The sequence below is a fragment of the Anolis sagrei genome, chromosome 3, assembly GCF_037176765.1.
Source record: "Anolis sagrei isolate rAnoSag1 chromosome 3, rAnoSag1.mat, whole genome shotgun sequence".
In the NCBI taxonomy this organism is placed as follows: domain Eukaryota; kingdom Metazoa; phylum Chordata; class Lepidosauria; order Squamata; family Dactyloidae; genus Anolis; species Anolis sagrei.
The window spans coordinates 44,419,594-44,486,365 of NC_090023.1; the positions used below are offsets into that span (position 1 = coordinate 44,419,594).

General features: G+C 38.3%; 1 long non-coding RNA gene across 2 annotated transcripts; it reads right to left on the reverse strand.

Moving 5' to 3' along the window:
- Positions 1 to 6,656: 6,656 nt before the first annotated feature.
- On the reverse strand, positions 6,657 to 59,311 carry LOC137096617 (uncharacterized). Of its 2 annotated transcripts, XR_010909548.1 has the most exons (4): positions 59,187 to 59,311; positions 41,778 to 41,851; positions 25,410 to 25,449; positions 6,657 to 7,222 (listed from the first exon to the last, which is right to left on the reverse strand). It is a non-coding gene; the product is annotated as an uncharacterized lncRNA (long non-coding RNA). The 2 variants fall into 2 exon arrangements; XR_010909547.1 differs by lacking the exon at positions 59,187 to 59,311 and having other exon boundaries at positions 41,778 to 42,515.
- Positions 59,312 to 66,772: the final 7,461 nt, after the last annotated feature.

Genomic DNA, 66,772 nt, shown 5'->3' on the forward strand with positions numbered 1-66,772 from the left:
AAGCACAGTAATAACAGTAAACTTACAAAGAAGAATTAAGCATTGTGATGAAAATAAAACAATACAATATACAAATACAAACACACATTTTGGACAGTATAGGCAAGCATTTACTCCCCTGTGGTGTTTGTTTTGCTGTTTGTGCCCATGGAGTTACACTCTAAAAAGTATCTGTTCTGACTTACATACAAATTCAACTTAAGAACAAACCTACAGAACCTATCTTATTTGTAATTTGGGGACTGTGAATGTAGCTACATTTTTTCATATTTTTCTGATGTTGGAAGGTAGAGATACTTTGGGTGAATCAATATGCTTCTAGTCTTCAAATGAACAGATGGTGGCTGTTTTCCCCATCCCCTTTTCAAAGCTTCAGTGAAATGTAAGTTAAAAATAGCATATGGATAGTCCAGTGAGATGAGGATATGCAAATAAACAGTGAGTTTTAGCCATCATTGTACCAAACATGTATTTATAGAGAATTAAATCAGAGAACTTAATAACTCATTTCAGACCACGTCAAGGGCATAGATGAAGGCAGTCCATCTCGAATGGCCTTGGTTCCTAAGTGAAAACAAAAGTTTTCTTTCTACCTTTCTCTTACTGCAAAAGATGGGGGCAGGGTGGTGGTGCTTGGACTTACATTCACTATAGCTTGTTTGCAGTCACCCAGGTTATGGTTTAAATGATAGCCTAATCCGGCCTGTTGGCTGAAGCTCCTTTCTATTACGTAAGTTAAAAATTAGATAAGAAGAGCAGTTGACTTTGTGTAGTGCAATGCACTTAGAATGGATGGTCTACCTCTGGCCCTGGAAATTCACCACAGTATGTATAACTATGTCTGTTGTACTTGGTTTTTTTATGTTATCTTCTTTGACAGGAAAAGATAGAAATGCATTGAAATAGCTCTTTATTATGAGCAAAAGAGGGAGATCTGGAATTATTGAAACAAAAACAGCTAGAGACTGTTAGCTGAAAGAAATCATTACCATTCAAAAATCCAAACTTATTTCTCTCTCCCCATCTCTTAATTAACTCAGCAAGAGCTGGCATATTTTAAGTCTATAATCTAACAGGTAGGAATGTGAAAACCCGCTCCTCCTTTCCTTTTTTGTGATGGGATTTCTCAGATTCCCACCCAAGTTCCATATTGATGTGTAAGGCTTCTTTCTTTTTCCTACACAGAAATGAGCATGCACTCTTCCTATGTGCACATTTTAACGCTATTATCTCTATCCCTCCCTTTAACCGATGATGTATTGACTTCTAATTACTTCATCACATTCATTAAATACTACTGAGCCACCCACTTAAGAAACGGCAACCTACTGTGTTCCTCACATGACATAGGCTTCAAGTGTAGGATAGATATATCTTGTTTTTAAATGTCTTAAAGGTTTGTCTTTTCAGGCGCTTTCTAAGCTGGTTGGCAAGTGACTTTTTTTGCAAATTATCTAGATAGAGAGGGGCAAAATTGCCAATTCTGTCATGTAATGGTATTCATCATTCTCAGCTTCAAAATTATATGGTTACACCAATTGTGGGGAGAGCTGAAATGCCGCTTTGGGGAAAAAAAACCCTCCACCATTACCTGCAAGTGTTATTTCCTGCTTAATTGTGTAGTACTTTCTTTGAAAGTAGTTGTTGTGCTCCAGAAACTTTGTGTGTCCACAAACTATGTTAAATTGGTGGACTCTAGAAGATATTCAATCATTGAAAAACTAGAACAAAATGTGCTGTAGCAGCATGTCCCTCTTGCAAAGACAAAGTTTTTGCAGTTTAATAAACTTTCCCCATGTGTTTTTGATAGAACTAATTAGAAAATGACATTTATAACTCAGAAACAAAAATTATAGTCCAGTAGAGGAGGTGTTTCTTTCCACAAAGAAATGGGGGAAGGACAGTGGATGGGAACAACTCTCTACAATGTGATGGCAAATCAACTGAGAACTCCTGAATAAAACAGATAGTTTGCTAGTGTGTGATGGAGGTAGGAAAATCATCCATTTAATTTTGAAACAGAGTATACCTGAGCTGTATGGTAAACCTACTCCCCCGAACACTTGACATGTTCAGTGGGATGAAGTCTTTAGACTTCTTTCACTTTCTTGTACAAAAATGAGCACACATGCTTCCTGCATTTGTACATATTTAAAACTTTAGAGAAAACTGTATTGAATTCTTTATCTTTCCCCTGAATTTATGATTTACTATTCAAACACAATTCAATCTTCATATGGTTCAGCAGTAGGCTTTTGCCTGAATCAGTTTGAACCAAAATGATTTGTAATATTTGGTGGTCTGTTTCATATAATCTCTGAAACAGAATGAGGAGGAGGAAGACAAAAAGCCTGGCAAAACAGATTAAGAGAGCCAGATTTTATTGGCTACTAGATAGTATAGAGTTAAGTCTGCAATATACCTGAGGCAGGGGCTGCCATGGGGCTTTTGGAGAAGATGAGATTATTCAGTGTCTTTTTCTCCTTTCCCCAACAGCAGCAGCATCCACCCATTTCTTTTTGGTAAGTTTCCTAGGCTCTTCCTTCAGAGAGGACCCTGCAGGAAACTTACTTTCCCAGCAGCACTTGCATGGGGCGGGCATTGCAAAGTCTCTGAGTTCCTCTCGGAATATGATGGGAGTTAATCTCTCTCTCTCTGTTTCTCAGCCAATAAAAAGTCTGGTTTTGCCCCTGCTCAGATTGGCCGAGAATGGACACAACTGGTGACTACAATTCCTAGAACACTCTCTTGCTGTTTGACTTATTTTAAAAATATTTATAGTTAGAACTTAAAATAATTCTTAAAAATCAGTAGATTGGTGAATTGTTTTGAAAATTGATGGGCCTGCAGCTGTAAATGGAGTTTAAAATTGAGGTAGGCTTTAAAATGATTGAGGATTGAGCCTTTAAAGTTTCCCATCAAAGCTAATGGGCCAAATTTTACCAAATGTAAATGACAAGACCCGTCTGCATTCTAGTAACTTCCCAGTAAACAGAATAAGAGGTCAGCCGACAATGGACTCCAAAACGGCATGCCCTTTGGCTGAATTGCACACCTCTATTCAGCAGGCAAGTGTTCTTGTTCACAGAACTTTTTTCAGTCTATCACATTTTGGATAGGAAAAGGTGCATTCATATATTTGCATCTCTTTATCATCAGTTATCATTGTGCAAAGGAGCACAATATTTTACAGAGGCATATATGTGCATCTCTCTGCCAGTTTTGATGGTAGCTGATTCTTCCTGACTAGACAAAGATTTCCACTGTGACAAAGCTGGAACAGAATTAATATGGTACCAGGGAGTCAGTCACAGAGAAAACATGCATTTATCAATAGTTTCACAGATCATATATCAGATATTAGGTGCATCTACACAGTAGAATTAATGTGTTTGGGCCCTTCCAAACAGCAATATAAGTCAGAATATCAAGTCAAATAATCCACAATATCTGTTATGGACTGGATTATCTGAGTCCACACTGTCATATAATCCAGTTCAATGTGATTTTTTTCAGCTGTGTGGAAGAGGCCTGTGACAGTTAAAGTAATGCCAAACTACATTAATTGTACAGTTTAGACATATATTCAAAACAAATCTCTGTTAATTTAAATTTCATTTTCATCCTTGCTAGATAACAGGTCCATCTGAAAGCATACCTAGAGATCATCCACAAAATGCAGAATTATTGCAGTTTGATATCTGCCGTGGCTCCATCTTATGGAATCTTCTGATTTCCAGCTTGTGGCATCAGAGCTCTCTGACAAAGAAGGAAAATATCTCACAAAAATCAGATGCCAGAATTCCATAGTAAGAGCCATGGCAGCTACCGTGGTGTCAAATTGCTATAATTCTACAGTGTGGATACAACCCAAGACATTGGAAATAATAAGGTATTTAATTCAGTAACTGAACACCCTTTGAAGTATGTGAATCTTCAATAAAGGACAAAGCACAGTGTTTAAAGGATATCATTATGTAATACAAAACTTTTCTGAAAGGAGGAAACACAGAGTAGTATGCATTTTAAGTACAGTTCAATTGAGCTTACTAGGACTATGTTGTGTCTCATGCATTCTTCTTTGGGAGTAAGCCCCACTAAACACATCAACATTTACTTTTGGTCTTTTAATAAATCTGTACACAAATCAATAGCACACAATTATTTTTTCTTGAAGAAGCTCAGTTCTGCTGCCATATTCAGAACCTGGCCATCTTATATGACTGGCATCAAAATATATACATCATGAATCTGTTATCCCTTTAAAATAGATTATATTTCAAACATAGGAGTAATCTGATCGATTATCACTGGATTGTAGTTCCTTTCCATCAAGACAATTAATGAAGAAACAATTGTTTCTCCATCTGTACTATGCTGTTTTCTTCCGTTCATCTACTTCTTTATAGTCCTGTATGTAAAAGGTATGGCATTCCACAGTTCTTCAAACAATTCTATGTTCCGTTGTAATATAACAAAAATACAACTTGAATCAATTCTATTCTTTAGTAATATTTCAAGCTCTACTTAGACCTGCATTTGTTTTTCTTAGCATCAATGATTCAACTATTCCTCCTCCGTTTTCCCGTTTCAGAGAATTTTTTTCATTGAGCATATGGGGTTTTTGCACTTAGGTTCATTAAAACCCCAGAGAATATCTCTATTTATATTTACAAAGAACAGTTGACAAAGGATGATACATTGGAGTTAACTAGTATTCCAGAATATACTGAATGTTTAATTACTCCGAGACTGGGCTGTGCAGCAGAGCAGCTCAAAACAAGGCAAATTCATGAAGTCATTTTTTTTTAAAAAAAAATTGAAATCCTTTCATTTGGTAAGTTAAACATAAAAAGTAAAACACAAATTTAAACAGATGCTTTAGAACTTTTTAAACATTACCCCTATAAACCCTTGAGTAATAATTAAGTAAACACAGAAAACCATTTACAGTCTTGACACATAATTGCTGTCTACAAGGCACCAGAGGGAATGGATTTGTTCTCAAAACACTACTGAATGAAGGCCTTATCAACTCAGAGTATGTTGATATGAACCTCAAAACAGACTCATTCCAAATGGACCACTTCTGATGAGTACCACAAGGGTGTTTTTTTTTTTTAAGTTTTAAACCACGTATAATACACTGGAATTTATTTCTGATTTTGCCCCATTCTTGGCAACATTGGGGGATTTTCCAGAGTTTGCTGGAAACTCCAGAGTATAACACAGCTTTGGGATAGTCTGAACAGTGAAACTAGGTCTGATTCTGACTGGACATTGGTGCTATCACTCTTTTCCTGCACTGATGATTACAGGGAAAGAGAATGGAATGTGCCTGAGTTGTCACTGACACTACTCCTAGTTAGTCACAGAGCTCGATTCAAACTTCTGGTCATTGTAGGTGAATCTGATGATGTCAGAAAAGGATGCCAACACAACCAGCAAGAAGGAGATTATTATACTTCCTTCATACTGGTTGTGCAGTTATCCCTTTTTGACATCAGCAGGAGTGCCTGTAATGGCTATGAGCAAGGATGAAGCTTTGTGGCTAGCTAGAGGGATATTGGAGGAGATGGGATGCAGGCCATTCTGGCAGAATGGATCAGCTCCCAGGTCATCAAGACAATGACCCCAGATTTGGCACAAATTTGCCAGACCTCAGACTGCTATGGGGTAGATTTACACTAGACCTAATGGTAGATGAACCCTAAGATAGTCCTTCATTAATAAATAGGAAGGATTTAATAATCAGTAAGGTTTGGTAGTAAGGATACTCTTGTTTACTTTTGAGACTTTGGTTTTCAAAACTTCATTAAAGGCAATTTTTGTGAAAAAGTTTAAGCAGTGGGTCAACAGATTAAAAGGAAGATTAATCAACTAAAATTGTAGGGATTCAGCCACATGAAGCAGTTAATCAGTGAGGCTTAGAGGTAAGAGCAGTGTTACTTATATTTGAGGCTATTTGGTTCCAAAACTCAGATGAGGGCAAACCTTATACAGTAGATTAATCTGCTGAACCTATTGTTTAATCGATGACACATTAAATCAATGAGGCTTGGAGATAAGTACACTTGTGTTATTTTTTGAGGCTATTGGTTTCTCAAAAATTAGCATAATATATACTTTTTTCATTCTAATGCATCTGCTTTTGTTACCTTTAGGTCAATAAATGTAATACTGTACAAACTATTCAATCCCTGTCATGAGTAACATAGAAATGAGAATAGGGTAAATCTTGATTTTAAAGATGTCATGAATATGACCATGACCATAAGAGCCAATATATGTTAATATGCTACAACTGTTTCTCATGAGATTGTACTATAACATTGGACCAATCTTGGAAATACATAAATGATAGGAACATTTTAACCACAGTTCTGCTTACTACCTGGTATATCCATCTTTGTTGAATGAAGGTCAGGCTTTTGATATCCACTACAAGAGGTCTGTTGAGTTTTTAAATTTTGAATTAAGCTGTATGGTGCGTATCAAAGCATGTTTCCTGTGAAAGTGTTTACCCGTGGCTAAAGCCGTCTATGCTTCGCTGGAAAATGGATTTATCAACCTAAAAACATTGGGGTTATTTTTGCATCACCAAGTTAAAAATAGTTTGTATTTTTTTATTTGTATTTATTTATTTGTATGCCACTTTTTTCTCTTAACAAAGACTCAAAATGGTGAATAGTGATAAAAACATCAATATACAATATAAAACCTAAATATTATCATCATTAAAATAGAATTAAACCAAACACTGCCAAGTTTCAGAATGTTTGAGTCATCTTCTGATTTTTAGAATTTAAAAAAAGTTTTTAGAAATACATTTTCTAAAATCTTTAAATTTTAGCAGATAAGGCAACATGAGCAGGGCATCATTCCTGCAAAGTTTCAGGAAGATCCGTCATCCACTGATTTTTAGGAAATCTTTCCAATCTTTCCAACCTTGGGCAAGTCACACTCTCTCTGCCTCAGAGCCTTGAAAAGTTAAAATATGTCTATGGCTATCAGAATGAAATACGCCACAGTTGTAAGCCACATTGACCACTTTAAGCCTGCCAAGTTTCAGAAAGAATCGATGTCCATCTTGCGTTAAAGCTTGTCTCCAGTGTCATCGTTTTCAACTGATATAGTAGACCCATGGCAAAGCTATACTTTATAATGTTATAATGTACAACCCTTCTCTTGCATCTTGACCTTGAAGGTAATAAGGGGATACCTGTTTACACAAGAAAGAAAAAGAATTGAAGGAGCAAGGGAATGTATTGAATCTTCATAAAACATATAATAAAGAACATGAAAAATTTGGTTTCCATATGAATTTTCTGTAAAATTGGCTCTGAATATTAAGACCCTTTTATATTCCAGTGCCATACTATATTGACAGCAAAGCAGTTGCATTATAGCATTTAAATTTCACAGTAGAAGCATTTCTTAAGTGTTCGACATTCTGCTTATTTTCTCCAACATTTTAATTGACTTTCTATGGCATTCCATTTATTTTATTCAATGCAATTTAATCACCCAACATTCAAGAAAAAATCGGAAAGCACAAGGCGCTGTTTAACTTTTATCACATATGGATGTTCAGATAATGAGTTCAAAACCAGTGCTATATCAATTTCTCTTGTGATAAACTCTGGTCGAAATGCTTCTTCCTTCATCCAGTTCTAGCAGTCAATCACAGCGCTTTTCTTCCAAAGGAAACATTAAAAGGTTGAGTGTTAATTCAAATGTTGCAGTGCCTTCTGTTTCCAGAGACTTTAAAATAGTTTTCAAATCTCTGAAGAAGGACATAATTCCATTTTATACTAATTTATCATAGTATCTTTCACTGTGGCAATCATAACTGGGGAGTGCAGATGTTTTCAGAAACTGCAAGTTCCATTTTTAGCTAAGCACTCCAATAACTTCAGAGAAGATTCCCCATCCCTGCCCTTCCTTTATCCTTCAACCCTTGCTATATATTTACGTGTGTTCATGGATTCCCTTCAGAGAAAGCCCCCCTCACTTCACAACCTGACCTGGAAAATGGTGTGAAAAATATTGTAATGCATCAATTTATCAAGATATCTCCCCTGAGATTGCAGGAAGAAGACGATTGAGATCGCTATAATAAGCTGTTTGCACATAAGACCTCAAGCTAACTTCATTTCAAAGATGTGCTCTTGAGCTTTCATTCTCTCTTTGTTATCTGAACTGCTTTGAAACCCACCATCTGCTTTTAATATTTCCTAAGAACTACTGCTTGAAGGTGTAACCTCTATCCCTTGTAGAAACAAATGAAAGAAAATCTGCTATGATTATCCTCATGACACCCGAACTAAACTGAACATGATAACCCCTTCTCATGTCAATTCATGGAAAGCAGATGAGGGTGGGAATGATGGTAGTGTGAGGAGGTGATGATTATTTCCCGTTCATCTAAAAATAGCTAAAGTGAGATTCAGCATAATCATGAACTCACAATATAGGGCTTGTCTGCACTGGTTAGAAAAACAGAGTAATTGAAAATGTACTACTAGGTGCCCATCAATTTCTGGAGAGCATTCTGGACTTTTGGGGTTTAATCAAACTTTGTCCTACTTTAAGCAAACTTGAGGGAAACTCTGGAATATCCCATGACTTTTGGAAGTCTGGACAGCTGGATTTGATTTATCTGTTTCAGGGGTTGGAATTAAACTCCACACTGCTCAAGTCTGCATTCCTCATGGAAAACCAGATATATAGCATTAAGCTTGGCTGAGGTCATCCCTCCCCCATGATTCCTGAATGTTTGCAGTTGTTTGTTTTCTCTCGCACTCTGACCTTTCTTCTCTCATCCTAATTGATGACATAGATGCATGTTCTTTTTTTTTAAGACCTCATGGTCAATTCATTCCTTTTCTCACCTTCTTTTCATCCTGATCTCTCTACTCCATGTGAATGGGGAAATGTAGTCTTTAGAATCATAGAATGTTAGAATAATAGAGTAGGAAGAGATCACATGGGCCATCTAATCCAACCTCCTGCCATGCAGGAAAAGCACAAAGTATCCCTGACAGATGACCAACCTTTGTTTATAAGCTCCCAAGGAAGGAGCTCCCATCACACTCAGAGGCAGAGAGTTCCACTGCTGAACAGCTCTTACAGTCAAGAAGTTCTTCCTAATGTTCAGGTGGAATCTCCTTTCCTGTAATTTGAATCCTTTGGTCCAAGGACTAGTTTTCAGGGCAACAGAAAACAAACCTGCTCCCTCTTCCTTACGACACCCTTTCACATATTTATACATGGCGATTATACCCAGCTCTTTTAAGATGATCCTCATAGGGCATGATACCTTTGATCATTTTAGTTGCCCTTCTCTGGATACCTTCCAACTTGTCAATATCTCTTTTGAACTGTGGTGTCCAGAATTGGACATGGTATTCCACGTGAGGTCTAACCAAAGCAGAATAGAGGGGCACCATGACTTCCCTCAGTCTAAACACTATACTCCTTTTGAAGCAGCACAAAATCTTATTGGCTTTTTTAGCTGCTACATTACACTGTTGGCTCATGTTCAACTTGTTGTTCATGAAGAGTCCAAGATCTTTTTCACATGGACTGTGGTCAAACCAGGTGCATTTCATTTTTTCTGCCTAAGTGTAGTATCACTAATCTTGCCTCAGGAATGTTGGCAGGGACAGGAGTCAAATGCTTGTTCTTTCAAGCTCTGAATCATGTCCTAACAAAAACTGCAATGAATATTTTAGCAATTGTTTCCACTGGAAGAAAGTTTTTTAAAACCATAGTTTTTTATTATCATACTCACATCAGAAATTATTCTATACAACATTTCCACATGGTATTTTTGCATTTCTGCACAGGAAAAATGATATTTTTGTTTCACAGAATAAAACTGTTTTTTTTTTTTTTGTTTTTTTTTGGTTGAGGACTTCTGTGCAAAATTTGCACATGGTATTTTTTTTTACATAAAACAAGTTTTTTTGCAGGAAATGACATTTTTTGCTCAATGTTTCTCAGCAGAGTTTCTCAGCACTTTATAATAATTTTAGTTTTAATATATTATACACTAGATGTGTGTGAAACAGCTGAAATCCATTTAGTAATTCATTTCAGAGATTCAGATCCCCCCCCCCCCCCCCGTTCAATTAGTAAAGATTTGGAGGCACCTCATTTCTTTTCATAATCTGAATCTCCAAAGCTTCTCAATTGCATCATTAAGATTAGTTCCATTAACAACAATGGGAAAAGTTGCTAGGCTCGTTTTCTGTCCTTTTATGACTATCAAGATAAATTTTAGCATGCTTGTAGGCAACCTTTATGACTTTAATCCTGCCAAGAGTCAGAATATTTTGGGCATCCTCTGATTTTTAGGAATTTTTTAAAGTTTTTACATTAAAAAAAAAACTCCAATAGGTATCTCCTTGAATTTCTGCACAATGAGACAACATAAGCAGGGAATCAGTCCTGAAAAGGTTCAAAAATATTCGTTCATTTACTGATTTCTAGAATTTTTAAAAGTTACTTCCATTTAAAAAAAAAAAGAAACTACAAGAGGTATCCACTCAAGTTGTGGCCCTATGAAACAACATAAACAGGGCAGAAAGCCTGTCAAGTTTTAGCCCATCCACTGATTTTAAAGAATTTTTCCAATCTAAGCACATGTGATTAACCTACACTGGGGCTTTAATACAGACAGCTCATTCTTCTGGCACGGCCAGAATTCTGGGAAATGTAATTTAGGGCGGGGTCTTTTGAATACTCTTCAGCAGAGGTACTTGCCTTCCCAGACTACATTTCCCAGGCTGCAGGGAGATGTTGACAAGCTGGAATGTCCTATGAGGAGCAGCTTGAAGAGCTGGGCATGTTTAGCCTGAAGAAGAGAAGGCTGAGAGGAGGAGATATGATAGCCATGTATAAATATGTGAGAGGAAGTCATAGGGAGGAAGGAGCAAGCTTGTTTTCTTCCAGCATTGAGACTACGATGCAGAACAATGGCTTCAAACAACAAGAAAGGAGTTTCCATCTGAACATTAGGAAGAACTTCCTGACTGCGAGAACTGTTCAGCAGTGGAACTCTCTGCCCCAGAGAGTTGTTTCTTTGGAGGCTTTTAAACAGAGGCTGGATGGTCATCTGTGGGGGTGCTTTGAATATGATTTTCCTGCTTCTTGGCAGGAGGTTGGACTGGATGGCCCATGAGGTCTCTTCCAACTGTATGATTCTATGATTCTATTAAAGCTTTCTCTTATTTGTCTGTATTGGAACCATGAGATATTTTTGTCTTCTTTTTTAATTTCTTCTTGTGGTTTAAGTACACCTTCTCCTTGCTTTTTATTATTATTTTTATACGTAATCCAGCGGTCTTGACTTAATTCTCTCACGTAAGACCTCTATAGGTCAGAGCCATAATAGCTTTTTGAATGCATTCTGTTCCTGTATTTCTTCCAATTTTTTTTATCAAAGATACTCTAATAAATTGATTTCAATTTTTTCTATATTTTTGTTTTACCATACCATAGATACGCATGCCAGCCAAACCTCAAATCAAAGCCTTCCAATGTCAGAGTCCTTGTATCTTTTAACATTGCCCAATCCACACGTTTCATAGTATATTCTTAGGTCTGCTAAGCCAAATCCTCTTTTGGATAATTCTAATTTATTGAGGCCTCTGAGAAAGTGCCACATTTTCCTTCTTATTCCTAGTAAAAACAGATTGTCAAAAGATTTTTATCTGTATCACCTCTCCATTTCCCTGAGTCTCACAGCAATAGTATGAATGAGTTGGATAGAGTAAAACCGAAGCTTCTGCCTTCCCCTTTGAGCCTTACGGACTAATGACAATATCACTTTGATTTCATAGATTAGTTGTAATCTTGTGTTGCCTTTCTTGCATTAAACAATTATGATGGGTATTGGGTTTTCCTTTCTTTCCCCTATTTTTTTCCCTTAGCTTAGCACTATCTATCAGAGAAGACATGGCCAGTATAGATGTGATAGGTATGTGTGATATTTAAGAGTCCAAATATTTTACAAAAGTCCTCTTTGAGGGGCACATCAATCTGTTAAGAATGTTTTGACAATAATAACAATAATAATAATAATAATAACAATAATAATAATCTTTATTTGTTACCCCACTACCATCTCCCCAATGGGGACTCGGAGCGGCTTACATGAGACCAAGCCCAAATGACAATTACAATAAAGAATACCAAAAACACAAACTGAAAATGTGAACAATAAACAATAACATCGTAGTTAAACAAAACACATGAATACATAACAATATGAAAAATAAAGAATATGCACAGGCACAATAATGATGGGCAGGCAACATGTAGTAATCAAGAGGACAAACTGATTAAAACTAATTAAAAAGTCGGGTGAGATAAAAGAGGGAAGCAGATAATTTACGGAGAAGGGCTCATTCCAGGAGTAGTTGTGGAAGCAAGCTTTCCTATGAGGGGGGACATATACTCCAATGACAGAACTTTGAGGCAGAGCAATCATGTGGGATTATATACCTACTCATCAAAGACGCAGTGGAAGAGCCAGGTTTTAAGGTTCTTTTTGAAGACCTTTAGGGAAGGGGCTTTCCTAATTTCTCCAGGCAGTGACTTCCAGAGTCAGGGAGCCACAGCAGAAAAGGCTCTCTCCCTTGTACTCACTAGATAAGTTTGAGAGACTGCCAGGGGTGAGAGAAGGGCCTCCCTGGAGGATCGGAGGGCCCGAGATGGTTCATGGCGGGAGATACGGTCACAAAGGTAGGCGGCTCCCAAACCATTTAGGGCTTTGTAGGTGATGACCTGCACTTTGACTAGATATTTCTGCAGTGTTGTGTATACAAATGTATAAGATCTTCTACCCCTTTTACATTACTCAGATAAATTTCAACATATAACACCTGGGCTGTCATATGTTGTCAATCTCTGCAACACATGATAATGTAGGTAAAGGTCTAAGGGCATGAATTCTCCATTAAGATGCAGCACACCTTGCTTCCCCACCACATACATCCCAGACATATACAACAGGAAGATGAGTTTCAGTCATTTCTAGTTTTATTTTTGAAGAGTTATTCTGTGTCCCATAGTGATACCCAGCAGGGTTGGCCAGTGAAGATGTAGAACTTGGACACTCCTGTATTATAGGTTGGGGGAGCCACTCTTGCAAATTATCTCATTATCACAGGCATTCAGCTATCTTGGTAACATAGATTTCCTGTTACTGTTAGCATTCTACAGGGTTTGGGTCCAGATTACCTATAGGATCACCTTCTCCAGTGCAATCCACCCCACACACAGGTCCTCTGGGAGATGGTTACTCCAGCCTGTTAAAACCCGACTGACATTCATCACACAGAGGACCTTTTCGCCAGCTGCCCCAGAACTGTAAAATGACCTTCCAGAAGAAATTTGGCAGCTGATTTAGCTGATTAACAGACAATTGAAGACCTATCTATTCTGGGAGGCATACCCAGTCAATTATTAACTATGAATTTTAAATTCACGTCTTGTGTTTACTGTATTTTATTTTTGATTTATGTACTGTAATAAATGAATTTCATAGAAATATGTTGATATATTTATTTTATAGAATGCTGTACAGTTATGTGTTTTTTGACTTTTGTGTCCCACCTTGAGCTTCGTGGAGAGGTGGGTAAGCAATAATAATAATAATAATAATAATAATAATAATAATAATAATAAAAGTTCCTTGCTTACAAAGTTTTTACACCAAGTGATTTAATCTGATAACATGATGAGCACGTTGTTCTTCATACTATCCAGGTCTCAGCATCATTTCTTTCAATTCTCCATACTGTGTTCCTTCTAATAATGCCTTTTCCAGAAGTGGGTTCAACAATACCTTATTTACTTCTGAAATGAAGATGATTTTTTAAAAAAAGGTGATGTAGGGTCCTAGATTGTCCTCCCAACTTTGCATCTGGTCTCAAATGTGTGCTTTACCCAGGGAGAGAAGCAAGTATAAAGTTACCCTTCTTTCTATCCTTGTGCTTTCACTTATAAATGATTCCACATATCGAATAGAGTCTAAATGTTAAATATATTTCACATCTTTATTTCTTTGAAAAAAATTAGTAATATAAAAAGCTATCATATAATACAAAATAAAGCTGTAGAAAACAAAATGTGAAGTCTAATATAATATTACAGAGCATCTTTACCTCATTGCTTCTATGCTCAAAATATCTTATTTCTTTGAAGAGGTAAGCAAAGGCATTTCATCTTTACTTTGATTAAAGCACATGAGCATACCTTAAATAGTATATGTTTTGCCCTAGGATGAGTGTCCAACATTTCTGTCCTAACTATCTGAGAAAGAAAGATATATGCTTGAGGCTTTGTAGAATGAAACAGTACTGGACTACACAGAAGATTGGTTTGATTTTTCAAAAGGCAGAATTTGATTCAAATTGCTTAAAATCCTGGAATTAGTACAGACATCAACTGTGCCCTTTTATATTACCATAGAACTATTACAGTATCATAAATATTTTAAAATTTGTGCTCAATTATGGAATATTCCGTTTGGAGAAAGATATAATTTAGTAAAACTGTCAGATTTAATTGTGGTAACAAAATAATTTTCTTTGAAAAATGTCTTCAGAAAATAGTGATGTTTAATCACATTTTAAAAAGTAAAATCTGTAAATTATGCATTTTATTTGGAATTGTTGGGCACTGAGTGAATTTAACACAGTAAGTTTCTTGTCTATAGAAACTCACACTGTATTTTCTGATACAGCATAAGAACATGCCTATATCTTAATGGGAACAAAAGTAATTGCTTTATTGACTCCTTTGACTATGTTTCCCACTTATTGGGCATGATCCGGTGGTGTTCTTTCATTTGAAGAACAGCAAAATCCAGCAGAACTGAAAAGGGAAATGCTGCAGCTGGTAGTATATGCCCAAAATTGAACTCCAAAGCCTGGGAAACCTGCAAGATCCAGCTATTGAGTAGCTGAGAGACAGGTACTGGTGGAAAAGGTGGGGAAAGTTATCCTTATTCCTATCCTTGTTCATTCACTTACAAACAATTCTATTATGTGTACAGTGCTCACAAGTTGAACGCTGTATTTAGCCCATGAAGAACAACTGCATTATGACATATTTACTATAAGGCCATGGTGGAAACTACAAAAAAAGATCAACAAAATCTATCCTGCAGTGATATCTTTACTGAGTCTAACAAAATGGACAATATGTTTCACTCTAGCTTTTGAAGCTTCAGAGTCTTCTTCATCAGACAAAGATGGTAAAATAGCATGCAGGGGAAGAGAAGTGTATTTTGCTTTGAAATGTTATGTGAAGTGTGTAGGTGAAAAGAGAGACCCCTCTGCTATGGCTGCAAGCTGAACAGGAACACACACACAAAAATTAAAAGTCAGGCAATAAAGTTTCTTTGTTTGAAGTGCCTTAATATTCTTAATGGCTTGTTAAATTCTCCACTTTTCTTTATATATTTCCCTTTCCCCCACATATTGGAGCCCAAGGTGGTTAACGACAGTGGAAAATAAGATGCAAATATAATAAAAACAGATAACACCTCAGGGATGTTCCTTTGATCTAGTGGAGGCATATGTGATGAGAAGTTATTTTTCCACACTGTTTTCTACTGTGGCCTCCTACATTAATTCCCGTTCCGATACTGTTCCAAAGGGCTCCCAGCCCTGTGGAGAAGATGTGACAACATGGGGAACGAGAGAGGAAAAAAGTAATGGGAGGGAGAGGGGTATTGTATCATTTCCTCTTTTCAATTCCAGAAGCTTCAGTGAGATCAAAAAGACTTGCCTAGTGGGAGGGACATATGTGCAAATATCCCTTAAGTAAAAGAAAATGGGTAAAAAAATGAGCAGATAAAACACAATGACACAAGCAAACTGCAGTCAGTCAAAAACCTTAACCATAAACACATTAGTGTGATAGGTCAATGACCAGATTAAACAAATGAGAGCTGTAACATGCTGTTTTATGTGTTAGGTGTTTTGCTTACCTAAATATTAATCTCTGGAATGGAAGGCATCATGGAAGCAAAAAAAGGCTTATTTCTTTCTTTTTCTGCATAAATGGAGCCTAGTTTATGTTTTACCATGCAGCTAGAATGTTAAGGAGAAGAGGCATATTTGTGTTAATGGGGATTTTTTTCCATATCCATTCTAGCAGTGTGAATGATAATAGAAGGGACTAAAAAGATAAGGTAGAAAGTGTAGGAAAAGAAGAAGACGATGACATTCTAGACAGACAGACACAATCAAGGAAATCATGGTCCTGTGTCTGCACGACCTGAATAGGACTGTTGATGATAGGATGACTTCCAATATTACTGTCTAAACATATCTCCCTCTATGACCCACCTTTGAGGTTAAGATCATTGGGGGAGACCCTGCTCTTGATCCCACCCACCCCCTTCACAAGTTTGACTGGTGGGAATGAGAGACAGGGCCTTCTCAGTGGTGGCTCCTTGCTTATCGAACTCCCTCCCCAGTGAAATTAGATTTGCCCCATCCCTCCTGACCTTCAGGAAAAACTGAAAACATGGCTCTGGGATCAGGCTTTCTGCCAGTAATGGGAGTAGTGCAATATGAGACTACAAATTAATATAATGACATCTTAGACTGGCCCTGGAATATGATTTGGATCATATGATTTTAATTGATGTTTTAATCCTATTTTTCAATGGGTTTGGTTTAAATGTTTTTGTTTATTTACCGATGTATTAATATATGGCATTAAAATGTTGCCTTTGCAAGGCCGCCCCGAGTCCCCTTCAGGGTTGTGAAGGGGGGGGGGGGTTAAATGTGGTAAATAAATAAAAAGCTCCCTCATTCATGCCATGTCAAAGTTGATTACAGTTAACACCAAAAAACACTTCCTATGAGGGTGTTTCATATTACTAGTTCTCTTGTTTTTTGGTTTTTTTTTTAAAAAAAAAAACCCTCCAAAACCAGAGTTGAGCAGTAAGTATTGTTCCTATGCTTTCCCTTCAAAACCTTTGAAGGGGAAGCATAGGAACAATACGTTTGCTGCAAAATCCCACAGAGAAAGGTAAAAGAAGTCTTTCTCTGTTTGTCCAGTATTTCCATGGGAATGCTCGAAGCTTTTGCTTTGCTTTCAGGTGCTTTAAGCCGTGTTTCTCAACACTGATCCTCCAGGTTTTTTAGACATTGTCTCCCAGAAATCCCAGCCAGTTTACCAGCTGTTGGGAATTGTGGGAGCTGAAGTCCAAAACATCTGGAGGAGCAGAGTTTGATAAACACTGCTCTACAGCAATTGTTAGTGCAGCTCTTTGCTAGGAGATAAGAATGTAGTTCCAGAGATCCACTGGGTATGTGGACTCTCTTTCATCTTTCACCCATTTTGTCTGGGTCACTCTGGAGTGTAAGCACTCCAGAGTGACCCAGATCTCTTAAATCCACATTTTATATTGCTTTCTCAACAAAAATCTAGGGTCTCATCTATTTTGCCATACAATGAAGTTTGAAACTGCATTGAATGGAATTATATGAGTCTACACTGACCATATATTGCAGTTTCAAACGCTGTAAAATGGCAGTGAAAATGCGGTCTAGGGCTGGATCCAGACTGGCCCTAATCCTGGGAGAACCCGCATCTGAAAAACATGGATTTTACCAGGGGCCTGTCCACACCCACCCCAGAAAGCGCATGGTGTTCAGATGTTCTTTCAGGACTAGCCCGAGATAACACCTGAAGGCCCTTACCCCCTCCCCCCAAGCCCCCAGACCTCTTAGAAGATTAATAAAAACTTACCTATCCTCCATTAGAAGCCTCGGTCGGCTCTCCTGGCACACAGAAATGATATTCCAGGAGAGTGGGGGGGGGGGTGCTTCCCCCCCCCCCCGCACATCATTTCTAATTGCTGGGAGAGCTCTCCAGAACTTCTACTGGAGAGTATGTAAGTTTTTCTTAGTTTTCTAAGGGATCTAGGGGCTTGAGGGGAGGGGGTGGGTATTCCCACAGTTTACTGAGCTTATTTAGCCCAGTAAACTGTGGGAATTGTAGTCCAGACACTGGAAATATTGCATTTATCCCGTACCTTCAAAGAAGGCGTGGAATAAATGCCCTATCTAATTAATTCGGTACAACCCAGGGTTTTTATGGTTTGAGACTAAACACAATTTACAGTGTTTGAAACTGCAATATATGGTCAGTGTAGACTTATATAATTCAGTTCAATACAGTTTCAAACTTCATTGCAGGTCGTCTGGACAGCCTCCTTTTTATTGCGGAAGTTTCCGCAATAAAGGGGATGTCTGGACGGGCTCTAGGTTTGTGATATGTCTCAGATCTCTTTCTTAGGAAATACTTTTAGAATGATAATTTCTTGCAGCTTTCTCCATGTTGGGATTTAGCTACAGAGTTGTCCATTTTCAGAAGATATCTTTCCTAGGTATCAGCTCCTTGGCAGTGCTCATGAGATTTCTATATATAGTGCTTACCAATATGAAGTAATACTTTGCAACTGAATAATAAAATAAAATTAAAAAGGGATGCTTATACTTTCCTTCTTGCACAAAGATTTTGCTTCACTAGCCAGTGTTTCTCCATCCTTGTAGCTACCATACATAATTGCTGGGTCCCTCATCACACGCCAAAAGTATATCCTGCTAAGTGTAATGAAATGTCCTACTTTGAAAGATTATAATGACATTTGCTATATATTTTTGCATAACTCTGTATTCAAGCCCATCACTTCCTTTTGGTGTTCAAGAAAGGTGGGTAGGAGAGATACATTTTAAAATAAAATGCAATATCTACAGTGGTGCCTGTCTAGCTCTGTAATTTATTAGTGTGTATTGGACTGGCAGTGCAATTTTATGCATGTTTACTCAGGAGACCTCCAACTGTGTTCAGTGAGGAGGCCGATGCTTACATTAAGCGTGCTGATGATTGTAAGTATACAAGGTATGTGCAGCTGTTGTTGATTTCTGAATTTCTGATCAGTGGTTATATTTTAATAAATTTAAAACTTCATTGCCTGTGCCTACATGTTTACAATCACTTCTCATAACTATTAGCTTTATTATATAATGCTATATTTTTAGGCTGTGAACTTCAAAAATTGCAACATCCATTATTTAAAAAGATGGATTTAACAAAGAATGCATGTGAAATATTATTTTAAACTGTACATCTTATTGTTAACATAGCCTAATAATGCATCAAATTTACAAACTCTTTTGGGTTTCAATAAATTGAAGAAAAGATCATTATAAAACTGTGTTCAAGTTTAGATGTGTGAAACATGGAAACACATTTTTTTCTAAAACAGAATAGAAAGTAAATAATGGCATGCATTTCTTGTGTGTTTTTAAATAATGTTGGTTGAGCGACATAATGTATAAGTTCAGAAACAATGGCAGTTCATAGATGCTATTGGAACACCTCAATTTTTTAACATAAATATACATATATATTTACAACTTGTAATTATACAGTTGTTCAATATTTTAGACAATTATGCTTTGAATATGTTTAGCTATACAATTTGATTGTGTCACACTTAAGCAACCAATTTTCCTCACTGTCATGTCCTGTTACAATGTTTGTGATCACCGCAAACTGAAAACAACATTTAAAACAACATATAGAACAGAAGAAGTGGCACCAAACATAACACAAGTAGTAGGAATGAAAAATTACTGCTTTCAGTTTGGAATTAACCTTTTCATTTGGACAGTGTGGTAGAAAAAAAATGATGCAAGGAAATAAATCTAATTAAGAAGATTGACATTTTCTGCAATATAAGGATGTATCCATATCTCTCAAAATGTTTTTGGATGCAGCAAATGCATCACATGATAGCAGTCATGTTCTTTTTTACTTATCTAGTGATGCCAAAGCTGTATAGCTCGCATTTATGAACAATATATATGAGATATAAAGAAACAAATCAAAATATATGGGGCAGACGGTTCTGACTCTTTCTGTCTCTCAGTACCAGGTTCTAGCAACTTATAGATTTCCTTTCAAGGAGACATTTGTAACACAGCTATCATTTTGGTTTGGTGTGATAAAGTGGACTACATTTATGGAAGCTCATGATTGAAATGTCTTCTTCCCAATTAGTCTCAAAGATGTTATTGTGTTTCTTTTTCATATGTTTTATTTTGTTTTAAGAAGGTCCATTTCAAATGGAAGGACAGAAATTTTGCTTATGGTGCAGTTCAACATATTATGTAGAAATTAAACACACAGCTAAACACACCCTGTCTCTCTGTCATGGTTGCATTTGGGGAGAAATGGTTCAAAGAGCCTAACTTCACTTGTATCTGCCACAGTAACCCTTGCTTACAATCAAAGAACAGATAAATCATAATGTGGCATTTCAGTCAGTAGTGGATTTAAAAAAAGGTTTGCCCTTTATTGAACTGTATTCTGGCACTCCCCATGTTTTTGACCTATAAACCATGGTCTTTCACTGCCCCGTTTATCTCACAGTCATAAAACATGGCCACTTTGCTTCTCCAGTCAGTAAGCTTAGAGGTATTTTAAATTTCTTCACACACTTTGAAGCAGCCTCCCTCCACTTATGACTGTAAACAGGGGATTTTTAAAGTAAGGAGGTAAATGAATAAAATAACATAAAATGACAAGGATATGGAAACTATACTTGGACCTGCAGGAAATGTTGGAAAAACTGTATAGTTGCTGCTTTGATGGTAAGAGTCTTGAGAATGGTGGTAAAAAAACTTGCCTGGAAACAGTACAACATTTGCCTCCACCACCACTTGGAAAAAGATTGATAGGGCACTTCAAAATTTCACCTGCATTAAGCTTCTACGACAGTGATTCTCAAACTGTGGGTCCCCAGATGTTTGGGCCTTCAACTTTCAGAAATCCTAACAGCTGGTAAACTGGCCGGGATTTCTGGGAGTTGTAGGCCAACACACCTGCGGACCCAAAGGTTAAGAACCACAGTTCTACAGGAAAGTGACCATTCTTGTTCAATTTACCCTGTGCAATAACAGAGCCAAATGTAGCAGCCTTTTTGTCTTTTATGAAATAATGTTTTCTGATGTTCGTGATGAGGGTACATCCTTCTAGAATATTGTATTGCTATGCTACTGCCTGACTATTGATAGTTTGTTAGGCAGATTGCTGGGTAACATCTCAAAATGGTCAGCTAATGGAAGAAGGCAGGTGTTTTCTATCTTTTGCAATAGTATCACAAACCTTTGTTCTCCTGATTTGCTCAGTGTAGTACTCACTATGTTGTGTACATGGAACAATTACCCCCAAATGCTAGTGGATGTACAATAATATATCACTAGCCAACACACATTTTGGTGCCCTATTTCTGGATATATTTGACTTGCTGGTTCCAAAAAATGGCACCATTTTCCTCCATTAGATCTAGATTCTGAAATAAAGAACATATGCCATATACCAGTCACCATCTGCTTGCCCATAGAAAATTATGATAACCAATATAAGAAACTATAGCTGATGTGATCTATCTAATGTAATTTTCTGAAATAACTCCAGGAACAGGCCTATAAACCAAGATACCAAGAATTATTTTGTTGGGCTGTGCTATCAGCAAGGTATGAGTGATCTTAAGAAAATTTATTAATCTTTTACAATCTCAAGGTGTCATTTATTCAGGAGCTTCCAAATTTGCCTCAATCTATTCGTAATATACAATTTAGTGGCATCTAGCAGAAAGTCTGTTATAGATACCATTCACACTGATGGTGCTTGCAACTGCAAGATGTGACTTCTCAGGGCAATATGAATAAAGCTTATAAATTTTATTACATTAATATGCTGCTTGCTCTCATATTGGTAGGACAGTGAATCTGCTAAAGGCTTCCATCTAAATGCTAAAAAAAAAACTATCCAAAGTTTTGAACTGTATCTCCTTGTGTTGTGCATTTTCAAGTCACTTGTTAATGCAAAACAACCCCATGAATTGGTGTGGGGGTTTTTTTAATCAAGAAAACTCAGAGATGGTTTGACTGTTCTGTCAGGACCATGGGGCAGGAGCAGCAGCATCTGAACCCAAGAGGGATGAGCAACCTGTCACTGCAGAGATTGCTATAGCTGAGCAGGACCCTCCAGTAATAGAGACAGCTGCATCTAGGCAAAATGAGGCTCTTCAAGAAGAAGAGCAGGAGAAGGTCAGGAGTACATTCAAACCAAAAAGTAAGGTGATGGGAGAGGAGATAAATGAGTCAGTCAAAGAGGTAAACGAGAAGAAGAAAATGCTTTTTTGTTAAAAATAAATAAATGGGGGGGGGGGTGAAGGACAGAGTACAGAAGATAGCTAGGGACTGAAAGTGAAATACAACTAGTATTCTCCCTATGGGGACTCAAGGGAGTCAGGCTATCCTCTCCCTTTCCTAACCCCCCCCCACCCCCCAGGAGAAAAAATGAACAAAAAAACCCCAAACCAAAATGCCCTTTCACAGCCCCCAATGCACACCCACCCACCCTCACCTCCCTAGTGAACTAGTAAAAAAAAAGGACAGAAATATATTAAACTAAGAAAATTTAATAAAATTGAAAAAGAAAAAGATTGGAATTGAATCAAACACATTATCTGCTTTCTTGCTCTAATTGGCTCAAGCAAGGCTAAAGGGGGGAAACCCAGAGAACACATGTCCAGCTTCTGCCACAGTATAGCTGAAAGCATCCAAAAGCATCTGATTTCAGCCACCACATGGTTTGGTTCAGTTGAGTCAATTAAAGCCCCATCATCTGTACTGTTTTCAGAGGTTCAGTTTCTGAAACTACTGAAATTCCCAGATATGATGCACACCCCTAGTGGATGCCATTGAGCTTCATAAGTCCAATTGGTTGGCCCAAAGAAGGAGAGAACAGCTGTAAGGACTTTGCAGGAGCAGCATAAAGGCTGGTGTTTGGAACGGCTCCTTGCTGGAAAGAATAATAATGTATGGAATATATCAGCCAGTAATTTTGACCCTTGTATTTTGAACCTTGGACTTGATGTGTAATATGTGTAGCGACATTTGGTGAGCCCCTTGTTATTGACCTTTGGAATAGATAGCTGGATTCTTTTTATCACTTGAACTCTGTTTGGACTGATTCTGTTGTGACCTTGGACTATTCCTGAATACCCTTGGAAGGAAGGGCTTTAGCTTCCTGACATGTTTCTTCTGAAATACAGCCTACAGCACCTGCTATTCATTGGCAGCCTCCCATCCAGGGCTCACCTTGCTTATCTTCCATAGAATTTGGTGTCTTTAGAGTAGCTTGGACCAAACTCTATTCACATCGAAGCAGATAAGTTGCCCTCATTAATAAGGATATAAATTCCAGAAATCAGCAAATAATCAAGCTAGTTATCCTTTAAACCCATTTTAGGACTCTTTATTTTAAGACAGAACAGTCCATATCTGAAATGTGAAGATATTTTTGATTGTAAGATGCAAATTATAATAAAAGCAAGCCAGCAACACTAACAAAAATCTTAGGGTTAAATTCCTCAACTATCTGCCTCTTCTGCCCCCAGTTTTTATCTGCAGAGGCAGAGTCCTAATTTGCCATTGCGTTCACTTCAGGGATTTGAAAGTTATAACCAACAAGTCTTCTTGCGTATCTTCTGTCTAACGTACTTTGGCTATGCTGAAGAAGTGTAAGAAAAAAGATTTTATATGTTATAATGGAAAGCCCCTTGCTGATGAGGCTGTTGATAAATGTAACGATGAAATTGCTGTTCAATTCAGGATGATTGAAGCAAAGTAAGATGAAGGAGATGAAGGTGAATCTTCATGCCATTGATTCGGTGGCAGACCCAAATTCCTCCCGCTCCACAGAAGGATAAATAGAGATGAGTATAATGGTAGCCCTTTGTTCTGAGCCTGCTGTCTTGGAGTGCTTGAAAGCCGAAGCAAATAATGAGAGAGGCAGGAAGAACAGCAGAAGTGATGTAGCAAAGAGTGAGAATGGCTAGAAGGAATCCCAGTTTCTCTAATCATCCCAGAGACAAAAAAAGGAAAGCCCAGAAGCCAAGGAAACTTGCTGAGAGCAATAATCTGAATATAAAAGTGTAAAAGCTTCTGTAGATTGTGAGCTCCAGCAGCAAGACTGCATCCCTCCACAAAACCTCCTCAGCATTTATCTTGCACTTTAGCACTTTTATTTCCCTCCAAGCTCCAATCCCTTGATCTCCTGATTCAAAGCCTCACCTCCCTCATCTCCTTTACTCATGCGTTCTTTTCAAAAATACTCAGTTCTTGTGGGTTTTTTCGGGCTATATGGCCATGTTCTGGAGGCATTTCTCCTGACGTTTCGCCTGCATCTATGGCAAGCATCCTCAGAGGTGACCTCATCTCTGAGGATGCTTACCATAGATGCAGGCAAAACGTCAGGAGAAATGCCTCTAGAACATGGCCATATAGCCCGAAAAAACCCACAAGAACTGAGTGATTCCAGCCATGAAAGCCTTCGACTTTTCAAATATAGTTTGTAATTTTGTCACAACACAGCACCTCTCTGTTCTCCTCATCTTCTTTATTTATATGATGCTTGAAGCTTGCTAGATCCTACGGTTACTTTCACTGCAGATTCAGGTAATCTAACTTGAAAAGCAAATAATGGACATGCCATTCAATGTCTTGGGTTGTAGAAATACAGACAATGTCGCCAAAGAACTTAAACAAAGTATACATGTTTGGGGGAGAGAATAAACAAGACATTGTTGATAACAAGAGAGCACGAGAGAGCGAGAGAGCACGAGTGGTCACTTTTTAATTTGGTTATACATTTCTAGTGCCAGGGTTTGCAGCAATAACTTTGGTTGAATGTACATGATGGAGCAAAATCCCATCTGTATACAAAGACTTTGTTCTTTGGGGAGCATGTGCTAATGCCTCCTTTGACATATTTCCTTAGGGATGGTGCTTTTTAAATGAATCTGGGAATGACCCAGGCCAAGCATGTAGCCGGGGGGGAGGGGCTTTGGGGGCTTCAGCCCCCCCCCCCCGAAATTCTCATGGTGGTCTGCGAAAAGGCCTTACTGGTACATTATTTAGACTGTTATGTTTATTCATATCATGATCTGATCACCATGCTCAATATATCTCATATGCATGGGGGTATTGGGGTAACGATACAAAAGGTTTGCTAGGGTAGACCCTCTTTCACTCAGACTCAACCCCCCCGAATCAAACTCAGCTTTCCACCCCCCACCCCCCCACCCCGAATGAAAATCCTGGCTGCAGGCCTGACCCAGGCTTAACTGATTTCTGTGCAGGGAATGTAATGACCAGTCCAGCGTGTTCAGCCTAATCATCCTATCCACTATTTCTCACAAGTACATCAAAGCAAATAATCCCAGAGGATAAAAAAAACAAGCCAAATCCTGCATTACATGGGATGAGAAGGGGAAAAAAATCAAGGTCACTTACCAGTTTGTCCTGGATTAAATCACTGCATTCCCCCAAATCACTGTGAGTTAGAAAAATTAAATGTTATTCCATTTCTTGGAGTAGTATGTAGTATGCAGCCCCATGATACATTTATTTTGTGAAAAATCCATCCAACCTATAGGAAAATGTATGTTGAACACTACATTACAGTTCTGTAAAAATAAGGTTTCTAATATGATTATCCAAACATAAGTGAAAATATACAGAGATGCATTCATTGAATTAATCTGAACCATAGCTACTTGAAAAAACTACCTCTGCTCAGTCCTATATTTTAGATATTTGTCATTTTGTTCATTTTCAAGTAAGTAACTTTAGAGCAGCAAAAAGTCTTGTAACACCTTATATATTTTATTTAAATTTTGGTGTATTCCAATGACATCATCAGATTCATGGAGTATAGCTCCAATTGACAGATATACACCTGCTCGAAAAATTGGAGAAAACATCAAGATGTGGAGAAGCCAAACAATCACTGTCTTTGAAAATTACCTGTGCCAGGGACAGCCATGGTTTGAATCTTAAACTTCAAGCCACTGTTCCAGTAGCACGATTAGCCAATGGACTATACCAAACTCATCTTCAAAGACAAGATTTGCAGAAATTTATTGATGGCTTAGAACTGACTTTCTGTTCATTGCTTTTGATCTGTTGACACCACTTTTTTCCTGTCCATCACTAACTTTGTCTCTGATATTGGCAAAACTGTACCAGAAGTGGAATAGGATCTCAGCACTGTTGTAAACAGCATGCTAATGTTAGGCAGGACTGAAGCTAGCAATAGGCAGAGCTAAAAGTTTATTCCATCCCTCTCTCCTTCTTTCCTCTCTTTCTCATACTTGGTCCTCAAGAGGCCTTCTGGGAAAGTGATAGATTTCTCTTCCAGAGGACTGAATTTGCAGAAAGTTTTAAAATGAGTCTGGGAGCTTCATGAAGCATTAGAAGAGGCATTAGCAAACTTCGGCCCTCCAGGTGTTTTGGACTTCACCTCCCACAATTCTTGGCTGTTAGGAATTGTTGGGGTTGAAATCCAAAACACTTGGAGGGCTGAAGTTTTCTCATGCCTGCTTTAGAACCACATATTGGGGGGGGGGGGTGCAGGAAAATACATTTCCATAACATCTAAAGACCCAGAATTCCGGAAGGATTGTGGATGCAAAACCAGCATGTTTACTGTGTCTTGTAGTAGATGATATTATTCCCCTCCCCCTAACTTCTCAACTACACATTTCTGAAATGTATTCAAATGTGACATTAAACACACATTTCATATCCAGTATTTTGAACTCTAGCCTTCTATATCTTGCGCTATTGTCAAGATTCAAAATGTCAACACTTCATTTAAATCTGCTTCTTAGAAGCAAGCAAGATATCACTTCCATCATTTGAAGGAAAATGTGAGCATTTATGTTATTAACCAGTATTGCAATCTCAATAACAAAAATAACAGGGATGGATACAGTGTGGCCTTGGGAGCACATGTAGGCTTTAAGTCTGGATACTTTAAGTCTGGATTCTCATTTTTCATTTCCCACCAGAAGGATATTTTTCCTGTGGAATCCTGGGATTTGTTCTTTAGGGAGGAAGATTTGGAATTCTTGACTAGAGAACATCAAAATACATAACACAGACTTTTATAGGGGCCCATCCAGACAGGGCCCATAATGCAGAAGATCCACGGTTTTACCGGAGGCATTCAAATGACGTCTCTGGTAAAACTGAATTAATTTGGGACAAAGCAGGAACCCTGAAAGACCTGAGTCTAATCCAGTTTGGGCTCTGTGTGGATCACCCCCTTGGTAGTCCTGGAACTACCAAGGGGGCAGTTTGCACAACCCTCTTGGGTTTTCCAGGCTGAAGCAACCTGGAAAGCCCAGAGGGCTGTAACCCCCTCTCCAAAAACCCTTTAAAAAGAAAATTACTCACCCGACCATCATTAACATGCTTCAGGAGTCCTTCTGGTGCATAGAAATGATGCACCAGGAGATGAGAGCAAGGAGGAAAATCTCTCCCCTTCTCCCCCCCCCCCTTCCTGGCCAGCAGCAGTTTAATGGCAGTTAGATAAGTATTATTATTTTTTTTAGCCTTTTTCTGGGGAGTTTTGTTTGATGTCTGGGTGCTCTGCCTGAAGGTCCAGCAAGGCATCTAGACATCCTCCCAGGAAAGCACAGGTTTTGGAGAGAGAGTGTGGACTTTAACTCACACCCAATTGGGTTTCTTTAACCTGATTAGGTGCAGGTTAAAGCCCTGTGTGGAACCAGCCTAGGTTGCTCCTATGACAGTTAAAGTGGAACCATATTGCCATAATGGTGTAGTGTGAGAGACCCCTGGTCACTTTTTAAATAAGTTATAACACCATCACAACAATAACATATGCAACCTGCTTAACATCAACAACATCTGTTTTTTTTAAAACTTAGAGTGGGTTTTTATGTACTTCCTTGTTTTTAAAATGCTTTGATTATTTGGTACAGATTCTCAGAGGATCCCAAATGGGCCAGAACTGTCAACCCTGCAAAATGGACTCAGTCAAGTCTCAAGCTTTAAATGGAGACAAAGGGTTTCTGTATATTAATCAAATCTCACAGCTTCTCCACCTTTTTGTCCTAGTGAACCATTATTTTGCAATTAGTAACAAATCAATTAATATTTAGTTGTTTATCTCCAGAAGCAAATTCTTCTTTGTGAATATGCTTTGCCAGTACTATTCTCTGAAAGGGAAGATTATGGTGCAAATTGACTCAGTTCCTTTTGTGACTAATAAGTTTACACCTTTGTATATTAATGGAATCTCAACTTGTCAGCCCTGTTTATAATTAGGCCCTTGCTGTGTATCTTTTGTGCTGTTTTCATTTTTGAAGTGATGGTGACTGATTAAAATGGTTAATTATGGACCCTGCTTTATTTACAAACTTATTTTGCAAAAATAAATTACTGCAATAGTTCAGACATATTATCTACATTTATTACCAACAGGCCTAGTTTACAGTAGTTGAGAGTCCATTGATGGCAATATATTATCCCTGTTTCCTGTTTTAAAGAATGTTAATGTAGTTGGACTGAAGGTTATCTGTAGCTCTAATTATATTAAAGTACCTCTGCTAAAAGGCAAATTAATCATACTCTTCAAGCCATCCAGAAGAGTTGCAGCCTAACCCAACTATCCCATCACAATTGTAGTGTGCTCAGTGCTTCAGGTGGCAATTTGCTTTCCTGCCTTCATCAACCAAGCCACCTCACTTCACTTGTCATTTTCAGGGTGAAAATAATATGTAAGTCTGAAGGTTTATGAAATTATTCCAATCCTGCACCATGTATGTCATCAGCCTCCCTTCAGAGCTTCTTCAAACATCCTACTGCTAGAAGAATTCATGTATTGCTAGTGAATGAATAAGTTGAGCTACTGCCTGTGATGTTGAGCAGGCCAGAAGAAGAGATGGATAAAATATTAGTCTCAATTTCTTCTTGATCCACCAAAGCTTGCAAATGCCTCCATATAAGGGATTGGAAGAACTTGAGATTCAGTCAATCTAACTTCAGGAAGAACAGAAACTGATTGATTCATCCACCCAGATCAGTTCAAAGGCTGTGTTTTTATTCCTAATTGGTAGACCATATATGCTTGTTAAATTGCATGTGTCACCATTTTATCCAATGGATCTATATCTTTAACAGGTATGTGGCAGTCATTTAGAATATGGTTCTCTCCATGACAGAAACACACACACACACACACACACACACAAGCTATGAGGAAATGAAAAGTTATTTCAGTTTATTTTTGAAGAAAATAATAACATCCCAAAACATAGTCAAGTTTAGAGTAAGAAAAATATGAGTATTTGTTTTACAAAGGAAGAATGCTGCAGGGAATAGAACTATATGATGTTCCTATTCTTAGCCAGAAGGAAGATATCTCTGCATACAGAATTAAGTCTAACAGCCATTGCAAAAGTCATTGTGGGGCTTTTGAACACATCTTGCCTAGTTTCAGTTGATGAAAAGGGAGACTGCATTACGTGACCATACAACAGATTTGCAGTTCTGTGTAAATGTTGCTTGTGCTGGATTGTTAAATCCTGTTATCACATGCCAGATACTTGGACAGTATGAGCACATTTTTATCATATAAAACATAGCATACCATGACAAGCCTAAGGTACCATAGCCCATGACTGACAAAAATGATTTCTGCTTGGCAGTTACAAAAGAATGAGTGTCATAATGAGAGAGGAAGAAAGGCAGAACCACTGGCTTTTTCTGTCTAATCTCCATTCAAACTATTAGTTTAAATAATGCCTGCAGAAATTATCTATCTGTGTACAGCCTTTAGGCCAACTTGTGCCTTACAAAATCATTTCATCCCTCTCCTTACCCTGGGGCAGAATCCACTTTATCCAATCCAAACACTCTTAACAGATTAGCCTACATCAGTGATTCAGAGGAGAGTTGCAAGAATGATAATGTGTATTTTTCCCCCTTAACTGGGTCACACAAAGAAAGGCTGGATGACCTGGTTAGCTTAGCCAAGAGAAAAAGAAGAGACACAAATCCATAGTTCATAAATATCTAAAAGAATTGCATGTATTCTCCCAATAAACTGGAGATGGGAAACATGTGGTCCTGCATCTATTATTGAAATAAAGCTCCTGTCAGCCATAGGCTGTGTAGCCAATTGTTAAAAGTCGACAATGTTTGGATGCCTAGTTGCTAGTTTGCATGTTACTCTATAGCCATGCCCTCTTTCTGCCTATACCACATAAATTATATCAATTTCTCCCTTCCCTCCATTCCCATTTTAAGAGGATGTGCTTCAGAGAACTTTATTTATTTATTGGATTTATATCCTGCTTTTCTCTCACAATGGGATTCATCTTTATTTTCTGATTGATTTATACTCTGCCTTTCTCTCCAAATGGAAATCATATTTATTTGTTTCATTATTTATTGGACCTTCTCTCCATGAGAAGATACAATTTTTCCTGACACCATCTTTCTAATTTCTCAACATGCACTTATGTTTCACTATTTGAAGTTGTTTGTTGTCAAGTCAACTTTTAGTTATATCTCCCCTATGAATGCGAAGACTTCAAACACTTGGCCATCAACTGCCTACTCACACTTTCCTATGTACAAGAGATTTGTAAGTAAAGCTAATTTTATTTTTTTTTACACAACAATGACCAAGCATATTTCTTTCTCTGCTAGCCCCTGTGTGGGTGAGCTAGCAGGCAGGGAGCTAGTTTTTGCCAATTTCAGTACTTTGTTTAATAGATTCGCTACTTTTTTAAAAGGTATATACATACCACCCTGAATCCCATACTGGGAATATGTGGAATAGAATTTAGATAGATAGATAGATAGATAGATAGATAGATAGATAGATAGATAGAAAGAGATAGCTTAAACATTTCCCAACATCAGTGATGCTGGTACAAGATTTGCCTAATAGGAAAAATGCAAATGTTTGCTCAGTTTTCTACACATAGTAGTTTCAGTGTGTTACTGTGCTGCTTATGAATACTTATGCTTTAGGACTTAATTTGGCTGATGTTATGTGCGACAACTAATGTTTTGTGAAAAATCATGGTACATAATCTCCTGTGCAAAAAGCATTCCTTTTGCACAGAACACGTGATTTTTTCCCCTTATCAAATCATAAAGAATCTTAGAACTATTCTTCTTATCTTTGACAAGCTGCCTTGAATATAACATGCTGATATTTTCCTGAGACCCAGGGCCATTCCAGACAGTCTCAAAAACTGGGACTTGCTCAGTTTTTACCGGAGGCATCCAAATGATGGCTCCAATAAAACTAATTAATTTGGAACCAACCAAACTTTCCTTGGTTTGTTCCAAATTAATTTGATACTCCATTAGATGACAACCTTACTGCTCTAACAATTAATAGCGACATATGAGTGTAATTAGGTTAGTATGGGCAATGACATTTCCTCTGGAAGTGAGCCATTTTTGGCTTTTAAGTCCTTTGTTACTGTCCACTTTCAAGTTAACTCTGCCTTATATGATCTTGATGACAAGGGAATTTGCTACTGCTTTCATCTAAGGCTGATAAGAGTTACTTGTCTATAGTCACCAATGTTTTTTGCCCCTGCTTTTATGTTTCTATTGACATTTATTGATTTTTAATTATGTTTTAATTTCTAGTATTTTTATTTAGCAAGCTTTGGGTTCACCTGAAATTGTGGTTTGTAATTTTTTCAAATAAATAAATAAATAATGTTGCTGACTGTCAGAGGAATAGCCAAACCAATAAATAGACATGTGGCACTTTGATGACATTTATCTAGAGTTTGGGACACTAGTAGAAAAAAACTTCAAGCATTTTCTTTTTTGTTAGTTAGCTCAAAGATCTGATACATTGACATTATAATATGAAATGGGGATTTTTCTAAAATATATTTTTCAATCCATCAAGATGATGGATATCATAACTACAGTGAAACCTATGCACCCTTCTTTAATAGGTACATAGATCTCAGTGCAACTAGAAGTGCTAATCTTCTGTAGATCTATGGATGTCTGTGTACAAATAGTCAAACACACATACTTACAGAGTACTGGACAACAACTCTAGAAATTAAGGTTTGAATTCCCACTCAACCATGGTCATTCACTTGGTGACCTCTGTCAGGTCATATTCATCCTCAGAGTAGGACCTCATCACGCTAGAGCATAGATCCATTTTAAATCCAGTTTCTGCCACCTTGTCTGGGCTCTGCCAGGGCTCTGCTGTTATTTCCGGCAGAAGTAATCAAACAAACACCCAGTTTGTGTTAAACAATTTAATTAAAACAGCACTTACTTTCTGGCTATTTCAATAGTCCAAAACATAAAACATAAAGATAGCACTCAGCCGCAGAATAAACAAAAACTGATAGTAAATGCTACACCGTAGTCAAAGGGTCCAGTCCAGTAGTCAAACACCGTGAGTTCTATAAACAAAGTCCATGGATCAAGAGTATATACCATAGTCAAAAGCCAGTCCAAAGGTTCAAGGTTCCAAGATAACAGGAGACAGGTCAGGATACCGAAAATCCAACAAACCTGGAGGAAAACCAGCAGCATCTACCACCAAAATAAAACAAATACTTTTCTCCCAAAGATCAGAACCAAGGTTAGTTCCTTAAATCCAGTAAAACCCAGTTGCAACCTATCCCCTGCATGCCTCCACCCTTAATTGCTTTTACCTGTAAACTGTTATTTATAAACTACTCAGCCCTTTAGAACCAAGACTTACATTAACAGTTCCATCACCAAGTGCCAGGTCTGCCACCACCAACTACCATCAACTATGGGACATGATACATGACACACCTGCAGAATTCTGGGGCCTGTAGTTTAGGGGAGGTACCTTTAAACTGCTCAGCCAGGCAAGTCCTGGGCCTCACTAAACTACAAACCCCAGAATTCTGCAGGAGGTAGAGACCAGATTTAAAACGGATCATCTCTCGTGAGATGAGGCAAAGGCACCAATAAACTGCTTTTGAACAAATATTGTCATGAGAGCACCATCATAGGCTCACTTTAGGCTAACGATAAATGGGGAATTTACTTGTCCCCTATTCCATTTATTTTTTATGTCCTGAAGCATGATACTCTATCTTGACATGGTAGCTACTAATGACACAAGATTTTAAAAACAAGGGCATATATGGATGGCTCAGTTTACAAATGAATTATTTGTTTCCCATGAGGTGTACGGCAGACCTGCCTCATTCTTCAATAAGAATGTAAATCATATGGAGTAAAATCACTCAATAAAAAAGCAATGCTCTTTTTGGAATTCAGTTTTTCAGATTAGGTTCACACCCCGAAGAGGTAGCATTGTGGTATGTTACATTTCCATTACCTTATTGAAAAGGGCCAAGTGCTTGCACTCAATCAGATTAAGGGCAGACAAACCTTTTTGTCGTTTTTTTTTCATGGTGAGACATTTAGCTTTAGAGAACAGAGACATTCTATTAAGATCGGTAACTGTATTTGAAAATATGTCTGCAAACTCCATCTCAGATATAGATATTACCTCTAAGTCATATTTACTTTTTATTATATAATCTCTCCAGACCAGATGGCAGTTTTCATACTAATATTCAACAAAAGTACATCAAAAAATTCCCCTGTTATTGCAGAACACTAGCTTGAAACACACAGAAATATTAGCAATATCTCTGTCGTTTTAACTGTATTTCTGCAGGAAATCTGAAACTAAGCTATACTGAGGAAGATGCTTTTATGATAAAGCTCTCTCCACATTGAGACACTGATTACTCTGACATTAGCTCCCTAGTTTTTAAATGTACTGAGTTTAGATGGTGCATGACTGGTATAACAATATCAGTCTTAAGTTTGATCATTATTTCCCAATTCTGTGTTTCACAGGTTCTTAAAGTTTTTATTGATTGATTTGCTTTCAAAGTAGCCATCTTATCTTTCAGTATAGTCAAGCCAGCAATAAAAAACCCAATTAAACATTCAATAAAAATAATGCATTTAAATCTAATCTATAATCAATATGATCAAGATTTTTTTTAAAAAAGTGAAAAAACAATAAGACTGATACAACAGCAAGAAAAACACCAAATGGAATAAGTAAGCAAGTAAATATCACAAAGTTATAGAAATGTACAGCTTGAAATGACTGCAAGAACCATCTAGTCTAATACCCTGCAATGAAAGAATATACAGCTAAAGCACTGGGGAGAGATGGCTATCCCATTTCTGTTTAAATAGCTCCAGAGTAAGAAAGTTTGGAATGTGCCAAGTTTTTTGTAGATGTTCTGTTGGGTACAGTATATACAGCATGGTTATGTACATGATGTATAGACTATATAATAAGTGATCCCTTAGGAGGGGGTGAAAGCAAGGAATGTTGAATTCCTTAATGTCTGAAGGGGTGAAAAAAGGCTGAAATGTAGGACTGTGACTCAGTAAGAAATATAAGAGCTAGGATTTCTGTGAGTTAGATGATAGAGAATAGTAGAGTGAAAAATGAGGTGGCCAAGAGAAAAGGAGTTGGAGTTTTGTGGTTCTGTTAAGATTATGAAAAGATAGGTGAAGACCAGATGCATGAGCCATGTAGGATTTGAATGAGTTAAATAAATAACAACAACAAATAAGTCTCCAAGCTCTATAACGATAAGTGTATTTATACCAAATAATATTTAATTGAATATAAGATGATGATACTGATGACAATATTTCATGGATTAAACAGAAAAAACAACATATTAAAATACAATGTATACAAGAAGAGAAAACACTGTTATTGATAGCTGCTAACTGTGCAACTTTCCCATCACTTACCCTGGTGGCATGGGACTGTTCTGCTTATTGGAAAGCAGGTGTCTTATCAGGATTGCATAACTTATTCATGTAATGGACCTACTTTTTGCAGTTGCAAGAAACATTTAAGCCATTTACTGTTTAAGCCAATGCACATGTGATTCTGTTCTAGGGTATCATTCACACATAATTCTCTTCAGAGAATTTAGAAAGGTAAAGCATTGAACACAATGATCTTACACATTTTGTAAGACCCGTCGCAAACTACAGGCAGCGGGAGCGAGCTTGCGCTCGAGCTCGCTCCAAAGCCCCGCCTCCCCCCCCCCGAGGCTACGAGCCAGTTTTGCTAGAGAAACAATGCTGCATGAAGCAGCTGCAAACTACGATCTATGCGAAGCCGTGTCATTGTGTTCTTTCCTTTGAGTAGGCGTGCTGTCAGATCATTAATTCTATCATGTATTCTATCTCACAATGATAGTCTTTTGATCTATTGCTTTTTATAAGTATGATTTTTAATCATTTTTATTGCTAGATCTGAATAACCTATGATATTAATCAGTCTGTTTTCGTTCCGAAACAGCATGGGAAGAATGTGCCAAAACATGGATAGTTTTCGGCTTGGAGGGGTTACCAGCCGAAAACTATTTATATACAACGTTTATACTATTTTATTTTTAATATGGAATCTATAAATCATGTAATTTACTTACATCGATAAAATCCTATAATTTCTTTTTCAACTTTTTCGTCGTTAACGCAGTCGTCCATTTTTTATCCTCTCTTTTGCTAGCGTGACTGCTCTGCCTGTTGAGTTCTGTCAACAGTGAGAGTACGCTCGCATCGCTGCCCTAGCAAAGGGAAAACCACGCGGCCGCGGAGAAATAGGCGGAGAAAGAGGCGGAGTCTTCGAAGTCATTAGTCGTGCTGGCACAGTTTGCTCTCCCAAGACACTAGTTTGCGGCGGCTCTAACATACTTATCCTGGACATAACTATCTTTCAGGGTGAGGAATATTTCCCCATCTAGATGTCTAGTACTTCAACTTCCAATTTGGCCACTGGCAAGGAGTAATTCCAGTACCTCATTACCCCCATCCTGTTCTGAATAATCTGGACTATCTATCTATCTTTCCTCCTCCTCCTCCTCTTCTTGAATAAGTTCTTTGAAAACTTTACAAACTTTTCCCTTTAGTTCAGGACACAATTAAAAATTCTGATCTAAATAAGAAAAGATATTCTTTCTTCTTGATTTAATGGCTCTTTATAAAACTTTAACTAAAAGCTAGATCCCCCCCCCCCCCTTTTCAGACTCATTTAGAGAAAAAAGGGATTATTGCATCCTGCCAATTGAACATCAAAAGGGCTATTTATAACAATGTTTTCAATTTACAGTTCCTATAGAGTTCCTTTCTAAGATTCATATAGACTGCCTTTAGAAATAAAGAATAACTAGTACAACTGGCTATTTTAGAGATTATCTACTGAAAATTGGCCCATTTCTTCTTTTGAATGTCCTCACATATTTTCAAAAGAACTCCTCATTTCAGCATTCTGTGGCTTTTTATTCTTAGAAATGTGGGTGTTATACAGAACAGGAGATTTTAAAGGGATCAGAAGAAATAGGTTTGGAAGAGTTACCAAGACTCCCTTTCCCAGATAAAAAGTTATTCTCATTTATCTTCAGTGGATCTTTTGCTTATAAACTAGACATTTCTTTACTGCTATCAAGACTAAAATACCCTATGTCTTTATACTTTAGATTCATAGGTCTTTATATTAAAGTCTGCTAATATTCTAACCTTTATGAATTATTGAATATCTTACATGATTCTTTCTATATTTACATTTAATAAAATCATAGAATCATAAAGTTGGAAGAGAACTCGTGGGCCATCCCGGAGCACATACATGGTCACTTACCACTAATCATCTGTCCACTTCAAATGCATTGATCAGGTCCTCCACATTTGTTAGGATGAGATCGAGACTAGCTGATCCCCTTGTTGCCTCTTCTACCTCGTGGACTATAAAATTGTCTGCAAGGCAGGTGAGGAATTTGGTGGACTTTGTACTCTTGGCTGAGTTTGTTTACCAGCAAATTTCGGGATAGTTGAAATCACCCATGACTACTATATCTCTTTTTTGTACCTGTTTGGTCAATTGTTGACAGAGGGCTTTGTCAAGTTCTTCATTTTGGCTCAAAGGTCTGTAATAGACACCCTTGATGAGATCTTTTTGAGTCCCAGTTCCCTTGATTCTTATCCAGATGCTTTCAAACTAGTTCCCCGGATCAAAGTCTTGCCTCTCTTATTAGAAGTAACTGTTTTTGACATATAAGGCTACTCCCCCTCATTTCCCCTTTGTTCTGTTTCTGTGAAAGAGGTTATAGCCCTTGATGGCTACGTTCCAGTGATAGGAGTCATCCCATCAGGTTTCAGTGATGCCTATGACATTGTAAGTTTGCTGTTGTGCTAAGAGCTGAAATTCATCTTGTTTATTTCCCATGCTCTGTGCATTAGTGTAAAGACATGTGAGCTGTTTATTTGGGATTATCGTGCTCTTGCTACTTGGTCACTGTGATAATTTGTGATTTTTGTAAAGTATGCCTAGCAGTATCACTAGTTCCTACATGAATCAACATAAAAGGGGGAGGGTTATGGGGCTTGAGGAGCCATGTGAGCCTCTGAGTGACGGTGTAATTTTGCCTCCAGGAGGCAGCATATTTCTTGAGCCATGCCTTCTGGTCCAGAAATGATGGCTTCTGTTCCTCTAAGGAGAGAATTGCCTTAAGACCTGTTTCCTTTGGGGATTGACAGGCCCCATTTTGTGCAAGATAGTGTGTAGGTCCTCTGAAAAGTATTCCTGTTTAAATGGATTGTGTAGGTGCAAGGTGTCCTCCTCGCTGTCTCCGGTGCATTAATCCAGGACAATCCATTGAGATGTGTCCAAGAGCCTGTCATTTACCCAAGTGTGTTCCTGTTGAACCTGGTCTGCAACTGTGGTTGGAGCATCTGAAGGATTGTGTAAGTGTGACTGCAGTGAAGCGTCGTCCCATTCAGGGCTATCCCCCATGCATTGATCAAAGATGGTCCACTGAGTGGTATCTAAGTAATTGTGGTCCTCCCCAAGATATCGTGTCTCCTGGTCAGGTATTAGTGGTATAAGAATTTGGAATTTATTGTATAACTCCAGCTGAGCAGAAGTGTTCTGAGGAAGCTGCCTGATCCTGTGACTCTTTCTAAGGATTACATTTTTCCAAGCCTGAGGGTTGGCCCAATTTGAAGTGATCTCCCCATAAGCTACCCTATCATGTTTGTGTTGCTGTGATGTGGATTATATTCAAGAACAGCGTGTTGTGCCAGGTCCAAGAAAAACTCGAGTTCCTTAATGTCCTTAAGGGTCTTAATACGGTCCTCAAATAATTGGATCCTCCCTTCCATGAGTCAGTTGTTTGCACTTGGTGCAGATGTAGTTGAGTAGTTGTTGTGTGAATTCTGTTATGTGTTTCTCCTTTTCATTGCATTGATATGCTACTGTTGCACTCATCTTCTGTTTCCCTTCATACTATTTGTATTATTTTCATTCTGTTCTGCCTTTCTTAGATGTTATGTTTCAACCGAAATGTTCCAGGTAGAAACATGTAAGGAAACATGGCAAAAAAAAACTTATTTCAGTGCAAGACATATCTCTCTCTTCTTAGGAAGGAATAGGCACAAAAAACAAGTAATGTACAAACAAGTTTGAAGAAGGATTACAAAATCATCTGAATTTTAGAATACCAAATCATTTCCAAATATGTCACAAAAAAATATTCCTGTTATTTACCTGCTTTCAAAATTTGCTTACTTATTTGCCAAGTTATTCCGCCTGTGTTATCAAAGTTATTCCATTGGATGTTGGACATAGCATTCATACTGACAGCACTGTGATATTGAAGACCCCACCCCACCCTGAATAAAAAGAAGACATAGTTTGGACCCTGTGGGAATTGTAGTCCCCCAAGGACAGAAGGCCAGATGAATGGAAACTGCCTCCTTCCCCATCACATCCCTCAAGCCTCACAAGACCACCAGCAATAAGTTACCCTAGAAACAGATGATGTCATAGCCTGATGATGACCTTGTGTTATTGTGTCTAGAGGTTTTCACAAAGTTTCCACACTTATTTTAACTCTGTTTATTAAGAATTTCAAAAACAAAATATACCGTGTTTCTACATAGTCACCTTTCTTTGTGGTGCATTTTTCCCAGTGTCGTACAAACTTAGTGATGCCATCAGTAAAAAAATGTTTGAGTGTAGCCACTGATACACCACTTATTTCACATCATCTGCTTCCTGCTTGAAAGGAATTATGTTTTTCTGTCAGTTACTTTAGGCACACATCTGACATGCACTTTAGTGAACTTAAGTCTGTCATGATCAGGGCAGAGAAAGATTCAGCATTCACATTAAGTTTTCTTGCAACCTCTTCGACTGCTATTTTGTTTTTGCAAATTAGTTTCAGGGTTCTTTCTTCATTTCTTGTGGTCATGGCTGTAGCTGGATATCTGGAGAATTCTGTATCCACACTAGTACAGGGATTTTTGAACATTTCAATGCAATCATAGATGATTCTATGAGATATAACTTTATCCCTATACTGAGCACACATGTGGAGATGAATTTGTGCTCCCGGTACATCTTCTGCCCACAAAAACCATCATCTTTGATGCATGTTATACATTTCACAGCCACCTTCATTACAATGGCTCTTATACTAAACTGCAAGGTAAGCCAACTTGCCAGACAGACTAATCACATGACACTCTCAGACATGACCAATTACTCCTGCTCCTGTTCTTTTTGAAGACCCCCTCCCCATTTATCACTTACAAAATGGAGGGTCATATGTGACCACCAACCCCCTCCCCCTCCATATCACTTACATACAAGTACAAGGGAAAGTATGTATCATGGCTATTTATCACATAGATCAACATCTAGAAGAAATTGTGGAATGTGTATCATGGTTCTGATTTTCCTTTCATAAGAAAATATAGTATACATTGTCCAGTTCTTTTGACCTGTACAATACAAATCTTCTAGATAAAAGTTTTTTCACACATGAAGTGACCAAGAGGTCAGAACATTAATGTATTAATCATTTTAATAATAATACCTAAAAGTAAAGCATAATCAGTACTGATAGGAAGCTTACTATTTGGCACTGCATTTTCTTGTTTCTAATCCTTGATGGATATTTCCTAACTTTCTAGGTAGAACATATCAGGTTAGAGTGATTCCAGCTGATGAATGATACTTGTGTCTCTAATGTAAGTGTTCAAAATGTGACATTTTTATACTATCTAATTTATTCTTGGCTTAATGACTGTTTCTTCCAAGATATGATGTCAAACTTTTCATTATACTTGGATTTCTATTTAATCCTGCATCAGTTAATCTTTCACATTATATTGTTTTCATTTTATTATTTTTTTTATGAAAAACATTTATATTCTGCCCTTCTCACCCCGCAGGGGACTCAGGACAGAGCACAACATATATACAGCAAACATTCAATGCCATGACATAAAACCATAAATGTATACAAACATTAAAATCACTTTTATGATTGTACACTAATTACAATTGCTGCTTCATATGGAATGTTGAGATTAATAGTTTGGTATGGCACTACATCTCCCCAACTGAGGATTCTAAATTCTGCTCACTAACCTGAGAATTTTAGGAGTCCACAAAACAAAGCCATGGCTATTAAAACTATAATTATGTAGTGTGAAAGAATTCTAATTGTGGTTAGCATATCTAGCTCTCATGTAGAAGTAAATCCATATAGTATTTTACCACTACTTTTCCCAAAGAAAGGTCCAAAATTTAGAATGAATTCACTAGCTCCAAGGCAACTGATTCACTTATCATGCCCTCTGATACATGCTAACTATGGAACATTACTACTCATCTAACTGGGAGAACCAGTTGCTCCTTGAGATCAAATAAAGGTCTTCATGTTTAGTCTATGCAATAGATTTTCCTTATCAGAAGCTAACATCTCTCAATGAGCCAGAATCTCATTGAGAGATGAGGTAACTGGTCAAGATATTTTTCCTCTCTCATGCAAATATTGCTTACTTAAAAACTCCAAAACTAAAATTGGTTTATTTTTGAAAATACCAATAATATTTTCACCAAAAAATACAAACTATTCCTTTTTGTTCTTCCCTTGTTTCCCTCCTGTTTGCTCTATCTTGTTTTGAATTTGCATGTCCTGGTCTTGGGTTTACTGCTACATAATTAGGCCGTAAATTTCAACTGTATCTGTGGTAACAGTATTTAAGCCAATGAAATATTATATAGGCACCATCAGCATCTCTACAGTTCAGGATCTCTTACTTGTTTGTGAGATGACCTCTATTTTTAGTGGCTTGTAATTTGGGCCATTAAAATTTGTTTAGTATGACAAAGTGTGACCTCAGATCCAAAGTGATTAAAATAAAAATTGAAAGAAAGTTTAGCTAAAGTTGTCTTGGGTCTCTGAGTAAACTACGGCTGACCAAAAATAAAATATATACAGAGGTACATATATCAATGATATATTCATCAGTCATATGTACACATGTAAATGATACATTTAATAGCTCAAAGTGATCATTCCCAATTTAAGATAAGTATTATAATTTTAATGAATTTAAAATTTAGATTTTAATCTGAGCTTCAGGAAGCTTTAACTTGATGCTTCTCTAGTGTTGGTGAAATTGAGGTATTTTTTCAAAAGCACTTAGAAAAACTTCCATAAAGGCACTTCCCAGTGATATCTAATATGAGATATTCACTTTACACACTGTTTTTCTATTTATGAAGTGAGAAATAATATAATGAATCACGGCTAGTTTTCTTCATCACTTGTAGCTCCATCTAATTCTGAACCATCCTAAAGTGTTTAGAATCCTATTCTCAAAGTGCTGTTCCTAGCTAGGCAGGAATCACTCTTGCTATTTTACATTATGAGAAAAAAAAACTTATGGCAAACCATATGTATCACTTACCATGAACATTTGACCTTCTCCAATCTTTTCTGACTCAGTGGATAGCTTCACAGAGGGTCGGTTGGCCACAAAACCTTAAGCCAATAGGAAAAAAGTTGTGCATCATTCCTGTTAAATAAGTTATGCATTTTCTCTTGTTAACATTGTACCAGGTATGAAGTTAGAATAGATGAGGCATGAACTTTTAGGATGTTCCACTCAGCATGGAAGAACTTTTCTATGAAACTGTTTCAACAAAATCTTGAAATGGATTGAGCTTTTGTAGTTCACAAATTGATTTCAAATACTGGATTCCATTATTAATCTTCACATTTGAGAGCTGGAACATATCTATGTGAACTTTAATCTCATTCAGTTTTATGAGTTCATTTTTTATGTATTGTAAGACCAAGTTCGATAATTTTGCTGTGCATGCTGTTTGCTCTTCATTGGTTTGATGTGTATGTTAAGCACTTATGAAATGGAGCTATTCTGAGATGAACTTTGACTTGATAAATGTCACTCATCCAGTGAGATAGTATGCTGCAGTGCCCATGACAAAATAAGTTAGTCTGAAAATATCATCTGGAGAAATTGCAAATCAATGCATATGAAGTAAATAATTTCAGTAGCTTTGGAAAATGTCATTTGTCAATGGGAAGGCATTTTGAAGGTGCAAAATGACAATATTTTATTTCCTTTTGAAATAGCAAACAACAGGCTTTAAAAGAACAAGCTGCAATCATCATCCCATAATTTCAAGTCTTGATTTAGATAAATGGATCCCTGTCTATGTAGGGATCCATTGTACTTTTCAACTGTGCTAGGATTTTATGAGAGTCAGTGTGGTGCCATGGTTTGAGCATTGGACTATGATTCTAGACACCAAGGCTCCAATCTCCACTCAGGGCCATCCAGTCCAATTGATCTACTTAAATCACAAGAAGCCATATCCCTGAGTCTGCAAGATCCAACTACAGCAGCTGATAACAGATATTTCATTCACAGAGTGGCTACAAGTTCAACATGACTTGATGGAAATTAACAAAACAATTTTTCTGAGATTCTCCATTTCAATGTTTAGATTGGATTGTGATATGTGGAGGTCCATGTTAATGTGAATTCATGTGATGTTTATGTGTCATTTTAAAAATGTGGACATAAATAAAATGCATGTTTGAAATGTGAAAAAAGAAACCCACTGGTTGACCTTAGGTAGATCACATTCTCTCGGCTTCAAAGGCAAACCAACTGTGATACGTTGACCTTAGAATCACGATCAGTCAGAATTTTTTTTCTTCATGTCAGGAACAACTTGAGAAACTACAAGAGTATTGCCCAGGGGATGCCTCGGTGTTTTACCATTTTGTGGGAGGCTTCTCTCATGACCACACATGGGAAGCTGGAGCTGAGATGGGAGCTCACCCTGCTCCCTGGATTTGAACCGCTGACCTTTTGGTCAGCAATCCTGCTGGCACAAGGGTTTAACCCATTGTGTCACTGGGGGCTCCTATTACTCAGAGGTGACTTGGCGGCACAAATCAATAACAGCAGCAACAGCAACAGTGTTTCATGACAGCATGAGAGATTAGGAGTAGTGAAAGAAAAACTTCCATACTATTCCAGTTGATGGCAAATGTGGTCTCTCCTTGTAATTCCTTGGGCAAACCAAATATTTTGTTGCCTGCAGTAAGGATGAAAGTGCTTCACCACCCCCACACTGCTTTTTGAATCCTGTTTTGGCATAGGCTCCATACTAAGTATGGGATAAAGCTGGCTGGCACACATAGAAATCTACCTTGTAACACCTTGCTGCCTCTGCTCCTCATGGTAGGGCTAGCTATGCTCTTCACTTTTCTGGTTATTAAAACAAATTGGCATGAATTTTACAGGCTCCCTGCTTTGGTCAATCTGGTTATTTTGGGAGCATAAGGCATGAGTCTCATAGAAATCCTGCTGCACGCTTTGTAGTAAAAGTGAAATTATAAATAATTATTAATTCCTTTTCATGATGCACAAAGTCATTGATATTGGGTGATATCTTAATCTTAATGGTAAAGTAAGCCTGCCTCAAGCATAATGCAGTCATTCCTAGCATCATCTCTACTGGATGGAGGATTGAACTGGTTAATATTTTTGATAGATACATTCTAAATTGCATGTAGTATCATACTATCTTGAAAATTAGCTGTAAATTACTTATAACATACTCACAATTATTTAAACAAGAATAATGTGTGCAAAAATGCAAAACTGACAATTTTCTGAACTTAGCTTTTGCTATTTTAGCTTGATAAACTGCTTTGTGGAAAATGGTTACCGGCATGTACAGGACTTGGATTTGCTGTCTGTGCATGGTGTCCGTAATGACCCACTAGACCAGAACATCTTCTGAAGAGCTGTCACAATCTATCAAATCAATGATCTGTGAAATATAAATTCTCTATGGAAGCTGCTATGGGCCATTAAGTAAATAATACCTGTTTTATAAACTTTATATTAACTTCATAGTTATTAGAGAAGGTCAAGATAGTAAGGGAAGAATAACAACTAACCTAAAACTCTCAATAAAATTCAGTTCCAGAAAAAAACATTTCCCAACTTGACTTGTCACAATGTTATAATTTTTTTAGATATATAGTCTCTTTTTAAAATACAATATAAAACATTCTGATATTATGATGCAGAATGTAGGACACTGCAACCAGATTTCACTGGGCTGAATACAACATACAGAAATGGGAGGCAAGGTTTTGAGGTTGAAACAAGGTCACAACACACCACTAATATGAGAAAGGAGCTATCATTAACATAACAGTAGGAGGTTCATTTCTACTGTGACATGTCAGCAGCAGCCATCTGTATATCTCAACACATCACTGGGTGTGAGAGAAACCTGTTCTATGGGGTTTTTTATTTTTCTTTTACTATTTTTTTCATTTGTACCTCCGGTAAACTAAATGCCATTCATGGATGGAAATCTGTGTGTCACAGGGCTTCTGATACATTGTATGAAAGATAGGACAATGTATTCAATAATATCTTCAAATACGAGCCCCCCTCCCTCTAAAATAACTTCCAATAATTAAACCAAAATCTTTAGTGTACTTCTAAAATATGCACATATAAGGCTTAGTCTCTGGGTTATATTCCCATTAATATATTCTTATAAGAAAGACATGTCAGTATAAGTACAGCTATTTCGCAATATTATTTCATATCTGTATAGAAACTGAATGGAGCTGGGGGCTAGAAAATGTGTACAAATGAATGTGACAGATCTGCCCACTCTTATTCCATGCTATCACCAGCATCTGAATGGATATGCATGCAATTTTCAACAAACACCACCTGTTGAAAGAAAAAAAAGTTTAGGCATAGTAATCAATTCATTTCCATTCTTGGCTGTCACCATGTAAAATAGTCTCAGGCTTTTGTTTCTGTGATCTAATTAATTCTATTCAGACATTATCTACTCACGGATAGCAAATTCTTGAAGAGGATCTCTGCTAAAGATTCAGCTATGGATGCACATTTACCACCACTATGGCAACATTGTTATTGTTGTTAATAATAATAATAATAATAATAATAATAATAATAATATCCCACTTTTTCTTTCCACAAAGGATACTCATACATACACACATCATCACAAGTATGCAGGTAAGGTTCCCTCTACCAGCATGTGAACTCCAGTAGTCCACGGTTCACTTTTTTTTACATCTGCAGATGTCACTGGTATGGCAATGATATTACATTGCACAAGTGAAGTGGCTGCAACATATATTTTGGTGCCTAGGGATAGAGCTCATTGGAAAGATTCCTGGCTATTCTCATGGTCCTTTGTATAATTGTAATGACAGGATTACAACCTTTGTAAAGTTATAATGACAGTATTGTTGGTAGCTTTCAGAAGTGAATACAATAGAATACACTTTTTCCAGTATTTCGGTTTGTAAGCTAATAAAAATATATACATACATGTATTACATGTGTGTATGGCCATATATAGACAAACATATATACCATTTTTATACCATTGATACTATACTACATTCTATTTTCTGTAAGGAATGGTATGTTGATACATTACCAGATTTCTTTTTAATGTTATGCTTGACATTTACCCAGTAACTTCTTGAAATGATTCCTTGCCTGCCAAGCAGTCTGAGAATTCACATAGCTTTTTCCTCCAGAGAAGAATATGTGAGCTGGATCAAGAAGGGGATAGAAATAGAAACCAAGCAGTTTTATCACCCAAAGAAGCTTTGTAGATTACCAGTTGCTGTGCGGGCCTCTGCATGCTTACTGAGAAGTAATTCCTATTCATTTCAATAAAGCTTATTCTTTGTGTTTGCATTGCTGCCTCACAGTGCCATATTCAGTCCACTTTGTTCAATTTGTCCTATTCCCATGAAAATGTATTTGTTGGTAGCCCAAGCAGAGTAATACAAACATTTATCTGAGGCAGTTCAGATATCTGAGAATCCACGATAGCCTGCTGGTGAAGGGAAAGAAAGAGTATAATTTTGTTGATTTTCCTTCCTTCTCTAACATTTTTACATTCTGATTTTTAAAAGGAGATACCCTTTTACAAACAATTGATCTATATTAAGCACAATGCAAGCATAGATCATGATCTAAGTGGCATAACATCTCTGGGTCAGGAGAGCAGTCAGTCTTTTGACATTCACAGTCTCCCTAGCATGTCTCCTCCACAGAAAATCTTGTTCTCTTCTCTTCATGTACAACACTCCATGGCAAGTTGAACTCTTCACGGGCATCTTTAGAGTATTGAAAGAATTATGAAACATAAATTTGCCCAGTAAATACATGCAATATAAACTTAAATTGTAAGGTTAATCAATTAAAATGTTATTAATCAGATCGTAACTTAGTAAGTAGTGGTTGCCATTGAAAGCAAAGCTGAATTGAAATGCTAATGCTTTCCATGGGAAATAGTGAATGAAGAAACTTTTTTGTCAAATTCCAGATTAAGATATTTGTCTTAATCAAAAATGGACAACTTTACAGTCAAGTTTCTGATTGTCTGCCAACCCACGAAGAAACACACGAGAATAAAAGACACAACACCAATGCTTTGGATTCAAATTGGGCAACTTTTATTTAACGTTACCTATTTAAGTTCTTAACTTAACTCAAGGGTGTAAGGAACTGGTGTAACCTAACCCAGGTAGTATCACTACCCGTAATAACAATTTCCGGGCGAAGCACCTGGGTTTCGGTAATCAAACCGTATCACCATCAAGGGAAAGGAATGAGGAGTCTCTTCCAGAGCTCTTGTATCGAGACTCCTTCCCATTAAAGGCCATTAACTACACCTCACCCCTTTAAACTGTAGGTGAGTGTTTAACTTAAGGGCCTTTCACCCCTTAAAGGGGTGCCCTAGGTGCACACCGACTAAAGGAATTTCCCTATCTATTTACGCCTGGCCTATTTAAAGCGTAGCCCACTTCCTCTATCTAGCCCCTAAACAGTATAGGGTAGGCAAAAAACCCCCCCTATAAAACAAGAAGAGGAAAAAATTCCTACCCGGTTCCGCAGGCAACCGCAAGATATACTGTTAATGGGCGGGAGTGGTGGGCCAACTTCCAGGCACGGAATGAGCCTGGGAGGGCCTGGCCTGTGCTAGCAGGCCACGCCCCCGGATGTTCTGGAGGGTTCCTCCAGAACTCCTCCCTGCCTCGTGTGAGGCAGACAAATGTTTTTTCTCTCCCCATTTCTTGGGGAGAGGAAAACTGTTGTCTGCCAACCCACGAAGAAACACACGAGAATAAAAGACACAACACCAATGCTTTGGATTCAAATTGGGCAACTTTTATTTAACGTTACCTATTTAAGTTCTTAACTTAACTCAAGGGTGTAAGGAACTGGTGTAACCTAACCCAGGTAGTATCACTACCCGTAATAACAATTTCCGGGCGAAGCACCTGGGTTTCGGTAATCAAACCGTATCACCATCAAGGGAAAGGAATGAGGAGTCTCTTCCAGAGCTCTTGTATCGAGACTCCTTCCCATTAAAGGCCATTAACTACACCTCACCCCTTTAAACTGTAGGTGAGTGTTTAACTTAAGGGCCTTTCACCCCTTAAAGGGGTGCCCTAGGTGCACACCGACTAAAGGAATTTCCCTATCTATTTACGCCACGGATTGGGGGCAAATGTCCATTTCGCCCCCATCCCCCACCAATTCCTCCAACACCCCTAAAATACCTTCCTGTAAATCTAGCCGAAACCGTTGGTTGCCCAATTCCGAAAGATGTACTCCAAAACCCCGATACAACCTCTCGTCGTCACGAGTGCTGTTTGGGTGCTCAATGTAACGACCCCTCTGATGGATCAGAACAATCACATGTCCCGAGTCACTCGTTTCATGGCTCTCTCAAGCCTTCCCATGTCGCCTCTGCACTTGCGACGAGGTATGATAATCACATGGCCTGAGTCACTCGTTTTCTGGCTTCCTCAAGCCTTCCCACGTCGCCTCTGCACTTGTGACGAGGTATGATAATCACATGGCCTGAGTCACTCGTTTTCTGGCTTCCTCAAGCCTTCCCATGTCGCCTCTGCACTTGCGACGAGGTATGATAATCACATGGCCTGAGTCACTCGTTTTCTGGCTTCCTCAAGCCTTCCCACGTCGCCTCTGCACTTGCGACGAGGTATGATAGCAGACCAAACGACGTGCACCCTGGGCCATGACCACCAAATCCTTCGAATGTCCGCCCGTGCTTGCAAAAAGAGGGCTTTGCCTGTTAACAGGCCCAAATCGTTACCACCGAGGTGGATAACCAACACATCAGGAGGAGAACCACTCCCGGCATCAAACAACAAAGGGCACAAACCGTCCCAACGCAGGCTTCTCGTGCCTCTCCGTTCCACCGTTGCCGTGGAAGAGAGACCCAAGTGCTGGCCATAGGCAGTCTTGTGGGCCTCTCTCACTGCCCAGAAGACATAACTGTCCGCAGACCAGGACCCTTCTTCTATGTGCCAGCCCTGCGTGGCCTGTGACGATAATGATAACTAGGCTGAAACTGACCGTACGTAACTTCTGGTCTGTTTTGGAAGTTCTAATTCTTATTTCCACACTATCTTGAAAAACTTTGAAGTCGGAAACCAAAAGTGCGCGGTGTGAGGTATCGTTATTGGCTAATGTCACCAATTCACTCACGTGTAGTTGCAAAACATGCAGTCCACGCCGCCGCATGATATAAAACCTGTTCATAATATGATGTGCACAGGCTGGGCCATAGTTGCTTAAGTCCCGAGCGTTAACGACCGTACTGTGGCCCTATTAACGCACCAAAGCCCAAAACCCTGCCTTCCTTAATCTCCTTATCTATCTTTTTCATGACCCCAGCTTCTAGGCCTATAACCGATTTTTAAATTGGATGCTACAAAAGTTGGGGGGGGGGGGAAACATGGCCCACGGGCCGGGATCTGAAAACCCTCCTAAAGCCGCGAAGCAAGTAATTTGCTGCAGCTCTGTAAGGCTATCTTTCCGGCCAGCAACTAAGCGGACCCGCCTTGATTGGGCTGGGGGCCCCTTTGAACATTCACCTGTCCTGGGTTTTTACTATTGAACTGAGCGCCTCTTGGCCCAATTCTTGTGGGTTTTCCCTTGTAACAACTATTGGTTGCGTGGTTACCCTGGCATATTGTACAGGCGTGCTGATATTTACAGTCTTCGCGGGCGCAAGCTCCCTGGGCCGCGTATTCCCAGCACATACTCTTCTGTCTTTGCGGCTGTTGTGCTGGGACTCCCTGCCAAAAGGGCTGACTCCCCGTATCGTTCTGTATAGTGTGGCCGCTATCAGCCTTCTCACCAGAGACTGCTCTGGTTGTATTCATTACTTCCATCCACAATTGACTGTCAATGAGGTCCCATCTCTTGTTAGGCATCGTGGCGGCCTCAGAACGAAAGCGACTATCGTAAACCAGCCACGCCTGACCAGTGTAGTTGACATATGCCCCATACTGATAATTACAGTCCTCGCGGGCGCAAGCCCCCTGGGCCGCGTATTCCCAGCACATACCCTTTTGTCTTTGCAGCTGTTGTGCTGGGCCTCCCTGTCAAAAGGGCTGACTCTCTTTAGTGTTTTGTATAGTATGGCCGCTATCGGCCTTCTCACCAGAAACTGCTCTGGTTGTATTCATTACCTCCATCCACAATTGACTGTCGATGAGGTCCCATCGCTTGTTAGGCATCATGGCAGCCTCAGAACGAAAGCGGCTATCGTAAACAAGCCACGCCTGACCAGTGTAGTTGACATATGCCCCATATATTATATTTTGATATTTAAACAAGGCCTTGGCCCTGTAATCCTTTAGGGCCGCCCACATTCTTCTTCGGCGCCATCCTGAAAGAAAAATAACCAGTGACTGTGTCAATAAGTATATAGCGCCAGTATAACAAATTGACGAAGACTTTGTCCCTTATATATATCTAAACATATAGGGCAACACGTTTGCATTGAGTCTTGCTGTAAGGTTATCACAAGTTGGAGCTGACATCAGGAGCTCGCCCCGCACCCAAGTAGCCGGAGCCTACCATTGGGCCTATTGATCTACTCCCATTTACATTGAGTCTTGCTGTGAGGTTATCACAAGTTGGGGCTGACAACCGGAGCTCACCCGCACCCCAGTAGCCAGAGCCTATCGTTGGGGCCTATTGATCTACTCACATTTGCAATTAGTCCCACTATAAGGTTTACATAAGTAGAGGCTAACCGCGGGAGCTCGCCCCCCTATACCAACCCAGGCCTGCCACTGGGCTTATTGCTCTAGTCATTTTCCTTTTTGAGTATACAGGCCGACTGTAAGGCCAACCTAATTTGGGGCTAACCAAGGGAGCTCACCTGTAGCAACTGGCAAAGACTGTACCATTGGGAGGTTACATAAGTTAAGGCTCCCATCGGGAGCTTGCAATACTTATGGCCAGGGCCCGCGACAGGGCTTATTGATCCCTTCCCATTTGACTTCATTGCTGGATCTAACAGCAGGAGCTCTCTCCCTGATCCATTTTTTTTTTTTGGTATCAGAAGCTGGATTAAACAGCAGGAGCTCCCCCTCTGATCCTATTTAAAATAATAATTTTTATTTTTTGGTATCAGAAGCTGGATCTAACAGCAGGAGCTCCCCCTCTGATCCTATTTAAAATAATAATATTTATTTATTTATTTATTTATTTATTTTGGTATCAGAAGCTGGATCAAACAGCAGGAGCTCCCCCTCTGATCCTATTTAAAATAATAATTTTTATTTTATTTTATTATTATTATTATTGGTATCAGAAGCTGGATCAAACAGCAGGAGCTCCCCCTCTGATCCTATTTAAAATAATAATTTTTATTTTATTTTATTTGGTATCAAAAGCTGGATCTAACAGCAGGAGCTCTCTCCCTGATCCATTTTTTTTGTATCAGAAGCTGGATCAAACAGCAGGAGCTCCCCCTCTGATCCTATTTAAACTAATAATTTTTATTTTATTTTATTTTAATTTTTTGGTATCAGAAGCTGGATCTAACAGCAGGAGCTCTCTCCCTGATCCATTTTTTTTGGTATCAAAAGCTGGATCTAACAGCAGGAGCTCTCTCCCTGATCCATTTTTTGGGAGCTGTGGCTAACATCGGGAGCTCGCTCTGCTCCCAAATAAGAACTATCGACCTTAGGTCAGCAACCTCTGTAGCCAAGGGTATAACTCCCCTATTACCTGTGTATATTTAACATCATACCTACTACATATAACACGCATCCGGCCCAAAATAAAGTAATTGAAATAACTTTCACTTTCATTTTGCCCCATGTGGCAAACAAAATTGGGCCTATCCTAAAATGGCGGCCGCCCCATCTCCCACAATGGCCTCCATCAACGGCCCGGACGGTGCCCAAAATTGACGCTGCGAGCTAGCCGCATGCCAAGCCGCCCAGCTCCAGGCCCCTGGCCACGTGCGCCCTTGTTTGCCATAACCAAGGCCTCTGTGAAGGGCTTTGAAGCACCCAGCCTTCGTCCGGGAGGGGTGGGGGGTGGGTGAAGCCTCCCTCCCCCAGGACCCCTCTACAGACCTGTAGATGCTCTTCTTATCCCCTTAACCTCTTTTCTTCTCTTCTTTGCTGAACCTCCTCAGGCTTCTTGTCTTCGCTCTTCTCTGCGACCTCTCTCCCCAACTTCCAGGCACGGAATGAGCCTGGGAGGGCCTGGCCTGTGCTAGCAGGCCACGCCCCCGGATGTTCTGGAGGGTTCCTCCAGAACTCCTCCCTGCCTCGTGTGAGGCAGACAAATGTTTTTTCTCTCCCCATTTCTTGGGGAGAGGAAAACTGTTGTTGCAAAAATTCTATTTGCAAGTATTGAAATCCTAATAAAAGCTTGACTATGAGTGAATGGCTCTGCAGGCTTCAGGGCATTGCCAAAATTCTTTAAATGATTTATTTCATTTCAGTCTAGGAGGAACTACAAACTTTTGACATCTTCTAGGCCAGGTGGAAATTATGTTATTAAGTTTGGAAATTTAGAAACAGCAATAATCGTTTCTAACTCGTTACACTGTTACAGTTTTTCTCCCATGGAATGAAAATAGTTATAGTAGACCTTTTAGTAGAACTTCTTATTGAATTGTATTTTATTGATCTTTATATCATGAGTGAGAAAGCAGTTGAAAAAAGAATGTGTATTTTGGACAATTTCACTAAAATAGAATAACCTTCAGGATAATCTCTTGCAGCTACCTGGAATTCTCCAGATTTGTTTTGGAGGGTTTAGAATAGTACTATCCTGAGTAATGTGTGTAATTTAACAGCAGAGTTGGACTGGAGAACAATAGAAATCCCTCTCTCCTCAACTATATTCAAGCCATTCCTGAAAAGGAATTTCAGTTTCCAGAAAAATGTTGTTGCTATTTCTGTTGTCCTTACCTTTAAACCTTGGCTGAAAGCCAACATAAAGTTGACATCATATGACATTGTGAATGGCATTCCCTATTTTCAGCTGCAACTAATAAATAAGTTGTGGTTTTTGTTACTCCAAGCTCATGTGTTTAGTGTCATTTGGGGGGGGGGGGGGGGACAAAGAGTTGGTCACGTAACCCTAACCCTAACTGTGCTGGCACGGCTGTGCCAGGGGTTTGAATTCCCTTTTTCTTTCTTTGCTTGCTTGCATGAAGTCCTGTAGGCTATGCACTTTGCAATTTGGTAGCTTCCTCCAGGTTGCAGTTATAGGGCCAGCAACCTGTCAATCATCGTTGCAGCCTTTAGATCCGCCCCTTTCCCCAGAGTTTTGGAGGGTAAAGGGAACCTTTAGCTCAGTCTTTACAGTGAAGCCTTACAGACAGGACATTGTGAGCTTTTCTCTTTTCCACCTGTAAAAGGCCTCGTTTCTCACAGCAAACTTCGCTGGGGAAATATAGTTACAGTCAGCCTTCGCTGGAAAAAAGGGAAATACAGCCAGCTTCACTGGAAAGTAAAGGACTTGCTTCAACTTGGAAAATCTTCAGAGGCTTTGCCTGGTAAGGTCCACTCGGGTCACCCATAACGCAGATTGGAACCGGGAGTAGGGCCAGGCTAACAAAGTAAAGAGATTGCCCAGGGAGGGGTCAAAGGATTTCCCTTAAAGAAGAAAGGAACAATTTATTAAGCAGTTGCCTGTCCCTCGTCGGCAGATTGAAGAAGTTACCAATTTTCCAAAGTTATAGAGTGTTTATTCCGTGTTTGAAGATTTTATCCTTAATAAAAAACTTAGTTGGACTTATCTTAAGCCTCTGCAGAACTTTGTGTATGGAAATCTATACGGCCTCTCAGCTGAGGCACCCCAGCATCCCGTTGGGCATTCAGATAGCACGTCCTGTTAACAGACATCCCCACAGGCCCAAAGCGTGACAGCACACTAACCCTAACCTTAGTCGGACACACACAAAGGAATCTTCCATTTCCAGAACAATGTTTTGCCTCACCTTTAAACACTGGCTGAAAGACAACATAAAAGTGTCATAGGAAATCATGAATGGTATTCCTTGGGTGTTCTAACATGAGCACAGCTATATAAGACTCCACTTTGGACTTAGCAATTTATCAATGGTAAATGCATCAGTTGAATAATATATGAACTTGAAAACCTGGCTATTCCGACGTGCCTTTCCAGAATAGGATAACCCAGCACTTTGTCCCAGAAGCACTTTACTAGAGTTTAAGACTCTCTGCACATTGCACTTGCCCAGAATTCCAATACACCTCCTGTCACAACTAGCACTTTTTAACCTGTACCCATCATTGGCCCGGCCATGGTTTTTATTGTGTAATAGTGTAATGTTTTGTTATTGCTTATGTTTTTTTAATTTGCTTTCTTTTGTATTATTGTTGTTTACTGCTGTTGTGTTGAGGCCTTGGCCTTTGTAAGCCGCATCGAGTCCTTCAGGAGATGCTAGCGGGGTACAAATAAAGTTTAATAATAATAATAATAATATGAATATGGGGAGGGGAGAGGGAGGAGGATTTAACCTGGCCCCATCACAGAAATTATTGTTAAATTAATAGGTAGGAAGAGAACCTGGGAATATTATTGCTTGAACTGTAGCTTCCAGAATCCCCTAGCAAGTAAAGGGAGTTACCATGGTGGCTGCAGCATTCTGAGTGGTGTAGTCCAGAAAGCAACTTTTCCAAACTCTAGAGGGAAGAGTCTCAACTAAGTGAAGGAAAAGTCAATGTTGCTGCAAGATTCTCCTCTTGAGTGACTTTAAGAGATGCTGCTTCTTCTATACCACAATTTTAGCTAGTTCTCATTACTATGGAAAAGAACAAACTCTAATGTCCTTCTTTACCAGTAATTTAATTGACATCTTTGTTTTCATGCCACTAAAAAGGTCCTTTTGGTTCCTTGAAGGAAAGAGGAAGAGATCTTTATGGAGGGGAAATGAAAGCTTTCAGAAGTATCTCCTGATCTTGATAATGAAGAAAACCATCTACAAGCATTATGCTATGGCTATGCCTGGAGATACCTGACTCCAATGCACAAGAGTTCCTGAATACTGAGCCTATGCCACTTATGTATTGATTTAGTCCTTGAAATATAGTTCATATCCCATAGTCAACAATGTTGGTAACATGATATAAACAGAGATTTGTAACACTCTTTGTAAGTATCTCATACCCTGGCATGTGCTTTAACTCTGCACTTTATATAACAGCAGAGTAGATTTTTATGCATTATAGGGTGTAACGTCATAAGATCACTCCTGTATTTTCTTGATGATTGCTGGCTACTGAGACATGTTGCCAGAGCTAATCTATTTTTGAGATTAATTCCATCTCGATATTATATTCATGTTGAGATATGATACTTTTGTTAAGAGGTAAGAGATAATACAGTTAAATAGGCATACAAATGTTTGCAAAAAGAAGATGGAATTAGCAACAAGAATACAAAGTTTATTGTCTTTGAAGCAAAAAGTTTGTGAGGTAGTGGTGCCATCCTTTCAGAAAGTGAACGAACCTTTTGCTATGCAGCTAACCGCTATAGTAGCCTTATCCGCTATTTATCAGATGGCATTGCTCATCTGACAAATAAATCACCTCGGCTTCTAATCCCAAGTAGATAATTACTTGCATGTAACCAGGATACCATTTGGAACATGATTGATTACAGCCAAAATTGTATAGCATGATTCATCAATTGATAATTAGATCTTTTCTCATTGAGCACTCATGTCATTATGATCAGTTGCGATAAAAGCAAGCCTTGCTGATTGCATACCTTGAGCTGAAACAATCTACATGGTTCTAATGTGTTCACAATCAAGAAACCAAGCATGACTTTCCCCTTTCCTTATATTCCTCCATGTTCCTTTTTTATTATCTCAGTCTATTCTTCTTTTCATCATGTACTTGTTCCTAATTCCCCTTTTAATGTTGTTCATACTTGTCTCATTCCAGTATGCAAGAACAAGAAACCATAATATATCTACAAATACAGAGGTATTTTCTATGGGTCTAAAAGAGTGTTTTTTCTCCATCTTCAAGAACATTTTTATTTTTAAAAAAATGCAGAAACTCCATAGTGAAGCCAGTCTAACTACTGTTTTATTTCCTCAGCTTTAGAAAGACAGAAACAATTTGAAACAATTTTTGATCAAAGTACACATACGTAGACAACTTCTGTGTAAATTGACTATGTATGTACATTTTCCTTTAGAAAAGGGAAGATACTAATTTTCTAGAAATATTTTGCAGATATTTCAGAAACCTTAACAATTGTTTATATTACATTTTTACTGCTTTGAAGTCCTACAAAATAAAGCAGGGGTAGGCCAAGAACAGCCCATGGTTTCAAAGTAGCCATTTTACCATTGATTCCATGAATTTTCATCATTTGGGATTAATCAGTAACATTCAAGCCTCTGCCAGAAATTGCAAGATATCCCTAATATATTAAGATGAAGATATATATAACTACTTCACCCACCTGCACAGTTCCCACTCCTTCCTCTGCCTAAGTTTTGTAGTTTTGAGAAATCATTCTAGACAAGAGTTTCTGATTTACCTGAAATGGCTTCTTTCTCACATACTGCTATTGTGACCGTAAGGATATTGTCATGCTCATGTAAACATGATGACAGTTTGCCTCCCTGTTATGTATACTGTGATAAGCAGCAATAAAAGGTAGAAGTGAATGACTCTGAAATTTTTTTATAAACACAAAAGCGGCGTTATTAAAAACACCCAACCTATAGGTTGTGTTTCTCAAGCGTATGACATTACAAATAACATGATACGGAGAAGTTCTTGCTCCAACAAGTGATATTTTGCAGCTCTAATAGGATCTCATCTCTTCAACCCCCCCCCCCCCCCACCCACCCACCCAAGTATCTCTTGGAATCTCACCAGATGGATGAATTTAGTGTCCTAGGATGCTTTCACTCTGTCTAATGGTTGGAGCCCCATGCTGGGCACCACATGACATCATGGGACATCTGGCAGAGGCCCTATCCCCAACTGGGGTGAAAGCATCACTGGATGCTCTCCCCCCACATGAGAAGCTTCCCATGTTGTGCTGGCTCCAATTGAGTGCCTTGCCCAGAGGGATCCCCCATGTGGATAGCATATGGAAAGTTTAAGACTCCTGTGGTGTTTGTTTTGCTGTCTGGCCCCTGTTCAGAAGGTTTCACCTCATTTTCTGTCCCTGTGATAAATTAATTTCGAAAAGTTTATTTATTTATTTACTACGCTTCTATACCTCCATTCTCAGCCTGATGTGACTACTTGTGGAAACAAGGATTGGTGGAGATGCTTTTTCCCCATCATAACTCTTTCAGAGTGAATTTCTCTTCCTAGGGGTAGATTTCTCTCACTTCCTGTTGTCTCACCCCGTTCTTAACTATGAGTCATTTGTAAGTTGTATGTTTGTAACTTGAGGACTGCCTGTAATGATGTAGGTGGTAGGGAAAGGGTGCCCCATCCTCCCTTGACAAATGGTGTCTAATAAGCCAAATTTCAAATGTAATACATAAAAACACAATTGTTACAAGGCCTACTACACAACCCTATAATCTATTAGTAAATTTAGATATAACTTACTAGTGTCTTTAACACCAAGTTTTCATTCACTCTCTCTTTTGGTTTGCTAGCAGTTTTTCTAACAGGCTGCAGTAGAAGGAAACATGATGGCCACACCAACCACCAAAAGATTATTTAATTCTTCCTGTCTTTCCTATTCCTATCTGTGTAATGACTTTTTACATGATAAGATTATGAGTTAGATATTGTATTTTTGTTGGTTATAAGTAAGCAACTCCAAGACACATTTTTGTCACAGAATTAAATAAAAACAAACAAATAAATGGCTGCTCCTATTTTGCATTTAGTAATTTCCTGATATGTCTCCCACATACCCAATAATAAGTCAGTGAAAATATCCAACACTTGTAGACTGTCTCAATAATTTCACTTTTCCTTGTGTAGCAACAGAGGCATTCCTATCAAAAACCATTTCACTAGTTCACCTTTCCTAGGAATTGAAATTGGGGTGGGACACTGAGTATGTACATCTTAATGTCATCCATGTCTCACAATATCACTACTGCTGCCATTGCTAATAATAATAATAATAATAATAATAAGCAATATAATAATTTTGTCAGTTTTGTTTTCTTTGCCAGCTTTACTTCCTATTTTAATTATTATCTTACAAATGAAAGCTCACTGCATTTAAAATTATTTAATTAAGAAAACATCAGTAAACAAAATCCTGCTCATAATATCTCACAACATGAGTAAAAGTGTTGGTGACATTGCAATTTTGACAAGAAAGATTTACAACTATAATAAAGAGATATAACATGGCAAGAACAAGGGCTTTTTCAAGTGTCATTAACAGGTTGCAATTTTACAGAGCACCTCTCTTTAGAATTCTCTCTGTATCATTCACATTACATCTAGCTTCTCTGTTAACAAAAACAAGGATAGCAGGTTATAATGACAGAATCTGGAGTATTGCTTTATTAGAAAAGTTCGTGATGTTCTATTGTAATCTATGTTGCATAACATTACACATATTTAAATAACAGGGCTGTGCAATTGATAAAAAATGTTTCAAAAGTCATTACAAAATTAAGGGGATGCTGGTTTTTCATTTCTAAAGTGTTTCTAAAGTATCATTAATAAGAAAACATTACTATTATGATTTTGTTAAAGCAATTGCGCTTGTGTGTGTGTGGGGGGGGGGGGGGGGAGTTTCCGGGGCCCCTTTTTCCTCATTATTATTATTATTATTATTATTAGGGTGAAACTTGCTACAATGGTAGAACACATTTAACACTGTTACCCCCCCACCCCCCCAGAAGTTTCAGAACGTTTCACTCATCTATTGATTTTTGGGAAATTGTCTTGGTTTTCACCCAAAATCTTTTTTTAAAAAAAGTTTGAAAGCTATGTCCTGGAATTTCTCTACAATTACACAACATAACCAGGGCACAATTCCCCTCAAGTTTCAGAAAAATTAATTAATCTCCCAATTTTAACGATCTTTTTTAAAAAATGAAGAAAAATATTTTTAGCTACTGTGGCTGGAGTGGGGTGGGGTCATATTTCTAAAGCACTATATTAAGCAAGAATAAGATCTCCTAAAACTCGGGGAATCTTTATATTTTTGGAGAATATTTGATTTTTTTACAAACTTTTTTTTTAAAAAACTATAAGCACTATCTTCTTGATTTTTTATACAATGCACAAGATAACCAGGGCATCAATTCCCAAGTTTAAGAAATATTCATACATATACTGATTTTTGAGTATTTTTAAATGTTTAGGGAAAAAATGATCCTCAAAAAGCCACAGCAGCAATCCCCTTGAATGTCTAACAGTGTGTCTATATGTCACATTAAATTAACCATAGAACTTCAACTTAGCAGCAAAATTTTACTATTACATTAAATCGTCTCTTCCAACTCTTTGATTCTATGATTCTCTCTGCAGAGTCAATCATTTTATTTATTTATTATTAGACAGGCTCTAAATGGCTGGCTGCTGCAGCCCTCATTGGGGCTTTCTGATGTTGAGCACTGCAGTCTGGGAAATGAAGTTTAGGCAGGGCCTTTTGAATTATCTGCCACAGAGGGCTTCACATTCCCAAACTACATTTCCCAGATTCCTGTGTTCTCAGTTTCCTGCCCAGTTCAGCTAGTCCTGTCCCAGCTGTCCTTCCTTATGGTGACTGGCAAACAGCCTGGGTCTTAATTTAAACACTAGCAATGGTCTATTTGGCTTTTCCACAGTTGATTAATGCTTATACTGAAAATTAAACTGACTTTGGAAGGCTTCCAAATTTTGCAGGATCTTAATGAAAGTTATTGGTGAGTGTTTTGATTCTTAAATTCCCCCCCCCTTTCCTGTATGTTTCTTAATAGTGATTTGTTTGCACAAATCTAATATATTACTAATGACTCACAAGGCCTAATGGTAGTTTTGCACAGCCCTACAAGATAGTTTATCAAACCATAACTTCCAAAGTAAACTTTGGAAACAAAATGCTCCTTATCAGTAAAAGGCATAATACTAAAGGTAGCAATCAACAATTTCCTTCTCTTCCTTCAGCCTTCCTTGTACTAATAGCATTGAATCTGCTTCTAATTAGTTTCTGTTTTCATTTTAGCTCAGTTTTTAAAATCAATAACTGGCCAATTTTTCAATTTGTTGAAATGACACCATTGCATATCACTAGTGGTGTATTTTGGCACATTCGGAAACTTCAGAAAAGTCTATGCTTTTTCTGTACTTCTGTATTTCAGAGAGCAGAACAACTCATCTCAATTTAAACCCTTGATTTGAATCACACTAGAAAGCATTTCTGCATCCATGAATTTTGGTGATTTATGTCCATGTGTGTACTTGCATAAAAATTATTGCTTCAGAACGTGTGTTTGATATTGTTGTTTTGGTGGTCATGATTTAGATTTTTCTTAATTGGCTCATTAAGACAAAATCCTTTGAATTAAATCTGCCAAGGAGCAGAGATTTTTCGAAGTAGTATGCCAAACTGACGGGAGAAAGAAATGCCTGGCAAGCTGATCTTAAACACATATGCTTGAAAAGAGTCTTTCATGAGTTCATTGTAGCTAACTTGCAAGTAATTTTTCCTTAGAATAATGGCCACAGGCACTCAAAAGCAGAATCTTAAAAAACATTAGAGAAAGTCTAGAGAAGGAGAGTTTCTAGTTGCACCAGTTGATCCTGGGAGAATAACTTGGAAAATTTATTTTTGTGACTGTAACTTCCAGAATACTGAAGCTTCTAGCAATGTTGGAGCATCAAAAAATATATTTGAAAGTGGGTCTTCATAGCAGATACAAAAAGTGAAAAGAACCTAATTGTATAGGCACGTTGATTGGTGACTGAAAATGTTAAAATAAAAGAAGGAAAATGTCAAGAATAATGTTTTCCAAAAATAGTATCTTATTTGATATGTCAAAATGCTAACAATAATACTTAAGAGTCCCCAAACATTCACTCATCTCCTGTGAATCTAAAAATACAGGTCACTGGGCTGGTTAGACAAGTTAAGTGTGTGTGTGCGTGTGTGTGTGTGTGTGAATACACACACACACACACACACACACAAATTCATATACGTGCAAACAGATATATATGCATATTTGTGCAGACACACAAACAACCAGTAGTTTCTTTTCCAGGCACAAGGAAAAAATGCTTTCTTTCAAAGTAAAAAACATAGTTCAAATAGTGGGTTGCTGTGAGTTTTTTCGGCTTATTTAGCCATAGAATCATAGATTTGGAAGAGACCACATGGGTCATCTAATCCAATCCCCTGACATGCAGGAAAAGCACAATCAAAGTATCCCTGACAGATGGCCATCAAGCCTGTTTAAAAGTTTTCCAAAGAAGGAACTTCCACCATATCCTGAGGCAAATAATTCCACTGTTGAACAGCTCGTACAGCCAGGAAGTTTCCTCTAATGTTCAGGTAGAATCTCCTTTCCTGTAATTTGAACCCATTGCTCCAAGTCCTAATTTCAAGGACAGCAGAAAACAAACCTGCTCCCTCTTCCTGATCACATCCTTTCACACATTTATATATAGCTATCATGTCTCCTCTTAATCTTCTCTTCTGCAGGCTAAACATACTCAGTTTTTTAAGACACTTCTCATAGAGCATGGTCTCCAGAGCTTTGATCATTTTAGTGCCCTCCTCTGAACACCTTCTAGCTTGTCAATATTTTTTTAAACTATGGTGCCCATAATTGGACACAGTATTCCGGGTGAGATCTAACCAAAGAGGAATAGAGAAGTATCATTACTTCCTTCAATCTAGACACTATACTCCTATTTATGCAGGCCAAAATCCCATTGGCCTTTTTAGATGACACATCATACTGTTGGCTCATGTTCAACTTGTTGTCCATAAAGACTCCAAGATCTTGTCACATGGACTGTGGTTGAGCCAGGCAACATCCATCCTGTATCTTTGCTTTTCATTTTTTCTGCCTATGTGTTGTATCTTATATTTGTTCTTGTTGAAATTCATTTTATTAGTTTTGGTCCAGCTCTCTAATCTGTCAAGGTCATTTTGAATTGTGATCCCATAATCTGGAGTATTAGCTATTCCTCCTAATTTAGTGTCATCTGCAAACTTGATAAGAACATCCTCTAAACCTTCATACCATTCACTATGAAAGATGTTGACAGTACTGGGTCCAGGACCGAACCTTGCGGCACTCCAGTAGTAACTTCTTTCCAGGATAAAGAGGAACCATTGATGAGCACCCTTTGGATACAGTCGCTTAACCAATTACAAATCCATCTAATAGTAGAAATACCTAGCTCATATTTGACTAGGTTGCTTGCATGAAGGTCATGGGGGACTTTGACAAAGGCCTTGCTGAAATCAACATATGCTACATCCACAACATTCCCTGCATCTACCAAGCTTGCAACTATTGAAAAAAGAGATAAGAGTAGTCTGGCATGACTTGTTTTTTAGGAATCTATGTTGAGTTTTAGTAATAACAGCATTCCTTTCTAAGTGATTAAAGACTGCCTCCTTAATGATCTGCTCCAGAATCATTCCTGGTATTGATGTCAGGCTGACCAGATGGTAATTGTTTGGGTTCTCTTTTTCCCCTTCTTGAAGATAGGGACATTTGCCCTCCTCCAGTCTGCTGGCACTTCTTCTGCTCTCCAAGAATTCTCAAAGATTATTTCCAGTGGTTCTGAAACGACTTCTGCTAGTTCTCCTGGATATAGTTCATCTGGCTCTGGAGACTTGAATTCATTTAGAGTAGTCAGGTATTCCTGGACTACTTCTTTACCTATTTTGGTTTGCACTTCCCTTGTTACCTCGTCCACTCTGTATTGCTCAGGTTGAATACCAATCCCCTTTTGGGAGAAGACTGAGACAAAGTAGTTGTTGAGCCGTTCTGCCTTTTCCCTACCCCCTGTTTGTATTTCACCACCTTCTCTATGCAGAGGCCCTACCATTTCCTTTTTCTGCCTTTTTCTACTTATATAACCAAAAAACCTTTTTTGTTGGTTTAATCTCTCTGGCAATCCTCAGCTCATTTTCTGTGGAATGCCATGGAATGGTAATGGTGCAATGTGGGGCATTGGCCAAAGGTTGCCCTTGCTACCCCATGAATTTGCCCCACTGCCTCTCTGTCCCCTGGCTTAGGGATTTCTGTCTGATGAGGTCCTAGCTGAGATTCAGAAAAAAATTAATACCTGAACAATGAGGTAATGGGACTGCATTTGAAGTCAGGGCCTACAGTTCAAGAAGCAGTAGTCTAGAGCAGGCATGGGCAAACTTCGTCCCTCCAAGTGTTTTGGAATTCAGCTCCCACAATTCCTAACAGCCTACAAGCTGTTATGAATTGTGAGAGTTGAAGTCCAAAATATCTGGAGGACCAAATATGTGGAGTTTTTGAGGTTTGTTATTTACAAGAGGTATGCGTGTCAGAGAAGAGTAATAATTACTGTCAAACTGAGTGCAGCCAAATATCAGAGAGGAAAAGCTGCAAGAAAAAATCGGGTTTGGGAAGTAAATTTCAGTTTTAAACCTAGCAAAATATTAATATGAAACAAACATAAATTATGTATGTAGAAATTAATAACACTTTAATCAGTTTCAAGCATAATGTAGCAATTACGCATTTTCTATTGAATTTACACAACATTATTCTGTAGGGAAAGCAATTACAATTCTGTCACTTCTTAAATGTCATTGATGGTAATATCCACATTAATAGAAATTGTCAGTTGGAAAAAATATTTATATAACAAATCAAGATAAATATGCATTAACCGAATGCAATGGTCAGAATACTTATGTGATTTTTTCAATACTTTGTGTCTGAGATGAATAATTTATGCTCACCATGTAAGCAATGCAAAATGCATGATATGAAATATCTATATGTTAGGTGTGATTCCTTATTATTTTCCAATTGTAAGTGATCATCTGACTATTTCCGAAGTTACACATAGCAACATTAATTTACTCTTTTCTGTGTTCCAACCTATAGCTTGGCCATCATTTCAAACATTTTACATTTCTGTCCAACCAGTTTCATTTAGAGCAAAGTTTGAATATTAGGGGCTTCAGAGTGATTATGAGAAAGGAAAATGGTGGCTATGAATCTTACACCCTGCACTTCTTTTAACAAGAATATACAGATACACATTGTGGATAATTGCATTTGCTGCATATGAGTTGGATATACTCTATAGAATTAAAGCAGTTGAACAATTAATTAGCTGTCATGACTCAATCCTATGGGAGTTGTCATTTGGTGAGACACTACTACTCTTTGGTAGAGAAGGATAAATATCTTGCAGAACTTCAACTCCCATAATTCCATAGTACTGAGCCATGGCAGTTAAAATAGTGTCAAACGGCATTAATTCTGCAATGTAGATGCACCCAATGCTGAATGCTGATTTCAATCCAAGTTCAAGGAAGAAATCGCTATTAGAAAGAGTAGGCCTCTAAATTTTCCTTGATTTTTCCTCACATAGGAAGATCAATTTCAAATATTCTCCTTTGGTGAGCTTTTCTGGTTAGATTTTGCTATATAAAGGAATCTCTGTATGTGAGAGTTTGTGTGAATTTCTCTAAAATGTGAAACAGTGACAAGGAATAAGAAAACTGTAGCATGGGTTTTTGGGGGATTACAGTGTACTTCATTAGATGCTTGTTGTTGTTTATTCGTTCAGTTGCTTCCAACTCTTTGTGGCCTCATGGATCAGAGATCCCTGTTGGCCGTCGCCACCCTCAGCTCCTTCAAGGACTAGCCAGTCATTTCAAGGATACCATTCATCCATCTTGCCCTTGTTCGGTCCCTCTTCCTTTTCCTTCCATTTTCCCTATCATCATTATCATTGGATACTTAGGTTAGCAATTTCTTTTTTCCAGTTGGCATGAAAGTTTTTTTTACTGGATGATGATAGAGCTTCTGTTTGGTGGATGTCATAAACTTTTGAACAAGAGCACTAGTAAATGTGGTACTTTAGTCAAAATATAGTAGGCCAGTAGCCCAGATGAATAGGCCCTAGCTAGTAGTGGCATCCTTGAAGTGACTGGACTGACCTTGAAGGAGCTGGGGGTGGTGACGGCCGACAGGGAGCTCTGGCGTGGGCTGGTCCATGAGGTCATGAAGAGTCGGAGATGACTGAATGAATGAACAACAAAATAGCAAGCTACCAGCATGGGTAACCAAAGCTCTGCTTACTTTAGCACTGTTGTCTCCAGGTTTACCTCCCCTATCTCAGAGTTTAATGAGTTGAAATCTGGAAGGAGATGTCTAATCAAGATTGCAATCCAACTGCTAATTCCAATTAGAGTAGACCCACCAATTAAAGTGAGTGGTAGGTATACTATTTTACTTCATAGATCTAGAGTAGTAGGGACTAACAACAGAATGTATACCCAAGTGACCAAGGTACGTTATTTCTCATTCTGAAGAGTTGAGAAAACTATAAGACCAATTGCAAATGGCAGCAATTTCACATCAGGTCATAAGCATATGTTTCATCTGCTTTTTGTTTTATTTAGTAGAAAATGACTATGATAACTCCAAATATATTGTGCCAGCTATTATTGCATGTATGCAGTTGATATCTACAGGGTTCTATCTTCAGGTCATTTCCAGGTATGAACTGATTCTTACTTTTGCTTATTATGAGTACTTTTCTAAAGGAGATCGTCCACTCCAGCATATTTTGCTTCTCAGTGAAAATGGCTCTTCATTATTTCTTATGACTCTTCTGGGGGTTGTTTATTTCTTTAATGGCTTAATGTCTAGAATATGTCTGTTATATCCACGTAAATTTAGTTTAGTTTCAAAATGACATTCCTTTTCATCACCTCTTGTGATGCTTTGTGAGCTTTCAGAATCCTGCACCTTAAAATAACATTTTTGTACCTCTTTGAACAAAGCTGTTCTACAGTCTCAGTAGTTAAGATATGTAATTTTGAGATTTAGGTACGGGGGAGGGGGGCTACAACACCTTTCATAGCTAACATATGAAATGAGTTTAACTTCTCCATTTTACAGAAAACTTCTGCAGGGACGGCATGACCGACACCCTTTAAAATCTAAGAGATCTCAATTGGTAAGGGAATGCCATCATTGCCAGTGGTGGCCTGAATGAACTCTGGTATGGTATGCTTCTGGCCAGCTTCAATTGGTTTGCCAGCTACAGCCTTTCCTGGACAGAGGTAACCTTACGACAGCAGACTATGCAGTAGTAACTACTTCCAGTAGTAACCCCTGAAATCATTGGAATATGAAGGGATATAAAACATTTTTAAAACAAATGATTTTAGCTTATTTATTTATTTAAAACATTTATATTCTGCCCTTCTCACCCCAAAGGGGACTCAGGGTGGAGCACAGCATATATATGGCAAACATTCAATGCTGGGACAAGAATTAATATATGCATACACAAACATTAAAAACATTTATCTCAATATTAAAATACTCCATTCAAAACCATCTTGGTCATTGCGTCAAATCTTATTGGCCTGGTAATCTTTCCTATTGCTGCTTTATTGCCCTGTCCTGAAAGCTTGATCCCACAACTAAGTTTTTATCATCCTTCTGAAGGACAGGAGGGAGGGAGGTGATCTAATCTCACCAGGAAGGGAGTTCCATAGCCGGGGGCAATCACTGAGAAGGCCCTGTCTCTTGTCTCCACTAATCATGCCCATGACAATGGCGGGACGGAGAGCAGGGCCTCCTTGGAGGATCTTAATCTCAGTGATGGTTCATAGAGGGAGATGCGTTCAGACAGGTAAATTGGGCTGGGGCCATTTAGGACTTTATAGGGCAAAGCCAGCACTTTGAATCGTACCCAGTAGCAAACTGGCAGCCAGTGGAGCTGGCATAACATGGGAGTTGTATTCTCCCTGTATGCCAACCCAGTTCTTAACCTACTTCTCCTTGGATGTGAGCTGGATTGTAAAGAATGTTCTAGCTACACAAAAGAGATAAAACTGCA